Source organism: Mesoplodon bidens (genome assembly GCF_964165515.1).
Source record: "Mesoplodon bidens genome assembly, chromosome: 7".
In the NCBI taxonomy this organism is placed as follows: Eukaryota; Metazoa; Chordata; class Mammalia; order Artiodactyla; family Ziphiidae; genus Mesoplodon; species Mesoplodon bidens.
In genome coordinates this window covers 109793939-109854863 of record NC_138164.1, presented here as the reverse complement: position 1 = coordinate 109854863, position 60925 = coordinate 109793939, and the positions used below count along the sequence as shown (strand labels likewise).

Sequence of the window (60925 nt, the reverse complement as noted above, 5' to 3'; positions counted from 1 at the left end):
CTCCATCTCTGTCTGTAGCCCCGTCTGTCCTAGTCAGTCTGTCCCTGTCATTCTCCCCCACCGGGCCCGCCCATGTGTCTCCATCCTGCCCGTACTCTGCTCGCAGGGCTGCAGCATGATGAAATCCTGGATCCAGGCCACCTTCTTGTGCTTCTTAGCCAGGCATCTGTGGGGTTTGCCATTCCCCTTGAATGGGTAGTCCTTATCACTGGCCAGGCCCATGAGCAAGGCCCCGGAGGAGACTCGGCTCAGCTCCGGAACATCCCACCCCCACCCCCCCGACACACACACACACATACACACACACACGCACGTGCGCACACACACACACACACGCACGCACGCCCCGAGAGACAGGCACTCACTGTTGTTGAGGACAGTTATGAACGCATCCCAGATGAAGCCGCCCTTGCAGCCATTCCCACAGCGGTCACAGTCAAGCAGCTCTAGTGCAAGCAGGGACAGTGTGGGTGCCCAGGCCTCAGGCATCCCCGCCTCAGTCACACACGTCCCCTCCCCCAGCCATACCTTGCACGGAGACTTCCAGAGACTGATGGTATTTGATGGCCCACAGGGCCTCGATGTTGCCCGCTGCTGCCATGGCCCAGCAACAGTTGCAGTTTTGCTAGTGGTAGAAGGATGGGGGTGGGGTAGGGAATGCAGGCCTTGCCCCCCCCTCCCCCTCCCGCCACCAGGGCTGGATTGGGCCAGGCCGCATGGGGGCAGATACCTGATTCCTGATGGATGAGATGATGCCAGCCTTCTTCCGCCAGTCACAGGTCAGGGGCACTGACTGCCTCCACTCTTCAGACCCTACCTTTCGGCTCACACTGGGGGCCTCTCCAGCCACCCTCTGATGCCCATAAAGCTGGCCAAACTCCTCCTCTGGGAGACAGATGGGGCCCCCAAGTTTCGCAGTTTTTACCCCCTCTCCCCCACAGTCTGCCTCTCACTTCAGCCATCCACATCCTCAGCCATCTGAGTCCCCCTAATACCCTAGGAGACAGAAAGGCAAGGGTACTGAGGCCTAGAGAGAGGCCAGGTTCCTTGCTGGGGTGCACTCCCCTGCACCTGCTGCCTCCCCCTGAGCTGGGCTGCGACCCAGGCCTCCGGAGTTCCTGCCCCTGATCTCTGATTTGGGCCAAGCACCCAGGCCTCTGGTCCTCAGAGTCCCTCTGGGAAACAAAAGCCAAAAACCTGCCCTGTCCATCTGCTGGTATCCCTGGAGAAGGTTCTGCTTCCCCACCTACCACCTAGGGGCCAGGAGGGGGTCCCGGTACCTGTGAGGTCACTAAATGGAGTCACCCCAAACTCAGCTGTGCCCAAGTCCTCCTCTTGCAGCTGCTGAGCCTTGGCCAGGTTTCGGGCAAAGATGTCCAGGCGGCGAGCATGCTCTAGACCAAAAGGAGGTTGTCCTAGGGTGGCTCCCAAGCCCCCAGGGGTAGGAAGTGGTCACTGGCTTGGCTTCCCATCCACACTAGCCCAGGTGAGCACTGGCTCGTTTCCTGTGGTCCTTGCAGGCCCTGCTACAGACACCTGGGCCAGGGAAGTGGCTCCCCAGCGCCCCTAGGGTTGGGTTTTCCTAGGAAGCCAGAAGAGGGGTATCTCCGCCCACCTGCGGGAGAAGCCAAGTAAAGGGTCGGAAAGCAGAGTGACTCAAGGGAAAAGTGGATGGTTGGAGACCGGCTTCCTGCCAGGTCATCGCTCTCTGTACTTCACATCTCTGACCGCAAGTCTGTGGCTGGAACGAGGCGGGGGAGGGTGGCGTACAGGTCCATGGCACAGGAAGTCTGCGCTGAAAGGTGCTCACAGACCGTCCCCCTATGGGAGATGAGGTCCAGAGGGCAGGGGCAGGGCTGGCAACTCCTGGGGGTGGAGAGGGAGTCCTCAGCTTGGGGACAAAATGGGTATCCTTGGGTGTTTGCTGAATGAACTCATGACTAGATGGCGGCCTCCTGCCTGCTGCCTGCAGTCACAGGAAAGTGGCTCTGGAGGAGAAGGATCCTCTTGGACCAGTCAGACCCCCAACAGCTGCTGCCTCCCTCCAGGTTCGTAGCCAAGGATGATCCTGTCCCCACTTGTGCATTTGGGAAACCAGGGAGTACACCCCCAGCCCTGTCACTGTCCTGCTGAGTGGCTTTGGCCAAGCACATTCCCCACCCTGTGCCTTGATTTCCTTGTCTACTAAATGGGAGAAAGGGGGTTGGACCAGAGACATTTGCGCCCCGTGATACCTGCCGGGTGTGAGTAACTCCGGTTGTATAGGATCTGGAACAACGTGAAGACCTCTTTCAGCTCCAGAGGCTGGGGACCTGGGGCCTGGAAAAACAACCAAGGGCAGTGGGGAGGGGGAGAGGTGAGGAGTCCACCTCAGCTCCCAGATGTGCCAGGACTGGGTTAGGGGAGCAGCTGGTTCACCGCTCTTCTCCCTGTGTGGGCCTGGACATGTCAATCACCTCTCCAGCCTCAGTTTCACCCTCTGAGAAATAAGAACAAAGCACTGTTTCTGAGGGGGTGAGCCCCAGGCATGGGGAGCAGGTTGGGGACACTTACCTGGCCCCTGAGGGAGCTCTTGATGCCTTGGGCCAGGCCTGCCACCAACAGGGCCAGGAGATAGGAGAGATGGACAGTTAGTGACATGATGCCGCAGACCAGAGTGTCAGGAGCAGGAAGCTATGCAGACCAAGGTGGAGGGGCTGAGAGGGTGGAGCTGGAGAAACCACAAAGGGGAAACCAGCCTGCGAGGGGGAGGAGGACCCCCAAGCACAAGAGGCCTTCAGGCTTTTGTCCCTACATGGCCCCCTGCCTTCCTGTACCCCGCTCCGCCCCTTTATTCAACAGAGGCTCTCTGCCCACCCTGTTCTGGGCAATTCTAGGGATGTGGAGATGGATCTGTCCTTAAGGGGACAGGAGGAGACAGATCCTAAGTGGGCAGTGACAGTATAAGGCCATCAGTGCCTTGAGGGGGAAACAGGGGGCTATGGAAGCCACAGGCCCTGATGACTGGGGGAATGGAGGGTGGTCAGTGCCCCCCAGGAAGCATTCTTGTTCATCCTATTACAAAGCTCAGTCAGCTCAGAAGTCACCTCCAAGAAGTTCACCCATCCTGTGGTGTAACCTGCAGCTCCTTGAGCCCCTGCTGTGCCTGTGCCTACTTGGCATCTGCGTCCCAACCACACCGGAGGTATCTGCCTTGCTTGTGTCCTCAGCACCCAGGAAGGGGTTGGGCACAGAGCTGGCTCAGTGGGGATTTGTTGACTGAGCGATTGGTCGTCATGGGTTTTAAATAGAAAAGTTCAGGGTCCAGGGAACAGCAAATGGCATCTACTACCTCCTTCTGTTCTTCATTCCTATCACAGTCTGGGGATGGGGATGAGGGATGTGGGTGGGCCTGAGGGGGCAGAAAGATAGCAGGCTTGGCATCTCAGACAGAATAAGGCCGGATGCTAAGGGCTGGGCAGGGGTGTTCACACCTGTTACTTCTGCCTTGGTTTTAAGTGGGTCCTTGGGCTAGGGAGCTCCCATATGGGCCTCCAGGCTGGCAACCAGCACCCAATACCAGAGATGGGTGAGAAAAAAAACTGGTTTTCTTGGGGTTCCATGAGGATGGGAGCGACGAGAAGGGATCCATCCACTCATGAGCTCACCACCTCTTTTCTTCATTCATTAGGAATCTTCCCAAAGCTGTGAGATCCCGTTTTGCTGCACCCAGCCCCTGCCCCCCCCCACACACCCCAGATAGTAAGCCAAGGGACTCCTCTATTTGGAAAAAAGGGTGATGCTGCCTATTTAATAAAAATACAGTAGACAGACCATCCACAGAGGTGTACCTGGCTTCATGATTCTAGATCCCAGGCATGTGTCCCAAGCTGGTTTTGGCTGTGTGTGACCTATGACTAAAGCCCCACGTCAGCCCTCAGAGCTGGAGGTTCAAATAACAGCTTTATTGAGGTATAATTCACATACCATAAAATTCACCATTTTTAAGTGTACAATTCAGCGGTTTTTCACGTACTTGCATAATGGTGCAACCATCACCTGTCTAACATCAGAGCATTTTCATCACCCGAAAAGAAACCCCATACCCATTGGAAGTCATTTCCCCATTCCCCCTTCCCCTGGCAAACACTCATCTAGTTTGTCTTTCAGATCTGCCTACTCTGGTTGTGTCATATAAGTAAGTGGAATATGTGGCCTTTTGTGTCTGGCTTCTTTCAACTAGTGTACTATTTTCAAGATTCATCCATGTTGTAGCATATATCAGTACTTCATTCCTTTTTATGGCTGAATAACATTCCACCGTGTTACCATTTTTTGCTTATCCTTTCATCAGTTGACGAACATTAGATTGGTTATATATATATATATATATATATTTTTTTTTTGGTACGCCGGCCTCTCACTGTTGTGGCCTCTCCCATTGCGGAGCACAGGCTCCGGACGCGCAGGCTCAGTGGCCATGGCTCACGGGCCCAGACTCTCCGCGGCATGTGGGATCCTCCCGGACCGGGGCACGAACCCGCGTCCCCTGCATCGGCAGGCGGACTCTCAACCACTTGCGCCACCAGAGAAGCCCTTGGTTCTATATTTTGGTTCTTATGAATAGTGTTGCTATGAACACTGTGTACAGATTTTGTGTGTGTGTGTGTGGATTGTGTTTTCAATCCCCCTGGGTATATACCTAGGAGTGAAATCGCCGGGTCACGTGGTAACATTTCTGAGGACCTGCCAGACTGTTTTCCACAGTGGCCGCCCCATCTTACATTCCCACCCACAGTGTATGAGGGTTCCAATTTCTCCATCTCCTCGCCAGCACTTGTTACTGTCTGTCTTTTTGGTTTTAAAGAACTATTATTTTTAGCCTCCTTCCCCCCCACGTTGGGGGATGGTACTGGGAAGGATTTGGGGGTGGCGAGGTGCTCTCCAGTTCACACCGCACCCGGAAGGCTCACCCCAGGACCCACCGTTAAGTCCTCTCCTACTTACACCCCTTCCCCGGGCGGGGCGATAGTGAAGATAAACGGGGGTGGGAAATGGAACCGAGGGCTCGGCAGTTCCCACACGCTGTCTGCCTCCAGGCGGGGGACCCCTAGACACGCAGCCCTTTCCCGTCTGGCCCCGCCCTGAGACGTGGCCAGGGCAAGACCCCAACCCCTTCCTGGGAGCCAGCTCCGCCCAAACTCCTCCCCTTAGGGCTCTCCCTCTGCTTGGGAGAGGAGGCAGAAACCCGGGAACTGGGGGCGGGGTGTGTGTGTGGGGTCGGGGGACGCTGGTGGGACGATGGCCAGGAAGGCGATGGCACCGGACCCTGGCGTCCTGCACGCCCGAGTTCGGCCCTGCCCGCCTTCTCAGGGGCTTCCATTCATTCTGGGCCAGAAGTGAACTGCCGCCCCCGCCCCAAACTGAGGTAGCCTCTCGGAATGAGGACTCGCAGGAGGCCGTTCTGGAGTGAAGGGACCGCCTGGCTGAAGACAGCCCTGGGGATGGAGGGGAGAAGGGACCGAGATGGACAGTTCTGGACCTGGGAGCGTCTCTTCTTAGGGCGAGGGTCTGGGGACCCTGGACGAAGTTTTGGTATTTCCAGAGTGACTGTCCGCGTGCACAGAATAACATTCTGGAGGGTGCAGAGTGAGGATCTGGAAGTCCCAGGATTAGGTGGGGTCTAGGTCCCCAGATGACATTCTGGGAGGCGCAGAAAGAGTCTGTGGGCCCCGGGCCTTAAGTGCACAGGAATTCTGGGGGCGCAGATTAGGTAGGGTCTAGGTGCGCAGGATGACATTTTCGGGTGCGCAAAGTGAAAGCGTGGGGGCTCCTAAGTGAGTCGGGGGCCTGGCATCAGGGCCAATGCCAGGGGACCCTGGCCCGGCGCCGGGAGGCGGCTCCGGGCGGCGCCGCGGGGGACCGGGTGGGGGCCTGCGGCCGGCTGGGGGCGGAGAAGTGGGGGGTCGGGGTCCCTCCCCCTGGCGCGGGCTCAGGAATCCGCTGAGGGGCGGGCGGAGGCGCCGGGGTGGGCCGCGCCGCGGCGGGCGGGCGGGCGGGGGGCGCTTCCTGGGGCCGCGCGTCCAGGGAGCTGCGCCGTCCGCCTGTCCGTCTGCCGCAGACACTGCCGAAGCCAGCCGAACCGCCGGAGCCGCGGGCCGCGGGGCCGTCGCGGGCCCAAGTGAGTGGCCGTCCATGGGGGGAGGGCGCGAGCCAGAGTCTCGGCCGAGTCGCGTCAGCAAGGAGCCGAGAGGCCCGCGCTCCTCGGCCGGAGCCGCTGGGGGACCGGGCGGGGGCGGGGCGGGGCGGCCCCGGGCGGGTGGGCCCTGAACCCCGGCCTGCGTGAGGAGTCAGCCCTCGGCCCTGGGAGGCTCCGGGGCCCCAAGCACGGTTCCGGGCGGGAGGCGGCCGGGGCCACGGCTCTGAGTCCTGGTACCGGGAATGCGGGCTGCTGTGGCAGAGGCGCCCTGACCCCCGCCCACCATCCCCCAGCCCCAGGATGCTCCCCTTCGCCTCCTGCCTCCCCGCGTCTCTACTGCTCTGGGCGCTGCTGCTGTTGCTCTTGGGGGCAGCGTCTCCCCAGGATTCCGAGGAGCCCGACAGCTACACGGTGGGGACAGTGGGGTCACTGGGCTGGGCTGGGCTGGGCAGGGACACAGAGACCAGGATCCTGGGGTGGCTGCTGCTGGGGAAGATTCTCCCCTCCCCTGGTTGGTGGAGCAGCTGGGGCCATTGTTTGGAGCAGGCGGGGAGGGTGGCCAGGCTTGGGCCCTGGTCTTGGCCTGGTCAGCTAGAGGGGGCCAGGGGTGACCACTAGCCACCTCTGGTCCCCTTGTAGGAATGCACAGACGGCTATGAGTGGGACCCTGACAGCCAGCACTGCCGGGGTGAGGATGCTTGGGGGACTGACCCACCCCCGAGAACTGGGAAGGGGATTGGAACCCCACCTCCAAGAGCTGCTCTGTCTCCTGCCCAGCTCTGCCTGGCCGTGGCCAGCTCTGGTTCTCAGGGGGCCAGCTTGGCTAGGGGTGGAGAAACCATCCAGGCCCCTCCCTCTCAGAGAAACCCAGGACACCCTGCCCGTCCCCCCTGCCCCCTCAGGAGTCTAGAGAGCAGCAGGGCGCTGCCCTGGATACCTCCTCTAATCACTGTCCTATCCAGCTTTGTCCCATCACGGCTCCAGGAGAGCAGTGCCTGTGGGGGTGGGTAAGGAGGCCTGCACATCACTCTTAGGCTGTCAGGGCCAGGGCTTTGGGGAGGGACAGAGACCCTCTTGGGGGCAAGAAAACGGGGGTGACTATAGGAACAACTGCCCCACCATCAGCCCTGGCAGGCCCTGGGAAGGGGTGCTGGGCAGGCAGCCTTAGCTTGTTGAATAGAGAGGGAAGGCCCTGCCCGGGTCACTCAGCTTAGAGAAGGCTGAGATGGGCTCCTGCCTCCCACCCCCTCCACGGCCGGCCCAGGAGACTGGCTGTGCCCAGCAGGCCCCTCTCCGCAGATGTCAATGAGTGCCTGACCATCCCGGAGGCCTGCAAGGGGGAAATGAAATGTATCAACCACTATGGGGGCTACTTGTGCCTGCCCCGCTCTGCTGCTGTCATCAGTGACCTGCATGGTGAGGGACCACCACCACCAGTGCCCCCTGCTGAGCACCCCAACCCCTGCCTCCCGGGCTATGAGCCCGATGAGCAAGAGAGCTGCACGGGTGAGTAAGGGTCACCCTGGCACTGAGGCTTCCAACCCTTCTACTGAGCATCTCTCACTGCACCTTAAAAACTTACACCTCACGTTCCTCCCTTGCTCAAGAGCCTCCTCAGGGCCACTAGGATAACATCCAGACCCTTGTCCAGATCCTCACTTTGCGTGGGGCCTGCCACAGGTGGCCCCAGCTCCTGTTATACTGCCCAGCCAGCCTCTGGGACCCTCGCCTTGACTGCTGCAGTCGTACTGCAAGAGCTCTGCCTCTCAGCCTCTGCCCCTGCCCCTTCCTGGTCTGCACCCCACCCCTGGGTGCCTCGGGCCTTGGAGGAAGGCCCTGGAATCTGTGCTCCTCGGAGTATGGGCAGGGCCTTATCCTATGCTTCCCTGGCATGAGGTCTCCCAGCGTAGAGGTGCCGTTCTCATTGGCTCCAAGCTGGTAAACTCTTATTTGTGCTGTTGGGCGGGTCCACGTGTTCCTATTGTGGACCCACACATCCATGTAAGTGGTACCTGACCTGTGTGCTCCCATGCTGAGGTGTCTGTCATGTCGGGTGGTGCACGGGCTGCCAGGCAGGGGCTGAGTGGTGTCTCCTGCAGACGTGGACGAGTGTGCCCAGGCCCTGCACGACTGCCGCCCCAGCCAGGAGTGCCATAACCTACCTGGCTCCTACCAGTGTACTTGCCCCGACGGCTACCGCAAGATCGGGCCCGAGTGTGTGGGTGAGTCTGGGGAGTGGCCTTTCTGGTCCCTGCTCTGTGCCCATGGCCTGGCTCTCACTCTAGCACCTGATCCCCATTCCAACCCACCCGCAGGTTTTACCCCAGTCCCCTGCCACCTCTGCCTTACTGTCCCCAGACACAGGACTGTATGCGTGTATGTGTGAGTCCTGGCTGATCTGGCCCAGCCCAGACACAAGCAAGACTACGGGTGATGAGTCCCAGCTGGCCTGGGCCGCACCTGACACTTGCCCTCTGCTGTCCTTCCCCTGCCTCCATCCCAGATATAGACGAGTGCCGCTACCGCTACTGCCAGCACCGCTGCGTGAACTTGCCTGGTTCCTTTCGATGCCAGTGCGAGCCGGGCTTCCAGCTGGGGCCCAACAACCGCTCCTGTGTGGGTGAGGCCGGGCTGGGCCAGGCTCCTGGGTCCTGCGCAGGGTGGTGTGGGGTGGGGGAGCTCCCTTCCTGACCAGCCCAGGGGCAGCGGGTTCTCTGGGCTGCTCCTCGGCTTTCACCCCTTCCCCTCTTCCCGGCACCCCCAGATGTGAACGAATGCGACATGGGGGCTCCGTGTGAGCAGCGTTGCTTCAACTCCTATGGGACCTTCCTGTGTCGCTGCCACCAGGGCTATGAGCTGCACCGGGATGGCTTCTCCTGCAGTGGTGAGAGCTCTACCCCTGCTGCATGTCCCTCCACTGGTCCCCCAGGCCCTGTGTCATGCTGCACCTCCTGCCACACAGCCCTCCTCTTGATGCCTCCACGTCCTGTCCATCCTGCACCCTTTTGCCTCCTGGTACTCCACCCCAGATGGTGGCTGGGCACCTACAGAGCTGCCCACCAGAACTCCCAGCCTGGTGGGGAAGGCACAGAGGGGAGCAGTTAGATCCTCACCGAAGCTCAGCAGGGAGACTGAACGAAGATGTAGGTGCCCCCCTCCCTGGGAATCAGGCTGATGTGCATGCGAATCCTGGACCAGGGCAAGTCACTCTTCTCTCTGAGTCCATTTATTCTTCTGTAGAATAGGTTGTCTTGAGAATTAAGTGAGAAAATGACGACAGACTTTTTCAAGTCCCAAGCAGCAACGCTTTAAAGTGAATTAGCATTTATTGAGAACCTGCCCTGTGCAGTATGCTTTCCTTACGTATTTGGCCTTATTTGATCCTGCCAACAATCCTATGAGATAAATAGCAGTTTTTCCACCTCTGCAAATTGACATTAATACTTCCCTCAAATTTTGTTGGGAGGATTACAAAAAATAAGATAAAATACTTCAATGAAGAGAGATTGAGTGACTTGCCCCATGGGGCCAGGGCGCTATCTCATTCCATGTCAACCGGACACGTGCCCTGTTTCTGTTATGCTTTGTGCTTTGCTGCCGAGGAAGGCCGCACTGGTATCTGGCTAGGTGCCGGGCAGCGTAAGGAGCACAGCGGAGAAAACCTGGCTGCTGCCTGTGCTGCTCACAGTTGGCAGGAGGTGACTGTGCTTGGGCGGATTGTAGGTTGCAGGATTCGGGCAAAGTACTGAAACCCAGAGCAGGCTGGGATGCCTCGAGGGCTCATCAGTATAAGCCACTGATTTTATTGACAGGGAAACTGAGGTTCCCCAAACTCAGTAGGATATAAAGCCAAACCTCTAGATTCCCAGTGCTCTCATTAATATCACCTTATAGTCCTGGGGCAAAGAGAGATCTGTGAGCTGGGCAGTCCTTTCTTTTTTTTTTTTTTTTTTTTCGGCCACGTGGCTTCTGGGATCTTAGTTCCCGGACCAGGGATGGAACCCGTGCCCCCTTCAGTGGAAGTGCGGAGTCTTAACCACTGGACCGCCAGGAAAGTCCCCTGGGCAGTTCTTTCTTGAACCCTCTGTCCGCTGCTGAGTTCCGCAGGGCCTGTCTCTTCTGCTTCTTCCTACACTGAGCCTAACCTGGGGCCAGGCTCAGTCGATGAGATAGATGAACATGGGTGGGGCTGAGCTGGAGGACTGCGGCAGCCCAGTCCTCAGCCCCGCCCCCGCCCCTCCCCCTCCCCCCCCCCCCCAGATATCGATGAGTGCAGCTACTCCAGTTACCTCTGCCAGTACCGCTGTGTCAACGAGCCAGGCCGCTTCTCCTGCCACTGCCCGCAGGGCTACCAGTTGCTGGCCACGCGCCTGTGCCAAGGTACAGGTTGCCCCGGTGCAGCGGGCAGGGTGGTGTCAGGGGCTGGTGGCCTGGTATCCGGGTTCCAGCCCCTCTCCCCCGGCACAGACATTGACGAGTGTGAGTCGGGTGCGCACCAGTGCTCTGAGGCCCAAACGTGTGTCAACTTCCACGGGGGCTACCGCTGCGTGGACACCAACCGCTGCGTGGAGCCCTATGTCCAGGTGTCGGACAAGTGAGTCAACTCGACACCAAGCCATAGCAGAAACTACAACTCCCAGAGAGCTCTGCGGCTGACTGGCACCTGTTCGGGCTGCCGAGTGCTCTGAGGGCCGATGGGAGTTGTAGTCCGACTAAACCACATGCTGTTACAGCGGGAGTGGGAGGATCCTTTTGGGATCCCTAATTTTGGGGGTGGGCCAGATTTAAAGGATGGGCTATGACCTCATTTGTGTTCCCATCTCGGGGTCTCCAGTCGCTGCCTCTGTCCGGCTTCCAACCCCCTGTGCCGGGAGCAGCCCTCGTCCATCGTGCACCGCTACATGAGCATCACCTCGGAGCGGAGCGTACCGGCCGACGTGTTCCAAATCCAAGCGACCTCCGTCTACCCTGGCGCCTACAATGCTTTTCAGATCCGTGCTGGAAACTCGCAGGGAGACTTCTACATTAGGGTAAGGCTTTCCTCTAACCCCACCCCTCAACTGACTTGCATAATCCAAAACTGAATTCCAGGAAACCTTAAGTGGGAGACGCAACTATGCCACCATGCCCCGCCTCTTCTCTCAGTGTCCCTCCCCCCAAGGGTCAGAATTTCTATAGCAAGGTAGGAGTGTTCTAAATTCCCTTGGTACAAACTACAGATTGTTAAATACAATTCTAGCAAGGCACTCAGACACTGGGGTTTGAGTCCCTGTGCTGGTCTGTGTATCTGGCTTCAACTGCTTCACCCTTAGGACAAAGGACTAGCATGAGAGGCTGGAGGTAACAGACACAGCAGAGTCTGGGAAGGGCAAGCAAGTGGAGCTGGATCTTGGAGAGAGAGGCAGCAGGGGTTGGCGCAGGGGCCTGGGATCTGAGAATCCAGCTCTCTGCTGGTGGAGGTGGGAGGAGGGCAGGGTCCGGATGTGACACAGTGAGGGGTGTAAGGGTTTGTCTGGTACCAGTGCTGGTTTTCTCTTTCTGGAATTGAGTGCTTTGAAGGGGAGTCTGCCTGCTCCAGGTCACCAAAGGCCCCACCGCTCCCCAGAGTCTCACACCTGGCCCTGAATCAGTTGACTGTGGTTAGACAAAAGAAGAACTAGCTGGAAAGGGTGGGAAGAGCACCAGGGGATGTTTCTGAGGGCAGGAGCCCGGGTGCAGATGTCGAGGGAGTCACAGATCTGGATGAGCGCCTGGGGTCCCAGGCTGACCAGGGCTCTCTCCACTTCACAGCCAACTGGTTGTGGATACCAGACTCAGGGCAGGGAGGTGATGCCGGGGTAGGGTCCTGGTGTGTAGGTTGACGCAATCTACGTGTCCCCCCACCCACTGTACCCTGCAGCAAATCAACAATGTCAGCGCCATGCTGGTCCTCGCGCGGCCTGTGACAGGCCCTCGGGAGTACGTGCTGGACCTCGAGATGGTCACCATGAACTCCCTCATGAGCTACCGGGCCAGCTCTGTACTGAGACTCACCGTCTTCGTGGGGGCCTACACCTTCTGAGAAGTGGGCGGGGGAGCTCTCAGGGAGGGGGAGGTTCCCTGTAGCCGAGGAGCCTGGGGCTCAGGGATGACTGTTCTGCTAAAAAGGGAAGATGCTGTTGTGAAGGGTAGAGAGAGAAAGGCAATAAAGGGAGAAAGAAGGAGTCCTGGTGGCTGAGGTGGGTGGGTCACACTGCAGTGAACCCCAGAGTGGGGAAAGGGCAGGCTCATGGGAGGCGGGCCACGTCCACCTAAAGGTGGGGGGTATCTCTGTCCAGGCTGAAGGGCTCCATTGACAGGAGCTGGGAGCTGCATCCCCAAGACTGGAACTGGCCTATATACCATGGGCATCAGAATCACCCTGAGGAGGCAAGAGGTAATGAGGCTGCCAACTCCAGGCCCCAGCCCAGAAATGTGGGCTTGGCTGGTCTGCAGTGGGCCCGAACAATCCTGCTCTAGACAGTGCCAGGAGGCCCTGGGTTTCAATCCTAGCTTGGCCTCAAACAATCAATTTGGAGAAATCCTAGTAGCTCCCTGAGCCTCAGTGTTCCAATCCATAAAATGAGGCAACTGGACTGTTAGCGCTTTATAAACTTTTCTTTTCCAAGCTACAGAACTTCTTCTCAAAGGAAATTTTATTTGATCAGAGAACTCTGATGACATAAACTAGATTCAAAGTTGCAACGCCTCACTGACTTCATCTCCCCGGCAGTCTCAGTGCCCTGCCAGGGGACCCCAGGGGTCCTGAGGAGCTCAGTTTAAAAACTGGACCCAGTGGTCTCCCCAGTTCCTACCTGGATATCTTACAAGACCCCTGGGGCCTGGCATCCCCTCCTAACACATAAAGCTGCAAACACTTAAGATTTTTATTGTAGCCCAAAGATTCCGGTTAAAAGGCTGCGTAGCCTGGGAAGATGGGGGCGGGGGTCTGTCTTGTGGCATAGCTCAGGTCAGGGAGCCATGGCTGCAGTAAAGCTGTGACAAGGTCCTGCTCAGAGCAGGCCCCAGATTCCTGCACAAAGAGAAAGGCAAGTAAGGGTCAGGCCTGGGTGAGGGTAACCGCACCCCACCTACTCTCTCCAGGTTCTGTCTCCTGCCCTCACCTCTGCAGTGGTCCACACTTGATGGTGCTCAGCAGCATTTCCTTTTCCTTCGGCGTGGCACAGGCATCATAGGCAGCCAGTAGGCTGAGGGTGGGGTGGGGAGTATGAGTTTCTAAGTTTTGGCAATGGCTGACTGCTGGCCCATCCTGAGTGGCTCAGGCCAGTGTCACAGAAGATGGGCCGAAGAGGCTGGCATGGGTTAGAGTCAGGACCATGGCCGCACTTCCTGAACCTGGCATTCAAGGCCCTGCTCCATCCTGCTCATCCTCCTTTCATGCTCCTGAAAATGTTTCCCAAGTATGGCTGTTCTTGGCCCAGTCTTCATGGCCCACCCACTCCTCCAGGAAGCCTTCTCTGCTGCACCAGATACAGGAAGTCCCCTCCATATGAACATATGTTCGCGTGTCCAATCACGTAAGTTAGTTCACACATCTGGTGTACATGCTCACTCACGTGCATCCTTTACAGGTGGTTGTGCTTCCATGTGCTTTACAGTATTGTATAGAGCACAGTAGTACAGTATCTTTATTTCAAGCCCGGATGTCCAGAAGCAAGCGTAAAAGCAGCGGTATACAGCTGACTGTGTTAGTTGGGTATCTAGGCTAACTTTGTTAGACTTACAAACAAATCGGACTTATGAACGTGCTCTCGGAACGGAACTTGTTCGTATGTAGGGGACTTACTGTAGAATGTCTCTCTCTCCCTCCTCCCAATGCCTGAGATTCTGTCTGGTCTTGGCTGGCTCTGTCTTCCTCACCACTGGACCTCCGTGAACTGCTCAGGTATCAGCTGGGTCTGTCCAGCCCTCACAGAGCCAGACCACCCGCAAGGCACTGGCTGAGTTGACATCCACGCAGGGTGGGCAGGGGCAGAGGACAGGGGCTCTGTGGCGGCCTACCTGGCAGGGGTGCTGTACTGATCCACCAGGGCTGCCGCCTTCTCCCCGCTCACTCTGTGCACCTGCATCAGCTGCCTGGCAAACACCTCCCGCACAGACTGGGCCTGGGGTCAGGGGAGGACCATATGAGGAGCAGCCCAGGGCTGGACCTTGTAAGGAGGGGCTGGGCAGAGGCAGTACCTTGTTCTTGATGGCTCCCGCGTTGAAGTCGTTGAAGGTGAGGAGTGAGCAGAGAGGGTTTGGGGAGGGCCCAGCCCTTGATTCAGGGTCCCCTGGGGTTCCCCAGGGGCGACTGTAGAGGGTGTGGCCCTGAGGAAAGAGGGAACTGAGGCCAGGCCAGAGCTCTAGGGGACAGCCCCCAGCCAGGCCTTGCCCCATCCCAGGCCTCAGTGGGCCAGCCTGAGAAACAGGGATCTCACTCACCTCGCCTTCCTTGAGGGAACATGGGACCCAAGTAAGGGGCCAGTGCTGGACAGATGCACCTGCTCACCTGGTAGAGTCTCTGCAGGCCCCTTGTCAACAGGGCCAGGTAGGCTGCTGACTCCTTAATATCTGCTGTGCGTTTCACAAAGAAGCCATCGATGACCTGGAAAAGAGGATCCAAGGGAAGGAGAGTGGCTCCTGAGTGGAGCCGTAGACCACAGGGTCCCTGCCAGCCTGGCCCTGCCCTCCCGGCTCACCTGAGTGTTGGTGACAGCCTGCAGCAGCGTGCCCTCGGGAAGGCTGAGGTTACGCACTGAGCCATACTCTTCCACCAGGTATACTCGATGCCCCAGGCCGCAGCGCTTCAGCCGGAACTGGGCAGGCAGTTGGGGAGGGTGAGGTGGGTCAAGACCTGGATGCTCATATGCTAGGTGTCCATCAAGTCACCCTCAAAATTGTCACGAGACCTCGGTCCCACCAGGTCACCTCCTCATCCTCCCTAGCTCCTCCACCTGCCTCAGAGTGGCCTCCACACCTTTGCTCACGCTGCTACTCTTGCACAGAAAGCCCTGCCACCGTCTGAGCGATGCCCATTCTTCAAGCTTCCCTTGGCCTATACGTGGCCTATGGGGTCAGCCTAGCAGCCAGCACTGACACACAGCTGCTGCGGTTCCACTCCTTGAGGGGTGAGCCTTGTTTACTCCGGACTGCAGGGGCTGGAGGGGCCCGAGGGGGGTCTGATCTCAGGGCTGCCCTGGAGCAGCTCTAGAGGGGGTGTGGCTGGAGGTGTGGGAGCTCTGCCTGGAAACCACCCAGAAGTGCCCAAGCGGGCCCGGGGCAGGGAGGGTGGTGAGGCCAGTGAAGGAACCTTTTGCTCCCGGAAGCGGCCGTCGATGATGCTGCTGCACAGGTCATCCAGCCGCTTTCGCTCCACGATGTGGTCCAGGACTAGTTCTCCAGGTCGTGCTGCCGAGAGGCCAAGAAGGGTCCCGTTGGCTCACGTCCGCTTACCCACCAGGCCCTGCCTCTGACCCCCACCTGCCCATCCACACCCCTTACCCGGGTCCCTGGGACTGGTCTCTTGGGCCACCCACACGAAGTCCCCGACGTGCAGCTTGCGCACCGTGTGGGTCACGTGCAGCCGCTGCAGCTCTCGGAGCAGCTCTGGCCTGGGTCCCGCCCTGGAGTTGCATGGTGGGAGGCCTGAGGCACGGCAGGCCAGGGCCCTCGCCACGTCCTCTCCCTCACCTCCCCCCACCTCACTCACCCCTTGGTCTCGCCAACGTCCACGCACAACAGCACCCTGTACTCTCCAGGCCCCAGCTCCAGCGGTGGCTGCTGGACGTTCCCTTCGCTGGCGCCACTACCGGGGAGAAGGGGTGGGAGTCGGCGTGTGCAAGGCCGGGGCTGCTGCTCCTCTCACCCCTACGAGGTGGGGCAGCCACAGCTCAGCTGGAACTGATGGAGACAGGGTGGGGTCCTGGCCTCATTTTGGGGACGACTCCCGCTCCCCTGTTCTCCCCCCTCCCCCTCCTCACAGCTCAGCTGAGGCCGCTCCTGGCACCGCAGGCTCCTCCCCAGGGGGCTCCTCTGGCCCGCTGCCCACACTCAGCAAGCTCAGGCCCTCCGACTCAGCCAGCTTCTGGGCCAGCTCCAGACCCTCTGGGGTCAGTGAGTACCTGGTGGGTGGAAAAGGAGAACACAGATCTCCCTTCTTCACTCATACTTGGCGGGCTCCCCTGCCTGCCCCCAGCTAGGCTGGTCTCACCAGCCTTGGCAACCCTTCACAAACAAGGCCAGTGGCTGCCCAACCCCCCTCCTGCTAGCCATGTTCTCGCCCCTCAGATCAGCTGCCTCTGGACCTGCCCAGGGCCCCTGGACCTGCCCTGGACCTGCCCAGGGCCACTCCTCAGGTCAGCAAGTACACGTCAGACTGCAGGGCCACCTCAGCACGGCACGCCTGCTCCCCCGCCCTGCCTCCTGCACCTCACGTCGTTCTCCCCACCTAGCTGGCTGCTGAGTCCTGAGGACCAGGTTCCTGTGGAGGAGGGAGCGGAGGGCTGGCCAGGGCCGAGCACTTCCAGGGGCCACCTGTTCGTAGGGGAGGAGACCCTTAGAGAGCTCCCAGGGCTACCACCTGCCCACTCCCTTGCCCCACCCCGCTGCTTGCTCCCAAGAAGGGCAGCCTGTGGTGGGCTCAGGGTCAGATCCAGAGCCACTTGGCTCCCTCCTTCCCCCTCTCAGTGCTCACCCTTGGAGCCTTCTGGGCACACCTCTGCAGCAGCTCCTCCTTGGTTAGGAAGCCATGGCCGCTAGAATTCTGTAACCAAGGCAGAAATGTAACCAACTTAGGTTCAGTGCCCGAGCAGCCTGCCCCAGGAGCCGCAGGCCCGTGGCCTCAGTTCCCCGGACTCCCGATTTGGTCAGACGCTCACCAGGTGTTCCCGGTACAGCAGCAGCAGTACTGCTCGAGCTCCCGAGTGCCGAGCTGGCCAATACTTGCCAGAGCCTCCTGCTTTGAGCTGGGTTGGACCCTGAAAGGTACAGGGGGCCTTTGAAGCCAAAAGCCAGCCAGCTGTTGCAGACGGAATCCCTGGCAAGGCTGAGGTTCAGGTTCTATCTCAGCAGACTAAATGGCCCTGAGCAAATTACTCAGCTGCCTCTCTAGCTTCTGTATCTGTAAAATGGGCCACGTGATAGTATGATCTCCTGCAAACTTGCGATGAGACAGTAGACAGTTTCAGGGGATGGGGGGTGGGGTAGGGGTGTAATCGGCCTGGCCCAGCCTCAGTTCTAGCACAGGACAGAGAAAGTAAGACGAGAAGACTCAACAGCAAATTCCATAACTTACTGGGCTTGGCCCCCTAAATAGCTTGATCGTGGAATTCTCTCAATTGACTCTATTGTAACTATCTACACCTACAGATAAGAAAACTAAGCATCAGACAGAATAAGTCATTTGCCCAGAGCCAGGTGTCACTGGTGGGATGTGGACCCAGCCCAGCTAAGTCCCCCAAGCCAGAAAATCTTACTCCTGGTGCTCCCGCTTTCCCTTCTACTCCCCCTGCCCTCTCCTCACTGGCATGTAAGGATCCTGGACTTTGGCAGGCCTTTCCCGGGCTGGACTCTTCGCTCCAGGTGGTGAACATGGGGCATGGTCACCTGCGGGAGTAGAAGAGAGTCAACCCTGGACCCTGGAATCCAGCAGGTAGGATGGTCTGGGACGCGGCCAGCTCAAGTGGTTGGTGAGAGCGGTGAGGTTCTGAAAAAGTCAGCCACTAGCCCGACGTCAAACAGCAATTTGGACAGGAGTAGGGAGCTTGAAGCCAAAGTATCCCAGGTGGTTACAGAGGCTGCATCTGGGGGAGGCTCAGGGGACCACCGACCCCTGCTCCCAGCGCGCACCACTTGATGCCTTGTGCTGCTGCAGCCGCCGGTCCAGCATCCGGCAGAGCCCATCTCCGAAGTGCTGTAGGATCTTAGCTTCCTTGCCGCTGTGCAGGGGCAGTGGGTACCGCCGTAGGGAGCGCAGTGCCTGGCGGGGTAGGGGTACAGTACCGGGTCAGGGTGGACCTGGCTGTCTTGCCCGGCCAGCACCTGTCTCCCATCAGGCCCGGCCAGAACCCACCTTCTGAAACACGAATTGCGTGCGGCGCCCTCTGCTGGCTGCCTCGTCCCGCCACTCGGTCAGCCACCGTACGAAGAGCGGGTTGGCGCAAATGGGCAGCGGTCGTTTCCGGCCCAGGCGAACCGGCGCTGCCATGATCCCCTGGGCGTGAGCCCCAGCCCTCACGCCGGCAGGACTGAAATGCCGCTAGTTCTGGAGACGGGATTCGAACACCTGGTTCCGGCGGAGGAGGGCGGGACCTCTCTAATCACGTGGTCCCATGCGGGGAACTAACCAGAGGACTGATTTCTGCTGCCCTCCCCGCCCCTGTGCTACTCTAAGTGGTCGGTGCCAAGCACAGTCTCTATCGCCTTTCGCCTTCCCGCCGCCCCGGGACAGGACGGGCCTTTCGGACGCGCCCCGCCCGCCCCAGGCCTTGACCCGCCCCTTCCTCCCAACCCAGATTCGAGAGCGGGGGTGGGGGTGGGGGTCCTCTTTGTGCAGGAGAGAGGAAGGTGGACAGCGCCGCCCTGTGGCTGGGAGGTCTGGTTGGGGCGGTGCATACCGAGTAATCTAAGGCTGTCAGTTTCAGGCTCGCTCTAGCGGAGGACGGTGTAGAGACTGGGCTGATGAAGAGTCCGGGGGGATGGGGGAACAAATGGGTTGCAGGTAGTTTTGTCGGAGGGACATTAGGAATGGGTACAGGGAATGAGGATACAAAGGTAACGCGAGTGCAGCTGAAAGACCCTCCGAAGAAATGGTGATCCCGAGCTGGGGCCTCCATGGGGGAGGGGCGCGAAGTCGGGGACACGCAGGGAAGGCCAAAGCTTGCAGGACGGGGAGAGGGGGGCAGAGGACAAGTAGAGAGGGAACAAATAGGAGGTACTGGACATCGGGATATGTGGGAGGGGCTGAAGTGGGCACGTTGTTGGATTCGGGGTAGCAACCTGGGAGTAAGAAGCCCGGACAAGGGGAAAACACTTCATCGTTTTTGAGACTCATTGGAGGTGGGGGACCCTCAGGGAGGTTAAGATGGGAACTATGCAGAGGGGTCCCAGTTGAGCACGAGAGTCGCCAGCAAATTAGAGCAGCCCTCATCTGCTACACCGGAAGTGGCGAGGTGCGGATCTGAGGCCTTACTGGAGCGGAGAGGCGGGCGCCAGAGCTTCCAGGCCCGCCCCTTCAAACTCCGCCCCGCCTCGATCCCTCACCCCCGAGCCTGCTCCACACTCCCGCCTCCCGCCCGACGCTGCCTTATAAGGAGCCTCCAGCGGGCGTTCGGTTTGGCCTCGCCCCCTCTAGCCTCATGTCCTAATAAGGACATCTAGGGCATCCCGCAGCTAGGGGCGGGCGAGAGCGCGTCTCCAGGGTAACTGCGAAGTCTCCCTCCCCCTCGTCGTTGCTCTAGGAAACTCCGAAGCTCAAAAAAGGTGGAGCCAGCCTCCTCTCCAGGCAGGGCCGCTTGCGGGAGGTGGTTGAGCTGTGGCCCCCACCTGAGGCTCCCGGGAGCTCCGTTGGTGGGCGATGCGGCGGAAGGTCCCCGACTACAACCCCCGGCATGCTCTGCGACGTACCCCACTCTCGGGAGTCGCTCCCCGGGTCCTGAAGACCAGGGTTCTGCCTCTTCTTTTACACCCTTTATTCTGCATATGGGATCAACACCCCCAATTCTCTTGTTTGCGACCCTTTCTTCTCCTCCTGCAGAGTAAGAGCGCATGGCCTTTGTTCGAGGCCAAAGGAATCTTCCCGGAGTCCCCCACCCCAGTTTCTTTTTTTGAAGGTTATGCTCCCACAGAGCTTCTGTCTCAATTTCTGCGGGTACTAATTAACCATATGCCTGGTTACAGGCATATGAGAATGAGACTCAAGTTTGGTTTAATATCTATTTCCGCTTTTCACTGTTTAGTAAAAGGCACATAATCCTTGAATTGAATGCACAAACCCCTGTCCTCCCTTTATTACCTCATGATTTTGCCAAACACCCTAAAAACAAGTACAAATCTCTATTTTCAAAGATTTCCTTGTAGCCTTTCCCTTGTGTTTTTTTCTCTTATTTTATTGACGTTGCATATGGCCTTTTCTCAGTAGACAAGAGTGGCTTTACACATGGAGGATGCTTAACGAATGATTATCGGATAGAAGGTGCCTTATACTAGCGATTCTCCTTGCTCTAGGACTGGATTCCAGGCCAATGAATAGGTGCTTCAATTCGGAAAATCAATATACTAACTCACTGAAAATTTTCAGACCAAAGGATCCAGATAGTGCCAAGATGGATCTTAGGAAAACCCGTTTCCCTCCGAGTTAGAGAGCCGCGAAGTCGGGGCTCATTTTCAGGTCATATTACCCAACACCGAGGCCTTCGCTCAGCTCCGAGCGTTTCCTGGGAAATTCGACCAACGGGTGCGCTCTCCGTGCCATAGCCCCGCCTCTCTCGGCTGTTTTGAACTACATTTCCCAGTATGCAACGTGGAGCCGGGAGGCCGTCAGGTGAAAAAGACTCGGTTACCCAGCGAGCCCGAAGACGGCGCAGGACCCTCGGACTTCATTTCCCGTCGGCCCGCGGGGGGAGCGCCGGAAGCCCGCCCCGCCCCTCATTGTGCGGCTCGTACTAAACGGAAGGGGCCGGGAGAGGCCGCGTTCAGTCGGATCCCGGCAGCAGCTGCAGCGGCTCTTGTCTTTTCTGGCTCTCCTTGCTATCTCCTTTTCTCTTCCGGAAACATGGTGAGCGGCAGGCCACGGCGCCGGAGGGGAGGCGGCTGCGAGTCGATCATCTGCGCGCGCTAAAGGGAACGGGGGAGCGACGTCGGCATCCCCTCCCCCAGCTCCCCGGGCGGGATGAGGGTCTCGTGCTGAGGGGCGGGCGGCGCCGGGACGCGCGTGCGCGCCCGCGGGCGCCGGTGAGGGCCGGCTTGGACGTCGCTCGCGCGCCCCCTGGACTCCCTTCCCCTCCCCCACCCCGCTGTTGCGCCCGCGCGGACAAGGGCCGTGGGGGAGGGGTCCAGGGCGCGCGCCCGTCCCTCGCTGAGCAGCCGGTGTCGCGCGCCGCGGCGGGGCCGAAGAGAGTCGGTTCACGGGGGCGCGCTCGACGGGAGCACGCGGCATCCAAACCTGGCCCGGGGGCGGTGAAGGAAAAGCGCGCGAGCGGTCTCGGCGCGCGCGCCCCACCCAGGGGCTGTTCCTGTCTCCGCGTCACCCTCCCTCTCTGGCGGGTCTGTCTCGAGAGCAGGTGGCAGGGATGCTCGCAAGGGGCGGGGGCGGCGCGGCTAGCGGGGATGCGGGGCTGTCCGGGTCCGGGCGCAGGCGCCTGGGATTAGAGACTTGCACCGCGCAGCACAGAGTGGACAGCGCGGAGATCACGGCCGTGCTCGGGAGCTAGCGAGCCCACAAGGCGAGCTGGGTTCGCAGAGTACACCCGGCGGAGGCTGGAACGGCGCTGTCGGCCGGCGCGTGCGCACACGGTCAGGCCTGGCTGCTGGGCCCGAAGCCGTGGACCAGCGGGGCTGTCGGCTTTCCCGGATGGGGCCTGAGGGTGGGGCCGAGTTTAGGGAAGTGACCCAGGCGGGCACCGCCCGGATACCACCCCGTCCCCTGTGTTCGGCCCGAGGGCTGTGAGAGCCGAAGGTTGGGTAATTTGTCCAGGCCCGCAGCGCAGGGGGCCGGTAAGCTTGTCGGTAAGGTCGCTTCCTTAGGGTTGAGGCCCTGGAGGTGCTGCTTCCTCTAGGTACGGGTTTTTTTCGGGGAGGGGGCTGAGTCTAGCCGATCTCCTTTCCCCGCCTACTCCGGAAGCGGCTCAATCACGTGGCCGGCTTCCTCTGCAGTTCCGGGAGCGGGGGCAGATTTCACCGTGGACAGTCTCACTCCCATTCCTGGCTAGGGTGGCCCCCAACACGACCCAGAATAGAAGTTTAAAGAGCTCTTATGGACCGTGGGCCCTTGAGTTTGGGCTGCTAACTTCTACCAGCGACCTTTGGGGCCTGCATTTTTTTCCGGAGAACAGGGAGTTGTCGGGTAGGGCCGTAATTAGGGATTTGTTGTTCCTGCTTTGGTTTAGGAAGACTCCAGCAGAGAAAGGGATACCTTGTGTGATAACTGCGTTGAACAGTTCTGATGGGCTTGCTAGAACTGTTGAGCACCGTTGGTGACCCCTCTAGCGTTGTGGGTCCTGGTTCTCTCAGAGATGATTATGACCTGGTTGTTTGGGTCCCCTTCTACTCTCTGTGAAGTTCTGAGTCAGCACTATGCAAAAGCTGAGACTGAGTACCGTGCGTCTGTAGGTTCTTTTAATTCTGGGCTCACATCTTGGCCAAGACTGCTTTTCACAGGTTTTTAATCTAGCCTGCAGGATGTTGGGGTGGGGAGGAATGGTGTTGAATTATGTGATCAGAGGTCTCTTCTATGGCGGCTTTTCTGGGGTTATGTCACATCTGATCCTTTGACAGTGACTTGGGTGGGAAAATAGTGATACTTGTCTTGGGAAGGGGATTAATGATCTCTTGGGGCTGAGGACTATATTTGTTGACATCTAGACAGATTTCCTAAGAAAGCAAAGGAGGGACTTAAGGGCACGTCCCAGAAACTTGTTCCTTATGAGGTGCGTGTGGCTCGTCCTCTAGGCCTCTGGCGTGGCTGTCTCTGATGGGGTCATCAAAGTGTTCAACGACATGAAGGTGCGTAAGTCGTCGACACCGGAGGAGGTGAAGAAGCGCAAGAAGGCGGTGCTCTTCTGCCTGAGCGAAGACAAGAAGAACATCATCCTGGAGGAGGGCAAGGAGATCCTGGTGGGTGACGTGGGCCAGACTGTGGACGACCCCTACGCCACCTTTGTCAAGATGCTGCCAGACAAGGACTGCCGCTACGCCCTCTACGACGCAACCTATGAGACCAAGGAGAGCAAGAAGGAGGACCTGGTGTTCATCTTCTGGTGAGCTGCTCGTGCAGGCACCTTTTCCTGTCACCTGCCGTAGCTCTGCCCCGCCCCCCTTTCCCAGGACAGGAAGGTCTGTGGCTCCTTGTTAACCCAGAGGTGCGCGTTTCAGGGGAGGGTGTTGTAATAAAATGCCTGTCAGTGAGGAACTTGATAAAAGCTTGAATGTTAGGGGCCAGCCCAGGGGTTTCTGGAAGTGCTGTATCGCTTCAGGGCACTTGCTAGACTTGGAGGAGGGGGCTTTGCGGCAAGTTCTCTGATTCTGTTTCCCTCCAGGGCTCCTGAGTGTGCACCCCTTAAGAGCAAAATGATCTATGCCAGCTCCAAGGACGCCATCAAGAAGAAGCTGACGGGTAAGGGCCAGCGTTGGTGGTGCCGTATGCCCTTGCATTCAGGCCTTGGCTGCAGGGTGGGGTGGACGGCATGGTGGAGGAGAGCCCTCTCTGTCTCCTATTCACTGCCTGCTGGATGTAGCCTTATCCCGCCATCTGTTCTACTGGCTCCTTCCCAGCCGCAGCGCCCCCACCCCCGCCCCAGTGCTCCCCCTCACAGACGCTCCCCCTTCTCCTCCACAGGGATCAAGCATGAATTGCAAGCAAATTGCTACGAGGAGGTCAAGGACCGCTGCACCCTGGCAGAGAAGCTGGGGGGCAGCGCCGTCATCTCTCTGGAGGGCAAGCCTTTGTGAGCCCCCTCCAGCCCCCTGCCTGGAGCATCTGGCAGCCCCAGACCTGCCCGTGGGGGTTGCAGGCTGCCCCCTTCCTGCCAGACCGGAGGGGCTGGGGGGATCCCAGCAGGGGGAGGGCAGTCCCTTCACCCCAGTTGCCAAACAGCCCCCCCACCCCCTGGACCTTCCTCCTCCTCCCTCCATCCCTGACGGTTCTGGCCTTCCCAAACCGCTTTTGATCTTTTGATTCCTCTTGGGTTGAAACAGACCAAGTTCCCCCCAGGAACCCCTGTTTGGGGGGGACCTGTATTTTTTTTAACGACACCCCAGTTCCCCCCTTGTTCCTCCCTTTTCCCATGCTGCCAACTTCTAACCACAATAGTGACTCTGTGCTTGTCTGTTTAGTTCTGTGTATAAATGGAATGTTGTGGAGATGACCCCTCCCTGCGCCGCCTGGTTCCCCTCCCCCTTGCCCCTGGTCACAGCCACTTATGGAAGCAGGACCAGTAAGGGACCCTCAATTAAAAACAAAAAAACAAAAAAAAACCACAACAATAAAAAGGCTCACTAATGGGATGTTTGTTTTGAGGTTGGGGCCCAGGGGACCTTGGTGCGGGGGTGGGTAGCCCAGGAGAATGAGCAGCATCTCTTCCCTAAACCTTCCTCCAGCCAGCCCCACACACCCTCATTTGGCCCCAGTGACTAGCTGAGCCTCCTTTCTGACAGTTCCCTCTATATCCTGTTGTCATAGTTGGCACCAACCTGGCTGTTTGGAAGGTAGCTGAGCCAGGGTGTGTCTGCTACTGGCTGCAGGGGTTCCTTGAATAGAGGAGCTTAATCCCTGAACTGGTTTCTTCTGTTGCCTTGACCCAGGTGGGCAGCAGGACAGTGAGGCCCATTCTCTGATTCCCTGTGCAGTCTTGCCCAGATGCAGGCCCCGAGACTGCAAGTCACTGGTTGCTTCCTGAGCTTTTTCTCCACCTTCAGTATTTGGTCTCTGCTCTGCCCTCTCTCCTGGATGGCTGACTCATTTATGAGGGCTGGGTCCAGTGGCTGCTGTGAGTCAGAAGCCAGGTTGAGTCTTTGGCCTGCAGATGTGGCTGAGATCTGAGGCGGGGCCAGCCAGGTGGAGTCCAGGACTTCAGACCCAGGTGTCTTGGGCTCCATCTTCCTGTGTTTAACCAAGAGGGTGTTGGCTGGAGCCCCACACTTCTTGCTGGCATTGCTGTGGGCTCTTTCCAGCCTATGCTTTGGGTTTTCACCTGCCCCGCAGGTAAAGGTGGAAGTATTGCCCTAGGGGTGGTGGTGATGGAGGATTTATACCCTGCCCGCCCCCCCCAATCAACTTAAAAAAGCCGCCTGGAGTTAACTGGTTCCTTAGTTCCTTGGAGCTTGCCAGTATCTGGTAGGGAGGCAGGGAGGAGTAGTTCCATTTTACTGGTTAGGAAATGGGGGTAGAGGATTTATAATTCCTCTTATGTGTGGTCTGCCAGGGTTGATGGGGGTGGTGGCACGCCTTGAAGACTGCTCCTGGATTCCAAGTTCTGGGTCTTGTACCTTCCCACAGAGAGCACTATTGGAACTCTGAAAAGTGGCTGAAGACACTGCAGGGGTGTCCCCCCCATGTCCCCCCAGGATCTGGTCTCTACCATGGTGCCCCGATAGAGGATGTACTTGGTGGGCTCTCCAAATGGGAAGTCAGGACAGGCAAGCCTCCTTGCTACAGAATCAGGCTTTTTATTTGTGAACAAGCTGGAGACAAATGAACTCTGGGGCCAGAGGTGGGTTGAAGCTGCCCCATAGCCTCTGGGGAGGGAGGTCAGGGCCCCTGGGTTTCCCCAGGTTAAGGCTCTGCATACCTGTGGCCAAGTGTGGTGCCCATGCTGCCCTATCTTTCAGGGCCTGGCACCTTGGGGTAGGGGTAGGCCTTGCCCCGAGAAGTCACGGGGCATGGTGAGTGGCTCCTGGGGTGGGGAAGGAGGCATCTTATCAGAGTGGGAGGTGTGGGGGGGGGGGACTCTGGTGGCTCTAAGGTTCCCCTTTGAGAGTGACAAGGGTGTTCCGGAGAAGCAGGGTGCTGGCCTGCAGAAGAGAGATTCTTGATGGCTCCCATCTGCTGCTACCCCCTCTGTTACCCCACCTTGGATAGCTCCTCTGTCCCCATCCCTGTCCTCAGCAATAACAGCCACCATTTATTGAGGCCTCACTACCAATGACAGAAGGGAATGGTCCTGATCCAAGATGGGGAACTGTGGCCCTGAACAGCTGGGGCTGCTCCTGGCAGCCTGACCTCCCCACCCAGCTCCACCGCGCCCCCCATGCACCAAGACACTTGATAAGAGCCTAGAGGCCCAGGGGTGGGAGGCCAGGAAAGCAGCAAGAAGGCTCGGTGAGGCTGGGGGGCTCACCTTAGCGTGCTTGAGCTCCAGCTCCGCCAACTCGATGAGGTTCTTGCGGAAGGAGGAGACGCGACGGCATCTGAAGTCCACGAGCTCTGGAGGAGAGAGGAGTGGGCACTGCGGCAGAGTCAGCAGTGCAGCGGCAGGGCCTCCAGGGCCGTGGCGCTTACCCTGCTTGGCTGAGTCGGAGAGGCGTTCAAAGCGCTGGCAGCACAGCTGCTGGTGGCTCTCGGCGCTCCGCACCTCCCGGTTCCTGGTGCGCGCCTTGTCCAGTGCCTTATTGGCGTTCTCATAGTCCGCCAGCGCCCGCAGCCGCCGGTACAGCAGGTCCTGGGGCCGGCAGGGGCACAGGATCCCTGGCCCACGGCCCTTGCCTGCCTGCCCGCCCTCCCTGGTGGCTCCAGCCCTGAGGTCTGCTCTGGGGCCACCTCTCACCTTGGCTGCCTGTGAGTCGCGCACGTAGTACCTCAGCATGTCCGACAGCTTCAGGTCCTCGTCAGAAGCCACTCGGCCCTCCAGTTTCTGAATCAGGAAAGTGGAGGCTGGTGGGGGGGTGCAGCTAAGGACTGGGGGTGCTGCTGTTTATCTAAATACCAAGTAGGGTCACTTGATACCCATGCTATGTCAAGCCCGGAGGTTCAGGGGAGCAGGCCAGGGAAGGCTTCACAGAGGAGGTGTCATCTGATCTGGATCTTGGGGGTCGAGTAGGGCTTAGACAACAGCCAAAGGCTTTGCAGGTGTGCAAGCCTGCTATGTTTTCAGGGAACCATAAGTTCAGTGGGGCACTTGGGCAGCAGTGGGCCAGATCACAACAGGCTTAAGATGCAAGCTAGGGACTTTGGGCTTTGTGTCTTGGGTAGTTTCTAGGATGGATGGGGTCACTGAAGGGCCCTAAGCAGGGAAGAGATGGGGTCCAACGGACATTTTAGGAATACTGGCACACTCCAGTGACTTTCTTGGAGAGGAGTTCAGGAAGAGCGTGTCTGGGGCAGGCTGCTGGCAGCACAGAACAGTCTGCCAGAGGCACATGGCACATCCTTGTAAGTGCCTCGCCAAGCCCACTTCCCACCTCCTCCCCCATCACCACACACCCACACTTGAGGCTGGATCCCTGTCTCCACTCCATCTCTTATTAAACTAGTCTGCAGAGTGAGTCCAGGGCCTCACTGAGCCCAAGTTATCACTGAACATTCCAAAATGACCCTGGAGCTTTCCCCTCTCCCAGGACACTCTCTTCCCTGCAAAGGATCACTGGGTGGCCTTTCGACACGGAGGCAGTACTCACCCTTAATCGTTCGAAGAGCTCTGCCAATTTGAGGAAGCTCCTAGGAGGCAGTGGGGAGGAGTTAGGGCAGGGGCCTTAGGGGTTGCTTAAAGCTTCCCTGCCCTTAGGTCCCCCTTGGGGAACCCTCCCTCTCTTTCTCTCCCAAAGCCCAAGAGGAGCTTCTGCATCTCCCACTAGAGCTGATGGTAGGCTTCCACGGAGTGACCCCTCATGGACAGACACAGTATTACAGGCAAAGAAAGAGGGCAGAGGGGCAAGAGGGAGTCCTCACGTCTTTAGCTGGTTGACTTCCTGTGTTCCCAGACTGCTCAGTGCAGCTGAGATAGGGATATAATCATCTGCCACGCCTGTTGGGGAAGAGCCGTCTATCAGAGCCCCTTGGTCTGCACGTCAAGCCCCACCCCTGGTGTTTGTGGCCATGGACAGACACAAGGCATTCCTGCTCTCTCCTCTCCCCTGGGAAGTAGGGCCACTGGGGAGAATCCAGGGCCCCTGGGGCCCTGCGTACACTTGTGAGAGTGCATGACTCGGTCTGCCCGAAGGCAAGCGTCCCGGATGCGGGTGTGGTACTCCAGCAGGAAGGTCCTCTCATGCTCGAAGAAGTCATCCACCTCCTAAGGGAGCCAGACAGGACCCACTCACACCGAGTCACCAGGAGCAGCAGCGCAGCCTTGGGCTCCCGGGCGTGGCACAATCTCCCTCTAGGCAGGGCCCCATCAGTGGCTTCCCTCCCACAGGGACCCAGGGTCTCAATCCTTGCTGGGGACTTGAGGCCCTGGGTTGAATCCAGAGAGGGGGCTCCCCAAGTCACCTTGAGCCCTGACATGCCAGTGATGAGGGCTTCATCTGCAGACTTCACAATATTCCTCAGAAACCCCCCAAGGAGCTCCTTCCTGTTCTTTCCTCGGACACTCAGCTGAGGCACACATGGGGAGGGTGCGACGTCAGGGTGGGCATTTGCACCTCCCACCCCGGGCATATACCACTCGCCGAGCTGATGAGACAGAGGCCTGAGCCCACTTAGAGCCTTGCCCCCCACCCCCAGGGGGGACCCCAGCTCTGTGGCCCAGCTCACATCCTGGCTGTATTCCAAAAAGACAAAGAAGTTGTGGTCTCGACGCAGGGTGGGGTGGGCCGCCAGGCGCTGCAGAAAGACTTCATGCATCGCAACTGTCTTCTTAAAGATGGCCAGATACTCCCTGCAGAGGACGGCAGGCAGCTCGCGGGCCCTCCCTGGCTCCTTCCCCACTCCTGCCCCCTTCCCCCTCAGCAGCCCTGGAGCGAGGAGCAGGGTCCTAAACACCCACAGGGGACAGTCAGGGGAGAAACCCTGGGGCTTTGTCACAGACAGGAAGGGGAGGCGGCACTCACGCTTCCAGCTCCTCCTTCATTTTGGCAAATTCTTCCCGCGTGATAGAGCTGTCTCCCTCGCCCAACTTCTGCAGTTTTTCCCTTGAAGCCTCAAAGTCTGGCCTTGGAGGGGCTGGGGGGATCTGCTCCAAGGAGGGACAGAGCTGGAAGTCCTCTCGTCATTGAGAAGGCCGTCACCCGCACCCCGAAGCCGGGCCCAGCCTCCCGGCCTCCCCCAGGTGCCCAGGCAGGCCCCTCCTCACAATGAGACCGGCGTACTCGGCGTTTTCCACGTAGGCATTGTGTAGCCAGATGAACTCCTCGTGATGTCGCACGACTGAGAACTCGGGCCGGGCGAAGTGAGGGACGCAGCTCTGGAAGCCGGGGAGCCTAGCTGAGGTGTCTTCCCTCCCCTGCCCAAACCCTACACCCACCAAGCTTCGTGGGCACCCACTTCTGGGCCTCCCCAATCCCACATCCCAGGGGAGGCCCAAGTTGGGGCTCACGCGTCCATGACTACCCTCAGGAGGGTGGGCAGGGGATGGTAGGACTTGGGGCCTTAGGCAGGCAAAGGCTGTACGAGACTAGACAGGATGCCCTCTTTCTCAGAGGGCCAGGGGCCAAGAGCCAGGCTGAGGAGCGGTGCCCAGAGGCTTCGCGGACATCTGCGCGCCGGGCTCCTGAAGCAGGCATCTGAACCCCCCCTGCTCCGGCGTAGCCTCACCTTGGTTTGAACAGTGAATTTCACCTTGTCCCGCTCGCTGACGGCATCAGAGATCTCCACCTGTAAGGAGCTGTCTCCCTGCAGGTCCGCGGACATGGAGGAGGGCTGTGGGGGAAGGGAGGTCCCTGACATGACTGACAACGGCCCCCCCGCCCATCCTCGCCGCAGGCTTCTGGTCCTCCTGCAGAGACCACCTCAGCAGCATTACTTCCACCACGCCCTGGGGTCGCCGGCTGTTCCCCCCCCACCTCCCGAGGGATCCTGATAAGTCACTGCTCAGGGATTCACAATGACACTTTCCCACCCTGCCATCCTCTGAAGTAGGCAGAACTCTCCCTGTTTTATAGGCCTGGAAGCTGCGACCACCAGAGAGGTGAAATAACTTGGCGGAGATCACACAGGTGCAAAGTGGCAGGGCCAGATTTGAACAGAGTTTCTCGGTTCCAAACCCCATGCACTTCCTCAGTTACCTGCCCACCCCTTCTCAGCTGGTTACCTCAGGTACCTTTCACCAGGTGTAAAGTGAGCTGGATAAGACGGTCCCACCCCTTTTGAGGGGCTCCTGAGACCATTCCATTCACTACGTTTGGTGCCAAGAGGCACTGACTTGGAGGCCAAGCACTTGTACTTTTTCTCTAAGTGAAAAGATCCCTGAGGCACCAAGTTACTAGTTCATTCTTACACTGAGCTATCTCAACAAGCATTTAGTGAACACCTGCTATGTCCACACCATTGTGCCAAGAGGTACTAGGGAGAGAGGTAGAGGCTCAGAAGCCACTCTCCCTTCAAGTACTACTCACCAGTGTATAAACTGACACCTGCCCACCTCTCACACCCAGAGGCCTCCCTCTCTCTTCTCACAGGCTCTAGCACTTATTTGGGACACTGTGGGACCACTCTTAGACTTCTAGCACCATAGATTAATTTTACCTGGCCTTGAGCCTCGTATCAATGCAGTTACACAGTATATACTATTTTGTGTCCATGTTCTTTAGTGAGACCCATCTATGTCATTGAGTGCAGTGTTTCCTTATCATTGCTGTGTAGTGTTCCATCATATGACCGTATCGTAGTTTATCCATTCTACTGTTGGTGGTCATTTGGATTATTTCAAGTTTGGGGCTATTATGAATAAAGCTGCCATGAACATTCTTGCATATATCTTTTGAGGGACCTAAGTACTCATTTCTGTTGGGAATGAGAATGGCTTTGTCGAGAATGGCTTCGTCAGAGGGTAGGCATGTGTTTAAAACGCTTTCATAAATACTGCCAAACAGTTTTCCAAGGTGACTGTACTAATTCACACTCCCTCCAGCATTGAATGAAAGTTCCAGTTGCACCACATCCTTGCCAATACTTAGAACTGTTAGTCCTTTTAATTTTAGCCTTACTGGTGGAGGTACAGTAATACTGCATTGTGGGGACTTCCCTGGTGGTCCAGTGGTTAAGACTCCATGCTCCCAATGCAAGGCGCCCGGGTTCAATCCCTGGTTGGGGAACTAGATCCCGCATGCCACAACTAAAAGATCCCACATGCTGCAACTAAAGAAAAAAGATCCCACATGCCACAACAAAGATCCTGCACACGGCAACGAAGATCCCACGTGCCACAACTAAGACCAGAGCCACCAAATAAATAAATACATCTTTAAAAAAAAATAGTGCATAGTGGCTTTAACTTGTATTCCCTGGTGAGAAATGATATTGAACACCATTTCATGTACCTATTAGACATTCAGATATCTTCTTTTGTAAAGTGCCTATTCAAGTCTTTTGCTCCTCCCTGCCACCTTTTAAAAATCAGATCATCTTTCTCTTACTGATTTGTAGGAACTCTTTAAATATCCTAGAGACAAGCCCTTTGTCAGTTATATGTTTTGCCAATATCTCCTACTCTATGGGTTGCCTTTTCACTCTCTTAATGGCTTATAATTTTACAAGCTCAACATATCAATCTTTTCTTTTGTGGTTTGTGTACTCTTGAAGAAGCACTCCTACCCCAAGGTCATGAAGATATTCTCCTATTTTTTTCTTCTAGAAATTAACAGTTTTAGGTCTATGATCCATTTAATTCATTTTGTATGCAGTGTAAGGTATGGGTTGTGATTCATTTTTGCCCTATAAATAGCCAGTGATTTTACCACTATTTGTTTAAAAACACTATTTTTTCACTATTGATTTGTTTTGGTAGAAAATCAATTGACCTCATAAGTGTGATCAGTTCTGTATTCTCTATTCTGTTCCACTGATCTATATATCTATACTTTTGATAATATCACACTCTCTCGATTACTGTAGTTGACAGGCAACGTTGAAATCAGGTAGAATTAACTTTGTTCTTTTTCAAGATCATTTGGCTATTGTAGGTCCTTTGCATTTCCAAATAAATTTTAGAATCAGCTTGTTAATTTCTACCCCCAAAGAACTTTCTGGGATTTGATTGAAATTACACTGAATCTATAGATCAAATTGAGAAGCACAGATGTTTTTACAATACTGAATCTTCCAATCCATGAACATGGAATATCTTTCCAATGATTTAGGTCTTCTTTAATTTTTCTCAGTAATTTTATATATATATATAAATTTATTTATTTGTTTATTTTTTGCGGCATTGTGTCTTGGTTGCTGTGTGCGGTTTTCCTCTGGTTGTGGCGAGCGGGGGCTACTCTTCGTTGCGGTGCGCAGGCCTCAGTAGTTGTAGTTCGTGGACTCTACAGTGCAGGCTCAGTAGTTGTGGCACACGGGCTTAGCTGCTCTGTGGCACATGTAATTTTTTATTTTGCATATTTTGAAACTGTTATTAGGTGCATAAAATTGAGGAGTGTTTTCCTGTTGAATTGACTCTTTAATCATTATACAATGTTCCTCTTTATTTTTAGTAATACTTCTTTCTTGTCTTCCAGTCTGAAATTGATAAAGCCACACCAGCTTTCTTTTGGTTAGTGTGTTCATAGTGTACATATTTCATCAGTTTTTCAATATTTCTGTGTCCTTAAAAAGTATGTCACTTTTAACAGAATTGGGGTTTTTTTTTTTTTGCGTTACATGGGCCTCTCACTGTTGTGGCCTCTCCCATTGCGGAGCACAGGCTCCGGACGCGCAGGATCAGTGGCCATGGCTCATGGGCCTAGCTGCTCCGCGGCATGTGGTATCTTCCCGGACCGGGGCACGAACCCATGTCCCCCGCATCGGCAAATGGACTCTCAACCACTGTGCCACCAGGGAAGCCCCAGAATTGTTTCTTAAAAATCAAATGTGAAGATTTTTAAAAAATAAACTTATTTATTTATTTATTCATTTATTTATGGCTGTGTTAGGTCTTTGTTGCTGCACGCAGGCTTTCTCTAGTTGCGGTGAGTGGGGGCTACTCTTCGTTGCTGTGTGCGGGCTTCTCATTGTCGTGGTTTCTCTTGTTGCGGAGCACAGGCTCTAGGCGCGCAGGTTTCAGTATTTGTGGCACTTGGGCTCTGTACTTGTGGCTTGCGGGTTCTAGAGCGCAGGATCAGTAGTCGTGGTACACAGGCTTAGTTGCTCCACGGCATGTGGGATCCTCCCGGATCAGGGCTCGAACTTGTGTCTCCTGCATTGGCAGGCATATTCTTAACCACTGCACCACCAGGGAAGCCCAGATGTTTGTTTTTTAACTGTAGTTTTTGTTCCATTCATCATTATTGTAATTACTGATATAGTAGGCTATAAACCTGCCATCTTACTTTTTGTTTTCTCTTCATGTCATCTGTTTTTTGCTCCTTTATTCTTTCTTTCTTTTTTTTAAAATTAATTTTTATTGGAGTATAGTTGCTTTATTCTTTCTTTCTTGATTTCTGTTAGATTAGTCAAGTATATTATGTTATTTCATTTTCTCTGTTATATTTTTACTTACATATTCATTTATTACTCTTTTCATTTCTCTGTATTTATAGGAGAATTTTGAAGAAGGCAATGATTACTCTGGAGGACATGGTCTAATAACAGATTTTCGAAGAGTCTGGCATCTACAAAGGTTAGGGGTGCACCCATCAGTTTGACAGCCCAGTATATCCTCAGAACACATAGCATCCACTATTACTGGTAACAGTAATAGTAATATAATAGCTAACACTTATATTTGCTTTACCTATATGCCAGGCATTGCTCTAAGCATTTTATATATATTAACTAACTTTTTTAAAGATTTTTTTTGATGTGGACCATTTTGAAAGTCTTTATTGCTTCTGCTTTATGTTTTGGTTTTTTGACCACAACGCATGTGGGATCTTAGCTCCCCCACCAGGGATCAAACCTGCACCCCCTGCATTGGAAGGCAAAGTCTTAACCACTGGACCATCAGGGAAGTCCCTGTGTTAACTAATTTAACCATGAATATGAACATAGATAAACACTGAAATAGATGCTTTCTGTTCCATACTTTGGTCTCTCACCCCTCTCACTTCTTCAAATTCCACTGATCCCCATTCCTCACTTCTTGGCTTCTCCGACACCCCCATGGCAGGCTCTTCCTCTCTCCAACTGCCCCCCACCCCCAAAATCTGGTTCATTGGTGCAACAGGCCCCCAAGTCCCCTGTCTCCTTCCTGCTTGGTAACTTCTTGAGGGAGATGGTACTTCAAAGATGGACCACAGCTGCTCCATCCTTATCCTCAGTCACAGCCCACTAGGCACATTCCTCCTACCCCTAAAAGTGTGCACCTCTGTATGCCCCACCCCTAACCATCCTTGGCACAAGGATGCTCAGAAACTATTTGTTGAATGAAGTCAAGAGGAAAGAATGAATGGTCTCATGATTACATGAACATAGATACACAAGTGAAGCCATTAGTGCTGAACAGTATTCCCCCACCTTGGGAAAGGAGGAGGGTACTCCAGCCCCTTCTCAATCCCTAACATCTTTCCTTCTTCTTCCCCATCAGACCAGCATGAGTCGGTCCTGGGGAGGGGATGAGTAAGAGCGACGGGTCCTTTTCCATCTGTCGGGGCCACGGTAAACCCTGCCTCCTTTCCTCACCAGCCCCCATGCTGATGCCACAGAAGCGCCCCACCCCCTTGCTCAGGTCTCGCCTTTCTCTACCTCATGCGTGGGCACGAACACACACACACACACACACACACACACACACACACACACACCATTCCCTGATTGTGCATCACTGGGTATCATGGAGTGAGGTGAAGGTTGGGAGGGTGTTTGCATCTTTTCTGTACCTTGCTCTCCTTCCCAGCCTCTAGATGCACCTCCATCACTCTCGTTCTCGACTACAGCACACAAGAATCCCGCGGCGGGTCACTGCCCGCGCGCTCCCGTGGGTTGGTCCCCGGTAAATCGCCCCAAGGAACGGACCCAGTGGGGATCCTATCAGCTGACTGAGGCACTCTCCCCTCCCTGCCAAGGAGTCACCTGGAGCCGGGCGTGGTTCCACGCCGTTCCCTCGCAGCCGCGCCTTTTGATTGGGTAGCAGGTTTACCGTGCGGGACGCCATTGGCTGCAACGCCTGTCGTTCCTTGCCGGGCCCCAGCTTTTAAGGGGCAGCGCGGAACTGAGAGGGCCGGGAACAGCCGACAGCGTGGGGGATGGAATCGTGGGGTTAGGGGGGGGCTCTAGGATCGCAGAGGTCTAGTGTCGCGTCAGCCCACGCCCCAGGCTGGCTGACTCCCGCCCGCCGCCCCTCTGGGCCGCGCCTTCTAAAGGCCTGGCGCGGCCTGCGCGTGCGCACTACCCTAGTCTCGCGCCCTCCAGGCGGTGGGCGGGGCGGCAGGCCAGAGGGCTGGGTGGGAGGGTGGGGTGGGTGCGGGGAATGGGGAGCCGGCCCTGGGTGGCGGACTAGGGACAAGGACAAGGGCTAATGTCTTTGGAGAAAGGGGTTCCGTTTGGACATCCGCTCTGGGACAAGAGGGAGTGGCTGGGTAAGCCGCAAAAGGTGGCGAGGGGGCGCGACAGGGCCCGCGGCCAGGGCGCCCGAGGCCAGGCGCGGACCCGCGGGCGGTCGCAACTGGAGCCTGGAAGTAGAGGGGCGCAGACTATGCGAGAAAAATTGTGGATGCCCTGGAACGGGCTCATCGTGATCGGGAAGAGAATGGAGCTCCTGGGTAGAAACACGCAAAAGCCTAGGATGTGGGACCCGAAGCTTGAGTCTGAGGACCGGAGACTAGAAGATGTGGAAAAGGCAGTCTTGAGAGGAAAGTCAGGCCGGAGTCAGGAAAGGATGGATGTAAAACGAGTGCGCAGTGTAGCAAGTGTATTACAGGCTTCCGCGGGTTTGCGGAAAGACAACTCCAAGGAGGTGTGGGGAAAGCAAGAAGTCAGACACGAAATAGAGGCTGAATCTGAGAATGCAGGGACTACAGCGGGGTCTAGGGGGGGATCTGGGTTTAAAGAGAGGTAGAAGTTTACTGGAGTGGGAACCAGTGGAGAGGACTCGAGATCCAGAGGGTACGAACTAGGGCAGAATGCGGAGGAGCTGAGGTTAAGTGGAGAGGAGCTGAGGTTAAGTGGAGAGAAGCTGAGGTCAGGTGGAGAGAAGCTGAGGTCGAGTGGAGAGAAGCTGAGGTCAGGTGGAGAGAAACTGAGGTCGAGCGGAGAGAAGCTGCGGTCGAGTGGAGAGAAGCTGGTGTTCAGCGGGGAAAGGCAGGGATCCAGGGGAGAGAAACTGGGGACTAGTGGAGAGAAATTGGAGGATTCAAGAATGGGGATCATAGGACTTCCCTGGTGGCGCAGTGGTTGGGAGTCCGCCTGCCGATGCAGGGGACACGGGTTCGTGCCCTGGTCCGGGAGGATCCCACATGCTGCGGAGCGGCTGGGCCCGTGAGCCATGGCCGCTGAGCCTGCGCATCCAGAGCCTGTGCTCCGCAGCGGGAGAGGCCACAGCAGTGAGAGGCCCGAGTACCGCAAAAAAAAAAAAAAAAAAAAGAATGGGGAGCATAAATGAAGAGAAAATTGAAAGAGTGGTGGAAGTTACTGGTGATGAAAGATTGATAGAAATTACTGATGCTGAGATGGACATTCCTTTTGAAAAGGTAGAGGAGAACAATGAAGAGATTGAGGAAGGGGTGGAGGTTGAGGAGGATGTCTTGGATGAAGTGAATGATAATACTGATGAATCTGTTTCTATGGAAGAGAAAGATTATAGACAAAGGTACCAGTGAATGAGGCAGATGAAGGATTTAAGGTAAAGAAGGAAAGAGAAGCAGATAAGGGAAGTATTGAAAGAGAGGAGAAATTAGAGACAAGCAGAACGTTACTGACCCTGAAGGGGTAAATATGAGAGGGAAAGGAGAGCATCTTTGCCTAAGAGAAGAGAGAATGGGAATGAAGAACTACTGGGGATGAAGGCGGAGACCAGGACCAATGGAAGTGATAAAGAGGGAAATGGAACATTTTGAGAAGAAAAAGAAGATTCGTTAATGTGTTGATAGGTAGAGGAAAAGTGGACATTGGTTTCTTGGAAAAGAGCTGTGACTGAGGAGCTTATAGAGATATGTTTGAGAAATGGATTTAGGACAGGCTAGAATGATTTAGCTTAACACATGATTAGGTTTATGAGACGTAGGAGAATGCATAGTGAGAAAAATGGAAAGTTACAGCAGGATAAGGATAGGTCATGAAAGTTGTGGACAGAGATGCAGGCTGGAGTGCAGTTTCTGAGAGAGGATCCTAAAGAATAATGAAGGGCCCCAAAGTGACAAAAGCAAGAGCAGAGATAAGAAAAAGAAGTGAAGAAAAAAAGTAAGAAGCCAAATCCCATAATAGTGATTATGTTTGTTGGATTTTAAAGTTATTTCCTTTACTATTTCTGTACCCTCCTCTCCCATGCAGCCAATTTTACAGTGTAATGGGACAGGCCTCTTGCAGGGCCCTGTATATCTGGACTGAGCCCAGCCTCCCTGATCTTCCCTCTAACTAGCCCCCAGATTGTATCCAGAATAATTGCTGGGCTCCACTATTTTTTTTTAATATATAAATTTATTTATTTATTTATTTTTATTTGGCTGCCTTGGGTCTTCGTTGCTGCGTGTGGGCTTTCTCTAGTTACAGCGACTGGGGGCTACTGTTCGATGTGGTGCATGGGTTTCTCATTGCAGTGGCTTCTCTTGTTGCAGAGCACGGGCTCTAGGCTCGTGGGCTTCAGTAGTTGTGGCATGCAGGCTCAGTAGTTGCGGCTCACGGGCTCTAGAACGCAGGCTCGGTAGTTGTGGCGCATGGGCTTGGTTGCTCCACAGCATGTGGGATCTTCCCGGGCCAGAGATTGAACCCATGTCCCCTGCATTGACAGGCGGATTCTTAACCACTACGCCACCAGGGAAGTCCCGGGCTCTACTATTTTTTAAAAAATATGTATTTATTTATTTATTTGATTGCATCGGGTCTTAGTTGAGGCATGCAGGGATCTTCATTGCAGCACATGGGCTCTCTAGTTATGGTACGCAGACTCTAGAGCATGTGGGCTCAGTAGTTGAGGCGTGTGGGCTTAGTTGCCCCACGGCATGTGGGATCTTAGTTCCCTCACCAGAGATCAAACCCGCGTCCCCTGCATTCTAAGGCGGGTTTCTTAACCACTGGACCACCAGGGAAGTTCCTGAGCTCCACCTTTTTAGTCACTTCGCCATGATCACCATTTCCACAAGTTCCCCTTACCTCCACATCAAATTTGAATTTGAAGTGGTCTCAATTATTTTGAATTATTATTTCCATTTTTTACTTTTAATGAGGCATCTAATCACATGGACTTTTCCCCTTGTGTCTGTCTCCTTTGGGGCTTTCTTTTGTCTTCCACATGTCATCCACCATCCATTGTCACCCCAGGGAAGAGAGAAGATTCTCTGAGTATCTAGTGTCAAGGCATCAATATCAAGACTCTTGGGTAGGGATCTAAGAGATGGCAAAAAGCAGTCATGGATACTTAGGATGAAAGGAATACATCACCCTTTCTCCTCCACATACTTTTTAAAGTCTATACAATTTCTAAGGGGTAGAAACTTCATCATATCATAAGTCTCATAACACAAATTTATAGTAGCCTCATGTTTTTTAATTGTTACGTTTTCTACACACCCCTACCTAATTTTCCCATCTCCAAAAGTGCTGTTAAACTCTATGCCATAATTTTGTTCGTATAGTCAAATCTAACAGATAATCTATCAATTTCTTTTTTTTTTTTTTTTTCCTGGCAATTTCCTTCTTGGAGTCCTTTTGTCCTCTGGGTCTGATGTAGGGTGGCTCGTTCTAGGCTTGTTCCAGAGCTGCTTTCCTGAGCTTCTTAACACTTCTCTCTGTTTTTCTGTGTTGGTTCTCCTACTGCATGGATCTTAGATCTTCTTCCCATTTTTTGTTTTACAGCCTCATTTTGGTCAACCACATCATCTAATAGCTTCCAAAGAAAGTAACCACGGGAGGTAAACTTTGTAACACCTTATCTATCTGAAAATATTGACTCTTCTCTCATATTTGACTGATAGTTTAACTGGGTGTGTGATTCTAGGTTGGCAATGTTTTCCCTTAGAATTTCAAAGGCACGCTCTTCTAACTTCCAAGTGCTGCTGTTTAAAAGTACAGTTTTTGTTTTTGTTTTTTTTGTTTTTTTTTTTGTGCGGTACGTGGGCCTCTCACTGTTGTGGCCTCTCCCGTTGCGAAGCACAGGCTCCGGACGCGCAGACTCAGCGGCCATGGCTCACGGGCCCAGCTGCTCCGCAGCATGTGGGATTTTCCCAGACCGGGGCACGAACCCTTGTCCCCTGCATCGGCAGGCGGACTCTCAACCACTGCGCCACCAGGGAAGCCCTAAAAGTACAGTTTTCTTCTTCTTTTTTAAACTCTATGGATGTGATCTGTTTTCCTTTCATATGTAAATTACCTGTTTTCTGCCACGCCAAGGCCCAACCTGCACTCTCACCCCATTTTCTGTGATTTTCAGGGTGTGGGAGCCTGCATTATACTCATTTTTTTTTCTACTTATGTCACCCTCTTTTTCTTCTACTCTCTGGATAGAAAATGTTATTAACTTTATCTTATCCTTTCTACTGGATTTTTAATTTTAACTCCCTTGTACACTGATTGCCCCTTATTTTACATATAGCATTTCTGTTTTTGTTTCATGTACATGTGCTCTTAGCTCTCTGAGGAATTTTCCTGTTTTTAAGTTTTCTTCTGGTTTTCACACTGTTTCCTCTGAATTCCCTTCCACCCTTTCTGGTGTGTGAGTGTGAGTGTGTGTGTGTGTGTGTGTGTGTGTGTGTGTTGTTGGAGGTTTTCCTCAAATGTTTGATGTTTGTCTATTAATATTTAAGAACAGGATACTGAGCAGAGCTAATTGGAAACTCTAGGTGCAGAGATGGGGCTTGTTAATTGATGGGCTTCATTCTAAGGTGACTGGAGAAGTGGGTTTTTTTAGTGGGTACCCTCAAATGTCAGAATCTGTAGATCACATTGCAGGAACTCTTCAGTTTCTGCAGAGAAGATTCTCCAGTCTCCTGTCTGGGGATTATTTGCATGGCCACCACTGTTGAGCTTCTGGCAGCAGGGCAACGGGGATACGGTTTTGGATCCAACATTCAGCCCACCTATTTTCACCCAGTCCTTTTGTTTTCAGCCCAGTGCTCACCACTACCTTCAGCTGTGCCTGGTGGCCCTGAGTCAATGTTTTGAAGACTCAATTTCTCCAAAGAATGAACCCTCTGATATCCCACAAGGGGTCATTGCCAGGCTAAAAAGGCCTGGAGAGGGGATTTGTGAGTTTAACTGATTTATATACAGACTTCTCATCAATTTCCCTGTTTTCAGCTCCATGACTTTCTCCTTCCACCTGAGGTATCTGGTCCCTTCAGGTCCTGAACTTTTGGGGGGACAAGTAGAGTGACCTGTTACTCTTTCGGTTTGTATTCTCCTCCTTAAGTCCCAGCTTCCCACACTCTGCTAAGTTAGTTCCCCCTCCATCTCCAAAACTGTGTTGACCTCTCTGATCCACTGTTGTCTGCTCTCCTGCTCCTTTTGTCTTTGTGGTTTTATACCATATCTATTCCTTTATTTTCACCTTGGTGGGGTTTGGAGATAAACATATATATTTGTTCAATCTGCCACGTTTGACAAAAGTTCTCCTCCGTTACCTTTTCATTGTTCTTAATCAAATTCTCAAAGAGTAACTGTTATTTTCATCTTGAAGGTACTTGGCTATTTTCTTTTTTTCTCCTCTTAGTTTATCCCTCTCCCCCTTTCCCTTTTGGTAACCATAAGTTTGTTTTCTATGTGAGTCTATTTCTGTTTTGTAGATAAATTCATTTGTATCTTCTTTTTTTAAGATTCCACATATAAGCATCATCATATGAAATTTGTCTTTGTCTGGCTTACTTCACTTAGTATGATAATCTCTAGGTCCATCCATGTTGCTGTAGATGGCATTATTTCATTCTTTTTTATGGCTGAGTAATATTCCATTACACACACACACACACACACACACACATATATACACATACATACACACACATACCACATCTTCTTTATCCATTTATTTGTCAATGGAGATTTAGGTTCCATGTCTTGGCTATTGTAAATAGTGTTGCAATGAACATTGGGGTGCCTGTCTGTTTTTGAATTATAGTTTTCTTCAGATATATGCCCAGGAGTGGGATTGCAGAATCATATGGTAACTCTATTTTCAGTTTTTTAAGAAACCTCCATACTGTTCTCTATAGTGGTTGTACCAATTTGCATTCCCACCAGCAATGTATGAGGGTTCCTTTTTCTCCACACCCTCTCCGGCATTTATTATTTGTAGGCTTTTTGATGAAGGCCTTGCTATTTTCTTTATGAATTTTCCTGTGTGCAAGTGGCTAACACGATGCACAAATCAAGTGTATTATTGTACTGCTACTGCAGTGTACAACAAACTGTCCCAAATCAGTTATTGTAAATATGCTATAATTTCTCGTATCTTAAAAAAAAACAAACAAAACCTTTTCTGGCCGCACAGTCCCCTCTAGTTACTGTCCCATTTTTCTTCCTCCCTGTGCTAGGCACAGAAGTGACCCCAAATGATATATTCCTTTCCTAATCCCAGGAACCTGTGAATATTACCCCTGTGGCAGAAGAGTGAATGTTACTTTATATGGTAAAAGATGAGATTAAGTTAAAGACCTTGAGAGAAGGAGCTTATTCTGGATAATCTGGGTGAGCCCCATATGCCAGCACAGGTGTCCCTATAAGGAGAGGGACAGAAGGAGATCAGACACACACAGAAGAGGAGGAGGCAGCGTGACCCCAGAGGCAGAGACCGGAGTGATGCAGCCACAAGTCAAGGAAGGTTAATAGCCACCAGAGGTTGGAAAGCACACAATAGGTTCTTCCCTAGAGCCTCTGCAGGGAGTGTGGCCTCTCCCAATACCTTGATGTGGGCCTCTCAAACTGTGAGAGAATAAATTTCTGTCCTTTTAAGCCACCGAGTTTGTGGTAATCTGTTACAGCAGCTCTAGGAAATTAATACACTCCCTTCACAGCTAAATTCCTCCAAAAAGTTATCTATGCTTACTTCTCCTCCATTCCTTTTTATCCAATTTTATATATATCTATATGTATATATACATATATATATTTTTGGCTGCGTTGGGTCTTTGTTGCTGCTCACGGGCTTTTCTCCGGTTGTGGCGAGCCAGGGCAACCCTTTGTTGCGGCTTCTCACTGCGGTGGCTTCTCTTGTTTCAGAGCACAGGCTCGAGGCGTGTGGGCTTCAGTTGTTGTGGTGCGTGGGCTCAGTAGTTGTGGCTCGTGGGCTCTAGAGCACAGGCTCAGTAGTTGTGCATGGGCTTAGTTACTCCGTGGAATGTGGGGTCTTCCCGGACCAGGGCGTGAACCCGTGTCCCCTGCATTGGCAGGCGGATTCTTAACCACTGTGCTACCAGGGGAGACCTATCCAATTTTTTATATTGGACATTTTAATATATACAGAAAAGTTGAAAGATTAGAGCAATAGGCAATTAAATATTCTCTTCTAGATTCAGCAGTTGATAAGTTTGCCCTGTTTGCTTTATCTCTATATATTTCAGCATATGTCTCCTAAGAATAGAGACATTCTCCTACATACCCATAATACCTAAGCAAATTAAAATTTTTTTTAATTTAATAAATTAAAAATTAAGAATAGGGCTTCCCTGGTGGCACAGTGGTTGAGAGTCCACCTGCTGATGCAGGGGACACGGGTTCGTGCCCTGGTCCGGGAAGATCCCACATGCCGTGGAGCGGCTGGGCCCGTGAGCCATGGCCACTGAGCCTGTGCGTCCGGAGCCTGTGCTCCACAACGGGGGAGACCACAACAGTGAGAGGCCCGTGTACCGAAAAAAAAAAATTAAGAATAATTCTCTAATATCATCTAATATTCAATCTATATTCAAATGTCCTTCCTTGTCCCCAAAATATCTTTAAAAAATTTTTCCCGTGGTCCAGGATCCAGTCAAGGCTCATATGTTGAATTTGATTGTTAACTCTTTAATCTACATTAATCTCCCACTAGTTTTTAACAACTTTGACTTTTTAACGAATTCTGACCTGTATTCTTATAGATGGCCAACATTCTGGATTTATCTGATTGCATCTAGATGATGTCATTTAGCTGCATGTTCTATCTGCTAATAGTTCTTGTATACCCAAAATTGGGGCTTTTGGCCCAGTTTCTTTCTCTGGAGCATTCATCTGAATCAGAGTTTCCCTTCTGTGGTTGTTTACTATCTATCTCTCCCCACTAAAATGTAAGCTCCATGAAGGAATGACGTATGTCTGTTGGGTTACTTGTTCTAGTCCACTGTCTAACCAACACATCACAGGCACTCAGCATGTATTTGTGGTATGAATCTGTCCTTCACATTCAATGACTTTACCTGTCTCAATACTATTTAACATCTATTGAGAAGTTACTGTAATAATTTATGCTGTTCCTTAGAATATCTCAGACTTTTTGAAGGCTCAAATGCCTGAAAATGTCTTATTCCACACTTGTCTAGGCTCGTCTAGGTAAAGAATTTCCTTCAGCAGTTCGAAGGCATGCCCCTTCGTTATCTCCCTTCAAGTATGGCCATCAAGCATCCAGATCCATTTTATGCTTGAGCCACTGTACACATCCAGGTGTTCAGTGTACGTGGGCTGTTTTCTTCTCCTTGGCTCCATTATTTCTGCTTATTTATCGGTCAGAAGTTTCTCTTTCTTCCATTCTCTAGGAGCTCTGATCTCATAGTTAAGACAATAAAGTAGAGATATTGGATGTGGGCAGAGTTGTAAAGATAAGCTGCAGAAGGCTCAAGCCTATTAATGGCATCTTTTTGTCAAATGAGGATTGCTAACATTTACTGAATTCCTTTTTTTTTTTTTTTTTTTTTTTTGCGGTACGCGGGGCTCTCACTGTTGTGGCCTCTCCCGTTGCGGAGCACAGGCTCCGGACGCGCAGGCTCAGCGGCCATGGCTCACGGGCCCAGCCGCTCCGCGGCATGTGGGATCTCCCCGGACCGGGGCACGAACCCGTGTCCCCTGCATCGGCAGGCGGACTCTCAACCACTGCGCCACCAGGGAAGCCCTGAATTCTTATAATAATCAGAATCATCTCATAGGCACCATGCTGAGCACTTCGCCTGTTCTCTATCATCTATTCCTTCCAACAACTCTCTGAGATAAAACTATCACTCTATCAGCTCTACCAACAAGAAACTTCCCCGGGCCAGGCCCTGAGCCTAGGCAGCCTGACCCCAGATGCGCATGGGAAACCATTCTGCTGAACTGCCTCTGTTCTTACTAGCCAAACCCCACAACCTCTTCTCGTAGCCTGCCAAGGCGAGGTCTGTCATCCTGCTTGGGGGGTGGGGAGTGAGGCCGTGGAGCCACCCTTCCATTCCTTGAGTGAATGTTTGTTGTTTTTGTTTTGTTTTGTTTGTTTTGTTTTTTAAATTTTGTTTTTGGCTGCCACAAGGCGTGCAGGATCTTAGTTCCCAGACTAGGAATGGAACCCTCACCCCCTGCAGTGGAAGTGCGGAGTCTTAACCACTGGACCAGCAAGGAAGTCCCAGTGAATGCTTGGTGAACGAGCGCTTCAGAGACAAGTTTTTACGAACATAAATGCCAAAAAAAAAGATGTTTATTTTCTTTCCCAGATCTCTGCCTTCCCAAGACCATCCACTGCTGGCCTCCTCTGGTGATTATCTGAGTACCGAGAAATTGTTGCCTTTCTTATAAGAAGCCTGCACAGGCACCAGGTCAAGACGAGCAGTTTTCGGTTGTGTGGGTCTCTCAGATTGCGCCTTGCAGTATATAAATTGTGAGCCAAATAATCAGACTTGTTCTTTGGCTGGATTACATTTTCTCCTGGAATATCAGATGCATTCCACCGAGACCACAGAAAGAAAAAGTGAAGATCAAGAAACTGTGACACCACTTTGTAAGTGCAGATATTTTCAATCATCTGGGTAGTTACGACTTTACATACATATATAATATCCTTTTTCACTAAACTTAACCAAAATGCACACATTACAGGCAATTGAGAGCTCCTGAGTGATTTTATGTATTTTTATTATTGTTTCTTTGCATATTCCCAAAGATCCCTGTTTCTAACAACAGGTTGTATTAAAAGTGACATCATGGTTTGGCTTTTGTTCAAATGCCCTCCTGGTCCCATTAATTCATTCAGCCAGCACTGAAAACTCACCATGTGCTAGTTGGGAATGCAGCAAATATAAGGGACCAGATTCTTGCCCTTGGCCTCCTGTCTATCTCACGTTGAGACAGATGTCTCAGTAAGCCAGTTACCACACATTGTGTGGTGGGCTTGAAGGGACATAGGTACTAAGTGTGGTGGGAAACGCAGAGGAGGGAGGGCCTGACTCTGGGGGCTGGTTAGGGGGCTGATCAGAGAAGGCTTCATGGTGGAGATGACCATTTAGGTCTGGACTTCAAAGGGTGAGAAGGGGTTGATGTTGGGTGAGAAGAAGAGAAACAAACATTCTAAGCAGAAAGAATAGTGTTGCTGATGTATGATGACCAGGAACCGTGTGGCTCGTTCTGGAAAAGGCGAGAAAAGTAGTTTGGTGTGGCCCGAGCAGAGAGAGGATTATAGAGACTGGTAGGATGTGAGCTGGGGGAGAGCCTGGGGACAGCCTTGAATGCAGGACTAAGGAAGTTGGCCTTTGTTCTGCAGGTGACAGGGAGAATGACACCAGCAGATCTTTGCTTTAAGTAATTTGCTGAGCCAAGAGATCGAATCAGCTGGGCGCAGTATGAGGGTGGGTCAAAGTGGGACACTAAGTAGCTCCCCGACACAGAGTCCCCTGCTCAGTAAAGCAGGAGGTATGTTCATTAGATCGATGTAAGGAACAGCTCAGGGTTGAGGGGACGAGGCTATGAACTACGGCACAGAAAGTGGGGATGAAAACAAGAGGATAGACTGGAGAGGGTTTTAGGAGACCTATTTAACAGGATTTGCTGATTAATTGTGAATGACAGTGCGGAGGGAGGCACCAAGCTTACAGCTAATCGGTGGCTGATACCTATCACCAAATGCTTACTTTGCAGTTAGGTGCTTTGCCTGCAGGATCTCCTTTACTCCCATAATCGCCATATGAGCGGGGTTGTGTTATTATCTGCATTTTACAGATGAGGAAGTTGGAGCCTGCATTGGTCAATCAAAGTGACTAGGCAGGTGCGTCACTTTGAACCTAAGGATGTGAACCCAAGGGAGGGATGTGAAGCAACCAACCAGGGAGCGGTTAATGAGTGGTAGATCCGGGCTGGAACCCACTGGAACCACCTAATACTCCCCAGATTCAGGAACAGGCCGCCCAAGCACCATATCAAGCCGCAGACGTGTAGTGTTTGGATAGAATATTCTTAAAGCAGTTTTTAGAACAAACTGCTAATGTTTAAAAATCTGGAGTTCATATTAAAACCTGGGTTTCTGGTTTTTCTTGAAGAGTAAGAAGATCTGGCCACCCTGGGCCCATATGGCAACCCTTGCTGCCTGTCTGCATTCCTGTGCTCTGCAGTTGGCCAGAGCCCGCCTGCCTGCCTGGGGTCCCTGCCCACCTTTGCAGGTGCCCGACTTTGCTGGTCCAGTTTGATGCCAAGCTGTGCTTGTGCATTTGATCTCGTGTCAAGCTGAGGCCTCCATTGATGACCAAATACTCTTTTTGAATGTTAGGGAATATAAGATAAAAACACTAACGTATTTTGCTTTGTTTGTTTTGTCTTTCATGCTGTGGGAACTGAGAAAAACTAAATACCCACCCATGCTTGAGTGCCCACAGGGAGGTGGGTTACATACAAGCAGTGTAGGCCAAAGGTGAATGGTCATGGTTCCTGAAACCAGCACCCATTAAAATGAAATATCAATCATCCCATGGAAAATGGCCAAAGTAGTGGCAGCTATACAAATCATGCTGTGATTTTTTGTTTAATTTGTTTTGTAATTAATAATTTGCTTGAATTTTGAGCTGTGTACTTTGGGCATATTATAAGGAAGCTTCTAGAGAAAATATGTGTGTGTGTGCATGTGTGTGTGTGTGTGTGTGTGTGTGTGTATCGTAGCTTACATAGCTTGGAATTCTCTGCAGAAATTCAATTTCAGAACATTTTTAAAAGGTTTTACGACTTTACTAAAAGTTGAAGACATGTTTCCATACCATTAAGTTAGAATGTGAGGCACAGGATGGAAAACAGGTATCTGTCCATGTTAAATATTTTGTTCCATTTAAGATGCAACAAGGCCCATGGCAGCAGTCAGTTTGAACAAATGATAGATTTTTATGCTTGTGTGAGTTTGTTCGCAATTTGAAAACTGCACTTAGAGACACAGGTTCAAATAGGTATAAGGAACAGAGCTGACACCAGAGCTTCAGGAGTTTGGCCCCTAATCGGTGTGACCCCAGACAGTTTTCCACCATGCTTGGCTGCCTGATTCAGAGGCTGAAGAAAGGCAGCTGCTGCTGCTGGGCATGAATTTCTCAGAGGCCACTGGGTACCATTCTGTGATGGCTACTGGGTCTCAGAGGTTCATTGTCCATCTCACAAGGGTCACCCATCCTGTCAGACCGCCCTGACCCAACTGTCAAGAGGCCAGCCCTGCAAGCTTTCCCTGAGAGCCTGAATTAATTGTACAAGGTTGGCACTGCAGATCAATTTGGTCTCAGGAGCCATTTCTACCCTGATTACTCAAGGCTTTCGAGGCCATACCCTGGTGCTCCTTGGACTCTGACCCCTGCCTAACACGTTCTCCTTCCTCCTTCCTCTCCTCCTCAGAGACTCCCCGGTGTGCACTCCCAGGGTGGGTCCCGGACGCGTGTTGTGGTCAGTTCTTCCATTCTCGGCTGTATTGCCCGGAATCCACCATGTCTTACTGATATCGTGTAGACAATTTCCCATACTAGGTGGTTGGTGCTGTGCTGAGCCAGAGATACAACAGACAGGTGCCCCACCCTTGGAGACAAGAGGAGCATGAAGGGACTCATTCCTGAACAACGTAGCACTTTGTCACAGTGCTCTAACAACTGGCATTTTTTTTAAACCTTTCTCTATTTATTTATTTATTTTTAACAGCTTTATTGGAGTATAATTCCTTTACAGTGTTGTGTTAGTTTCTGCTGTATAACAAAGTGAATCAGCTATATGTATACACATATCCCCATATCTCCTCCCTCTTGCGTCTCCCTCCCACCCTCCCTATCCCACCCCTCTAGGTGGTCACAAAGCACCGAGCTGATCTCCCTGTGCGATGCAGCTGCTTCCCACTATAACAACTGATATTGTATCTCAGTCACATTACAGTTTCATTTTTGTGGTGTAGCTTAAAAAGCCTAGGCTCCCCTAAAGATCCAGCCAGGTTCATGGTAAAATTCTACTACTTATTCGTTCCTTAACAAATATTTATCAAGCACCTATTATTTGCCAGGCACTATTCCAGAAGTCACGATTGTAACAGAGAACAAAACTGACAGATATCCCTGTTCTGTTGCTTACGCTATTGTAAGCAGGAGACAGAAAAGGTGTGTCAATATGTAATATGAGCTAAGAATTTTGAAGAAAAACCAGGCAGAGTCAGGAAGAGAGAATGACAAGAGTGGGGTGTTGGGCTGCTCTTTTAGATAAGGTGGTTGGGGAAGGCCTTTCTGATGAGGTGACTCTCCAAGTGGGGCCCAGATGGAGGTGAGAGAGAAGTAGGAGGTCCTTTTTGGAGGAAGTCCTTTTTGGAGGAAGTCCTTTTCAGGCAGGAGGCCTCACGGACAGCGCCTCCCTGTGGCGAGTGCGTCTGGCCTGTCAGAGGAACAGGAAGTCACTGCCGGGACCTCTGCACTTCTTGGTTTCCTCCTCTGCAAGTCCATGGGCTTGTCGTGAGGAACAGATGAAATCACTTATGTGGAAACATTTACGTAAACCATCAGGCACTGTATCAAAGTTATTCTCTTTATATTGACTTATCAAGTATTTGTAGAATGTCTAAATCATCATGGATCGTAATTATTATATTACGATTCTGCCCTATCATTTTTTTTATTATTGAGGTGAAATTCATATAACGTATAATTAACCATTTTAAAGTGTATGATCCAGTGACATTTAGTGCCTTCACACTGTTGTGCAATGACTACCTCTATTTAGTTCCAAAGCTTTTTCATCACCCTGCTTTTTCATTTTTGATATTAGTTTATGTTACCACTCTTGAAAAAGGACTTTTTTCCCCACATCTGACCGCCCTTCCTGGCTGGCCTTCACCAATTCTTATGATTCATCTATGTGTTTATTCAGCAGATTGTTTATCAGGCATCTGCTGTGCAGTAGGTACTATGCTGGGTAGGTACTGAGGTTACAGAGGACACACAGGTCCCTGCACTTAGAGGACTCATAATCCACTGGGGGATTTAGACAAATGAACATAAGTTATCAGAAAACTGATTTAAATTATGATATAACTGCTTATAAGAAAAAATGCTTTGAAAGTTATGTTTAAAACATTTGTGAAGTTATTAAAGCTACCAGAAGTGAGATGCCGCTAGCTATTAGAGCTTAGAATAACATGACTATACTGTTTTTATCATCGTGCGTCTGGTTCAGAGACACTGGAGTGAAAGATCACCTCAGGAAAGGGACCTGGATGATGTCAGGGCAGAGAGTGAGCAGGCAGGCAAAGGTAGAAAACAGTGGTACTTCATTCATTTCCTCCTGATAACAACCCTTTCAAGGACAGATACTGTTACCATGACTCCCATTTTATAGATGTGGAAACTGAGACTTAGAAGGTCATGCCTTGCCTAATGCCACCTGGCGGCCCTTATAGCCAATGTTTCCCTTCAGCCATCTGTCCGGCAAAATGGAAAAACATTTTGTCCAATAGAGGGCAGTCGCACACCTGTTTGGAAGAAGACATGGAGGCACGCGCCGGGTTGGTCTGCATCCACCCAGCCCAAATGGCGTGCTCCCAGCCTTCCAGGGGAGGTGCTGCTAGGCCTCGGAGTCATTTCGCCAGACCTCCCTGGGTCCTGCCCTCCTGCCCACTCCCCTCCCACCCTCCAACCGAGACGCCTGACCCAGCAAGCTCTCAGCACCCTCGGGCCTTTTCATGCACACTGATGTGTGCATCTGTGTTTTCCTGGATGATTGTTGCTTAATCATGCTGTGGAATAACAAATTAGAGCTAGTAACCCAAGTGACCTCAAGTGATGAGCTAGTGATCACCGAAACATTGGTAGAGCCCCCCGGGGCAGGAGTCCAGAAAATGCTAGTGTGATCCTCATGGCCACGTGGTGCGGCGGTGCCACCGTGGTGCCACTGCAGCACGTCCATCATGTAGGGACAATCTTGGGGTTTCTTTAGGCGGCATGACCTGGCAGCATTTCCACCCCACCCACAGCTAGTTTCGCTTTCCTAATGTTGTTAAAAAGTACCTTCTAACTGAAGTAAGGTGGTTGAACAGGTTCCAACATTTTACTTAGCTTTTTTATGTGATCATTGAAGATTTCTTCCTTCTAGTGGGTCTCTTTTCTCTTCTGTCTGGAAGATGCCCAGGACTGTCGTCTTTGGCATTTGTCCAAAGTCCAGGTTCTAATAGCTTTTGGACTGTGGTTTAATTTTAACCATAAACCCTTCTTTTGGAAGAATTACTTTTTAATCTGGAAAGAGCCAGTCCGATAGAGAGCAGAAACACCTCCTGCTGGGAATCAGTAGGCGAAGTTATGTCCATGCACTGCTGACATGTCTCTTTTTAAAGGGAGGGGGGACAGGCGCTGATTTGATGGGGAAAAATGAAAATGAAAATTGTGGATAGGTCAGTTTGGAGTACAGTTTGAACGTCTGCTTTAATCAATGCGATAAACTCTGGTGTCCAAGGAGAGTGGGCAGCGGGAGAGAACTGAGGGGCGAAACGATTGAGAGATCCCTGGGTTCACCTATTAAGCTGAGTGCAGCAGTGAAAGGTTTCTTCGTACTGTGCTGTGGGCAACCATGTGGCATCAGCTTTCTGGGACAATCTCAATCTCTGAGACAGAAGACACCGGCCTTTTGCCAGGCCACGCGTCAGACGGCCACCAATTCTCAGTTCTGAAAATGTGGTCATTGGAGAGGCCTGTTAGCAGTGTGACAGATGTTATCTCCTCAGGAATGACCTTACCCAGGCTGTGAAGCCCTGAGTCCCTGCACTCGTCAGGGTATGCTGAATTCCTCCTCTTCCCTAAAACTGCAAGTCTTTTGGTAATAATTACCTGCATTTGTAGGACCTTAAAGAATTTTTGATACAGCAAGACAGAAATTGGTTATCTACCTTTTTTTTTTCAGTTTAGGTGGCAAACTTCTTCTTTCTTGATTGAAAAAAAAAAATCAGGGCTTCCCTGGTGGTGCAGTGGTTGAGAGTCCGCCTGCCGATGCAGGGGACACGGGTTCGTGCCCCGGTCCGGGGAGATCCCACATGCCGCGGAGCGGCTGGGCCCGTGAGCCATGGCCGCTGAGCCTGCGCATCCAGAGCCTGTGCTCCGCAGCGGGAGAGGCCACAGCAGTGAGAGGCCCGCGTACCGCAAAAAAAAAAAAAAAAAAAGAAAGAAAAGGAAAAGAAAAATCAAAGATGAAAAGAAAACGGAACATGCAATGGAGACCAATTCTAAAAAAAGAAAGATTTGTGCCAGTCCCAGCTGAGGCGCACCAATCTGGGAAGACTTACCCTTTTTACAGAAACAGTCTTCACTTTACCAGAGATTAGACTTATTTAAACATGAAACTTTTCTGGAGCATGTAAATAGGAGGGAAGACAGAAAAACCAGAGGCTGGGAGGGAGGGAGATGCATGGGGGAAGGGATGTGGGAACAGATGTATATGTATGACTGATTCACTTTGTTATAAAGCAGAAACTAATTAAAAAAAAAAAAAAAAAAGAAAAACCAGAGGCTAACTATCAAAAGTTGTTATCAGTGGAAGATGAGTCTTATATGAAAACGAAGGGTCTGATTACCCGGTGAGTCAGTAAGGGCTGAGACCTCCATTTAGAAAAATCGGACCTGTGCAGACTTGAGGGCAGGTGCCTAAAGCCAGGTATGGCCGTGCTGGCCTGATCGGTCCCCCAGGAGCTCCTCAAAGCAGAGGCCTGGCCGCTGTGGTTCCTCATTCAGAATGCTCAGTGAGTGTCAGATCTACATGTTTATCAGCTAGATTTGATGTGCGTAAGGGAGACAGTACATCCACTCGCGACCTAATCTGGCGCAGGATCAGAAGCCAGTGCTTCTCACTCCTCTTGCCTCTGGAAGTGGACTGAACAAGAAGAGAGAAAGCAAAAGTTTCACATGCCTGGAGGGAAACGGATGCTACAGAGATGAATTTAAAAAGCAAGCAAGCAAGCTGAGTTTATCTGGGAGTTGGATCGTCACTAAGAATGCGTTTCTGTTTCATCATTCAGTTTCCAGCTCAGCCTTCCAGCTCAGACCTGTGCAGCAGCGCCTCTGGAAGCTCCTTCATTCTCAGGCCTTCTCCTTGCCCCCTGGGCACAGTTCCTCACTCGCACCTGGGCTGCTACCTCCCAGGACACCCCTCAAGACCCTTCCTGAGTCCACCTACAGACCTGCCAAAGGCAGAGGGATTGGGGCGGCACTCTCGGGTGATGCTAGGCTTCCCAACGGGTGCTGTCACCCCTAGAAAGGATTTCTGCGTGGTGATGTCTCCGAGGAGTCCAGGGAGGGAACCGGTTGTGCACTGATTCAGTTGGGAGGGAGATAACACAGCTTTTAGATGGCTCCCTGGTCAAGCTAAATCAGCCTAGGGAAGGGCAGGTCTGTGTCTCCAGCTGGTTTGGTAGTGGGAGAGTGGCATCGGGAACTTTTGCACCAAGAATTCTTAGGATGTTATGAGGTTTCTCCACAGTTCCCTGATCTTAAAGTTTTTACCCGTTCATCCAGTGTGCACAGGATTGGGGCATCTCTTTTGTCTTGGTTATATCCTCAGAAGCACGGGAAAACTCATGAGAATGACAGAGTCTGGAAAACAAAAGTGCACAGAGGAGACTCAGGCTATTGGGGCGGATACCAGAAGCTCTGGGATATTTGAGGGTGGCTGTGGACAAAGAGTCCACCTTGGGGTGTAAGGAGAACACTTCTGCATTATTGGCCAGTGAGCAATTCCCTCTAAATAATCTTAGGAAGGAATGGAGGGACTTCCCTGGTGGTCCAGTAGTTAAGATTCCGCCTTCCAATGCAGGGGACGTGAGTTCAATCCCTGGTTGGGGAACTAAGATCCCACATGCCACAGGACAACTAAGCCTGCGCGCTGCAACTACTGAGCCCGCGCACTCTGGAGCTTGCGCGACACAACTAGAGAGAAGCCCGTGGGCCGCAGTGAAAGATCCCGCGTGCCGCAACTAAGACACAATGCAGCCAATAAATAAATAAATCAATCAATCAAAAGCAAGGAATGGAACCAAGGGCGTAAGTTGGAGTATATGTAGTGGCCCTGGTTATGAGATTGTCTGTCTATCTGTTTAGGTAACAGATTATTCCATGGTGAGGGCAGCAAGGTCAGGTGTAGCCCTGAATATTAGCAATGCTGTCCTGGGGCTCTGAAAAAAGAGGTGACAAAGTATTCAGCTACAGGCTTGCTCTGTCTTCGTGTCCAGGCTGGCATGCACCAGACAGAGAGTAAAATATTGAAGTGGCACCCCAAGTGTTAATTCTGCAGAACAAACCACCTGGAGAGGGAGAGCACCTTTAGATCCAGCCAGGACAGCGAGGCCCCAGATGAATGACACCACGCACGCGTGCCTCCCTCACAGGGAGCCCTGCGGCTGTTTTGGGCTTGGAGTCATATGTGAGACAATACTGCTGACAGCGTCGTTTCCTGCCCGAGACTTACCCTGTCAGCAGGACACCATTGACATTATTTGTTTGCCAAATTGTAGCACACTATGTACAATGTCTTTTAAGTTCAATTAATTAATGTTTAGAAATACTGTAGATAGAAAAGGCTAGAAAAGCACTGTAGTAAACAATGATTACTGAGATTAGAGTGCTTAGAACTTGAGCATTAGAGAACCTTGCGGATTTGCAGGAGTTACCCAGGACGAGTGCCTGTCTAAGAAGCATGTAAGTTCCTAAAGGATATCGGTGCTGATTGAAGTATTTTAGGTAGCTCGGGGCAGACTAAGGAGGGAAGGAAAGAGAGAAAACATCAGAAAACATCTCTGAATACCAAGAATTATTACCTCCCTCTGCAAAAATGCTGGGGGCTGAATTGTTTGGCTCAGTTACCCCAGAAAAAAAGATAAACTGAGGAAGAAATCCTCGGCACAGACTCTGGAGACATCGTTCAGGGATGAGGACCCCCAGAGCAGCCTCTTTGATTTCAGAGGTGAAATAGCTGAACCCCAGACCTCACTGTAAGATGTGAAGAGTCACTCCAAATTTATAAGCTCATTAAACTCGTGTGTTTGACTGTCTACACGTCCTGCTTTAGAGAAAACACACAGAATGCTTCCAGCCACACCTTCTTAAACCACTTGGCTGACAGTTCTTTCTTCTAATTACTCTAGTGAGCGTCTCTGTTATTTATAAAGTTTGGGGAAGGGGGGTGGGGGTGGGGATTTGTGCTTTGGTACCTTTTCCAGCACAGAGGGGTCAAAGTCAGCTCATCTTTTAAAGTCGGTCTGAACTGGCAGATTACCAGAGAGGACCCCTGCCTCCCTCCCTCCCTCCCTCCCTCCCTTTCTCTCTCTCACAAACACACACACACACATGCATGCATGTCATCAGCTATCTGTCTGATTTGCTGGGACCATGGGGCCGGGGTCAGGGGTTTTGAATTCGTTTGTACTTCTTCATTGAGTTCCCAGGTGACTAGTGGCTGGTTCACCCCAAAGCTCCCCCTCCCCATTCACTTTTTAAAAAATATTTATTTATTTATTTATTTATTTATTTTGGCAGTGCCAGGTCTTAGTTGTGGCATACAGACTCTTTTTTTTTTTTTTTTTTTTTTTTGCTTGCATTGGGTTTTTGTTGCTGCACGTGGGCTTTCTCTAGTTGCGGCGAGCGGGGGCTACTCTTCGTTGCGGTGTGCAGGCTTCTCATTGCGGTGGCTTCTCTTGTTGCACAGCACGGGCTCTAGGCATGCGGGCTTCAGTAGTTGTGGCTCGCGGGCTTCAGTAGTTGTGGCTCGCGGGCTCAGTAGTTGTGGTGCACAGGCTTAGTTGCTCCGCGGCATGTGAGATCTTCCCAGACCAGGGCTCGAACCCGTGTCCCCTGCATGGGCAGGCGGATTCTTAACCACTGCGCTACGAGGGAAGCCACAACATGCAGACTATTAGTTGCGGCGTGCACGCAGGATCTTAGTTCGCTGACCAGGGATCAAACCCGGGGCCCCTGCATTGGGAGCGTGGAGCCTTAGCCACTGCACCACCAGGGAAGTCCCCCCAACCATTCACTTTTGTTTTGATGAAATGAGAAGGCTTCTTCTTCCATCTCCCTTTCCCTTCTTTCTTTCCTTTCTTGGATGTTGGTCAGATCAATGAGACCGTTGTCATAAAGTACTTGGAAGTATTTCAAGAAGAGCATGACCTGACTCACTGTTACACTTGGGTCAGTTCACCAATCTCCACTCTAGGGCTTGTGTCGGCAGCCCCAGAGGTGGTGCCTGAGAGCAAGGAGGATATGCTGTGGACACAGCACCCCATGGTACTGTGGGTCAGCGTTGCTCATTCCTGACCTCGGCGTCGATAGTCTCAGCACCGGAAGTGGGATAAATGGTAGTTTGGCCCCTTGTGTCCCCTCGTCATGCGAGCCCTCCGCCATCCCTGGTGTGACTTGCCAGGCTGCACGGTTCCCTGTTCCAGGAACTAATAAGAGGTAGAGTGAAAGGATTGTTTCCTCAGATGCAGTTTTACAAGATGTTTCCAAAGATGGGGTGGCAGAGAAATGGTGAGCCCCGCTCCCTTGTGCGTGGAGGTATCACAATTCTGGCAGGAGGTCACAGGGACGCCCCACCTTCCTGGGGGCTCTCACTCAGCACAGCCAGTTAGACAGCCAGGGACCGGGCAACATCAAGGTAACCACGGGCCTTGTAAGCGAGATACTATTGTCCCTTCCAGGCTGGCGACCCTGTGACCTGCTGCAGCAGGAGTGTGGCTGAAGGGCGGCTGTTCTGGGCAGGTGGCCCTCCCCGTGCCAGCACTCCCTGGGTCACGTCTCCACTAAGCCTGTGTGGTCTGTCACTGTCAGGCTCCTCCTGAACCACCTTTCCTCGTGGGTAGTGAAGGAGTTGTGTGTCTTATGAGAAGAATATTAGATCTGTGTCCCCAGAGGAGGAATCACTGAGCCCATGAGGGTTACTCACCCGCAGGAGAACCTCAAGGACAAAGGAATCTTCTAGAGACAAAAGGGGTGGTGGTGGTTGCAGAAGTAAGCCCAGAGTCCAGTGGGAGCTCATTAAATCCTTGCTGAGAGGAGCCTGGCAGCTCTTTGACGAGAGACAGAGAAGAGGCTGAGGGAGATCGCGGAGATGGAGCACGACAGGAGAAGTTTAATGATGCTAATTAATTAGACTCACTAAAAGGGAATAGAACATTCATTGGGTTGCCAAAAGGTGTTCTTAGCAGACAAAATTTGCAAAGTCCTGCACTGGGGATTGACAAAGGCGTGATGGCCAACGTGTTAAAAAGGAGGGAGACGAGGAGTTCCCGCCAAGTGGTTAGGACTCAGTGCTTTCAATGCAGTGGCCTGGGTTCAATTCCTGGTCAGGGAATTAAGATGCCGCAAGAAAAAAAAAGAAGGGAGATGGCAAGCCTCACAGCCATGAGTGGTTGGCTCCTGTGTTTCTGCCACTGTGCCAATTTAATGTCAAGCGACGCTTAGTGTTTTTGTGTGCATGTGTGTGATCGTTTTCTGAGCAATTCTGAGCTTTAAGAAAATGTTGGCGAGGTCAACAACCCACAGTTCTGGGATCTGATGTTCCGCCCAGGCCGTGCTCTGGGAAAGGAGGCCCCTCGTCCCTGCCCCTCACCAGGGGCACTCCCATCATCCTTCTGCCTGGACACTTACCTGACACTTACCCTTCCCCCAGGAGAACTGGGCTCCTGCCCTGGCGCGTGCGGGTTGGGGGTGTGCAGGAGGGAAAGAGAGAGCGTTCTCTCCTTTGTGGTGTGACTGCCACCAGTCATTGAAAGCTTTGCACTGAACCAAGGTGAAGCAAGAGGGACACCAGGTGCTAAGAGCAGGAGCTTGCTGTGGCATCAATGTTTTCTCGCCTCAAATTATAGGAGCAGAGAGAAAGGCTTAGTTCCGGTTGGCAGCATTTGCTTCAATGAGAGGGTGACGAGAGCCTCTGGAAGCTGACTTGATGTCTGGATCTCACTCTGCTCACTTGGACAAAAGGATTGGCTCTCTGGGAATTAGAGGCAGAACTGGGGCTTTGAATAGATTTTGAAAATAAAATTGGCTAGAATATGATGCGGAGACCCAGGTTGCCAATTTAACCCCAAACTCCTCCTTCCGCTTCCTCTGGAGAATAAGCATAGCCCGTGGCTGGGACCACAGGCTGACCCTCTTTGCTGGTGACGGAGAGCTCTCAGGTTACCAGGCAGGTGGTGGGTCACCTTTGTATGCAGAGAACAACCCGTTTTCACTTGTTCAAGAAAACACTGACCCACTTCTCTGTGTTTGTTCTTGAGGCTGCTCGTGGCTTAGGATCCCTGTGGCCAGAAATCCACCCCATTTGGTCACAGATGGGGACTTAAGATGCATATTCCTGAGGAATGGCCCCTGAGAGGGACTGGACACTTTGGGGGCAGAGAATTCCATGGGGCTGCTTGGAGAGCATCGCCCTGGGTGCAGGCCAGACCTGTGGTTACAGTCCCCCACGTCTCCCCAGGGGAGGAACATGGCCGAGTTGGCATCAGCCTTCCAGCCAGTCCTTGTTCTCAGCTTGGAACCTACTTGGTTTCTTTTTTCATGGGAGACAAGGAGGGAATAGATTCGTTTGTCCAGGTGCCACTAGTCCAGTGACTGTCGCGGACACAGGAGTGTCTTCAGGGCATAGTGTCAGATCCGGTCACCCCCTGACGTCTCTATTTGTGATCTGGGTGTGCTGTAAACAGCAGGCAAATTCAAAACTGGGAGGCTCTGGGGCTTCCCTGGTGGCGCAGTGGTTGAGAGTCCGCCTGCCGATGCAGGGGACACGGGTTCGTGCCCCGGTCCGGGAAGATCCCACATGCCACAGAGCAGCTGGGCCCGTGAGCCATGGCTCCTGAGCCTGCGCGTCCGGAGCCTGTGCTCCGCAACAGAAAAGGCCACAACAGTGAGAGGCCCGCGTACCACAAAACAAAAAACAAAAAAACTGGGAGGCTCTGGGAAACCCCTTGGGCAGGAGATTTCAAAATGAGATTCAGATTAGAAAAAATATAGTGGCGTGAGGTTCCAAGGGATGGAGGAGACAGGAAAAACTCCCATCCTGGCACTTGGCTGGATAGCGGGGATAAACAAGAAAGCCTAGAAAAGCCTAGAATGAGATGGAGGCAGCCGAGGCAGCCAAGCTGAGCGGCAGTGCAGGGCTGTCCTTGCTGGCCGCTCCCTGCTGCCCCGGGGGAGGCAGGAGGCTGTGACTCTTCACCAGGCGAAACCACAGCCGAGCGGCGCTTTCAGTCCAGGACATGTCGGCACCAGCCAGGCCTGGGTACATCAGAGGCTCCCGCCGAAGGCGGAGGGGCCTGGGGGCCAGGGAGTAGGGTTGGCAGGAGTATCACGAGAAAAACTCAGCTACGGAAAGACTTTAAAAGGCTTGGTGGATAATTGAGGAGGGGAATAGTGAGGAGGAGAGGAGTGAAGCTCATGAATCCGCCAGCTTGGTGGCCCCGGCGGGACGGGGCAGCCCCCCCCACCCCGCTACTGACCAACGGCCGTCTGTGTGGCCTCATCACACAGTTGTCCTCTGCGCTGTAGCTCAGGACACCCTGGCGTTGGGTGGCTCCAAGTGGTGGGTGTCTGTGGCATCAAGAGCACAGAGGAAGATGTTGGCTGTGCCCAGAACCAAAGGGACGTGGACACGGGGAGAAGGAGCAGGAAGCTAAGGGGCGAGGAGAGGAGGAGCAATAAAACGGCCCCAAGGGGCTCCCCTGGCGGCGCAGTGGTTAAGAGTCCACCTGCCAGCACAGGAGACACGGGTTCGAGCCCTGGTCCGGGAAGATCCCACATGCCGCAGAGCAACTAAGCCCGCGCACCACAACTACTGAGCCTGCGCTCTAGAGTCCACGGGCCACAACTACTGAGCCCACGGGCCACAACTAGTGAGCCCACATGCCACAAGTAGTGAAGCCCGCGCGCCTAGAGCCTGTGCTCCGCAACAAGAGAAGCCACCGCAATGAGAAGCCTGCGCACCGCAACCAAGAGTAGCCCCTGCTCGCCTCAACTAGAGAAAGCCTGCGCACAGCAACAAAAACCCAACACAGCCAAAAATAAATAAATAAATAATAAAATAAAAATTTGAAAATGACCCCGAAGCAGAAAAGGGGGTAAACAGAAGGAAAGGCATTGTAGAAGGAGCAAAAACGTAAGAGAGGAAGAGTGAAGAGGAAGCATCTCAGTTGGAGGAGCTGGGGAGGGGCAGTCAAGAGTAAGTCTCCGAATGTGGTCAGTATTAGAAAGCTCGTCATCTGATCAGTAAATCCCGTTCATCTAGTGGGATGAAAAAAGTGGTGCTCCTTGGAAACTTTTGGGCCCATCCCTCGTGAAAGCCATGAGCGGCGCTGTGAGAAGCAGTTCCCGGGTTCTGAACAAGAGGGGCTTATGATTCATGGGTGTGCCTGCCACCTCCGCCCAGAAGCCATGGCTTCCCCCATCTCGTGCAGGGTGGGGACCCATCTAACCGGAACTGCCACCCAGCCTCTCCCAGTCTCCTTAGATGACAAACTGTGGCATCCTTGGTCCACCCACCTTAGCCCCCAAGCATTTTGCCAGAACATCAGTAAACAACTCTAGGTGGAGGGGGTCAGAGACCTCTGCATTTTGGGCCGTTTTCGCCTCCTTTCCACTGCCCAGCACAGGACTCCCGGGGAGCTCTTATCACTGGCTACATATTCTTTGCTCAAAGAGCAGACAGTGGGTCCCCGAACACTTTCCTCCAAGCTCATTTTATTTTTATTTTATTTTTATATGCTATGACTATGGACTGGGAAATCCAAGTTTTCCTGAACCACGTGGGAACTTACCCCTCAATTCCCGCATGTCCAGCACAGCCCTGAAGACAGTAGATGGCCAGCTTTCTTGCTCAGGCTGATCAACGTTATTAACTACAACATCTAACATTTGTTTAGGGCTTTTCTTTTTTCTTCTTTTTTTCAGCCGCACTGCACAGCATGCAGGATCTTAATTCCCTGGACTAGGGATCGAACCCATGCCCCCTGCAGTGGGAGCATGGAGTCTTAACCACTGGACCACCAGGGAAGTCCCCGATTAGGGCTTTATACCTTGCGAAGAAAATAATTGTCTTATATGATCCTCGTAATAATCCTGCATTACTGTGACTTCCACTTTCTAGACAATGAGTTTCAGAAACATAAAGTGGCTTGCTTTGTGTCAACTGGTGGACCCGGGGATCCACTCACATTCTCTGACTTCAAATCCTCTATGCCTTCTATACAAGGTCGTGGGCCCCTGGGGGCTTCAGAGCAACATCAGAGTTGGGATTCCTGGACCCCTTTCCTCAGCCCCAGCTGACCTTGGACCTCAGCCTTCCTCCCACCCATTCCCATCCCACCCCCACTCTGTGATCACCAAGTGGGAGAAGACTCTCCGTTTCTTGGTGAAAAGTGTATACAGAAAGCAACGATTTTTACATTCCCTCTGCCAAGAACTCTTTCA

General features: G+C 52.9%; 5 protein-coding genes and 1 long non-coding RNA gene across 16 annotated transcripts in view; 2 read left to right on the top strand and 4 right to left on the bottom strand.

Moving 5' to 3' along the window:
* CTSW (cathepsin W) overlaps positions 1-2642 on the bottom strand; it is a 3503-nt gene extending 861 nt beyond the window's left edge. Inside the window, exons 1-7 of the mRNA XM_081240586.1 lie at positions 2554-2642; positions 2235-2319; positions 1281-1394; positions 731-885; positions 529-625; positions 364-446; positions 96-219 (exon numbers count right to left, since the gene is read on the bottom strand). Coding sequence (XP_081096712.1) covers positions 96-219; positions 364-446; positions 529-625; positions 731-885; positions 1281-1394; positions 2235-2319; positions 2554-2640 — 745 coding nt within the window. The 5' untranslated portion in view covers positions 2641-2642. The remainder of the gene's footprint in view (positions 1-95; positions 220-363; positions 447-528; positions 626-730; positions 886-1280; positions 1395-2234; positions 2320-2553) is intronic.
* Positions 2643-6044: 3402 nt separating this feature from the next.
* Positions 6045-12901, top strand: EFEMP2 (EGF containing fibulin extracellular matrix protein 2). Of its 2 annotated transcripts, XM_081239807.1 has the most exons (11): positions 6045-6160; positions 6472-6589; positions 6818-6866; positions 7478-7684; positions 8278-8400; positions 8682-8798; positions 8943-9062; positions 10439-10558; positions 10646-10772; positions 11013-11208; positions 12078-12901. In XM_081239807.1, the coding sequence occupies exons 2-11, from the start codon at positions 6479-6481 to the stop codon at positions 12237-12239; spliced, it is 1332 nt and encodes a 443-aa protein (XP_081095933.1). In that variant the 5' UTR covers positions 6045-6160; positions 6472-6478; the 3' UTR covers positions 12240-12901. The 2 variants fall into 2 exon arrangements, with proteins under 2 accessions (XP_081095933.1, XP_081095934.1); XM_081239808.1 differs by lacking the exon at positions 7478-7684.
* Positions 12902-13044: 143 nt separating this feature from the next.
* MUS81 (MUS81 structure-specific endonuclease subunit) lies at positions 13045-18669 on the bottom strand. 3 transcript variants are annotated; one of them, XM_081239804.1, is made up of 16 exons: positions 18270-18669; positions 18047-18176; positions 17721-17803; positions 17077-17175; positions 16893-16961; positions 16647-16732; positions 16180-16320; positions 15909-16004; positions 15701-15822; positions 15510-15607; positions 14899-15015; positions 14709-14804; positions 14399-14527; positions 14219-14322; positions 13321-13404; positions 13045-13229 (listed from the first exon to the last, which is right to left on the bottom strand). In XM_081239804.1, exons 1-16 carry the CDS (start codon positions 18402-18404, stop codon positions 13163-13165), a joined length of 1656 nt encoding a protein of 551 aa, XP_081095930.1. In that variant the 5' UTR covers positions 18405-18669; the 3' UTR covers positions 13045-13162. The 3 variants fall into 3 exon arrangements, with proteins under 3 accessions (XP_081095930.1, XP_081095931.1, XP_081095932.1); XM_081239805.1 differs by having other exon boundaries at positions 18050-18176; XM_081239806.1 differs by lacking the exon at positions 16180-16320.
* A 2165-nt stretch (positions 18670-20834) lies between these two features.
* On the top strand, positions 20835-24418 carry CFL1 (cofilin 1). The gene is made up of 4 exons (XM_081238691.1): positions 20835-20972; positions 22865-23172; positions 23452-23528; positions 23751-24418. The coding sequence occupies exons 1-4, from the start codon at positions 20970-20972 to the stop codon at positions 23861-23863; spliced, it is 501 nt and encodes a 166-aa protein (XP_081094817.1). The 5' UTR covers positions 20835-20969; the 3' UTR covers positions 23864-24418.
* LOC308619655 lies at positions 24100-25256 on the bottom strand. The gene is made up of 2 exons (XR_014016213.1): positions 24605-25256; positions 24100-24544 (listed from the first exon to the last, which is right to left on the bottom strand). It is a non-coding gene; the product is annotated as an uncharacterized lncRNA (long non-coding RNA).
* A 257-nt stretch (positions 25257-25513) lies between these two features.
* SNX32 (sorting nexin 32) lies at positions 25514-35283 on the bottom strand. 8 transcript variants are annotated; one of them, XM_081238685.1, is made up of 13 exons: positions 34998-35283; positions 29601-29705; positions 29140-29250; positions 28898-29040; positions 28602-28725; positions 28338-28442; positions 28035-28140; positions 27798-27873; positions 27527-27566; positions 26677-26763; positions 26412-26597; positions 26251-26336; positions 25514-25924 (listed from the first exon to the last, which is right to left on the bottom strand). In XM_081238685.1, exons 2-13 carry the CDS (start codon positions 29694-29696, stop codon positions 25738-25740), a joined length of 1347 nt encoding a protein of 448 aa, XP_081094811.1. In that variant the 5' UTR covers positions 29697-29705; positions 34998-35283; the 3' UTR covers positions 25514-25737. The 8 variants fall into 8 exon arrangements, with proteins under 8 accessions (XP_081094811.1, XP_081094809.1, XP_081094810.1 ...); XM_081238683.1 differs by lacking the exon at positions 34998-35283 and adding an exon at positions 34805-34989; XM_081238684.1 differs by lacking the exon at positions 34998-35283 and adding an exon at positions 34805-34989 and having other exon boundaries at positions 28898-29019.
* Between the last annotated feature and the right edge of the window lie 25642 nt (positions 35284-60925).

What these genes read in the sequence shown, in the direction of transcription:
- CFL1 (XM_081238691.1), top strand. An exon ending in GACCTGGTGTTCATCTTCTG is followed by an intron (nt 23,173 to 23,451) that starts GTGAGCTGCTCG and finishes GTTTCCCTCCAG; the next exon opens with GGCTCCTGAGTGTGCACCCC. An exon ending in CATCAAGAAGAAGCTGACGG is followed by an intron (nt 23,529 to 23,750) that starts GTAAGGGCCAGC and finishes TCTCCTCCACAG; the next exon opens with GGATCAAGCATGAATTGCAA.
- EFEMP2 (XM_081239807.1), top strand. Translation starts at nt 6,479, where the DNA reads ATGCTCCCCTTCGCCTCCTGCCTCCCCGCGTCTCTACTGCTCTGGGCG. An exon ending in CAACAACCGCTCCTGTGTGG is followed by an intron (nt 8,799 to 8,942) that starts GTGAGGCCGGGC and finishes CGGCACCCCCAG; the next exon opens with ATGTGAACGAATGCGACATG. An exon ending in AGGGAGACTTCTACATTAGG is followed by an intron (nt 11,209 to 12,077) that starts GTAAGGCTTTCC and finishes TGTACCCTGCAG; the next exon opens with CAAATCAACAATGTCAGCGC.
- SNX32 (XM_081238683.1), bottom strand. Translation starts at nt 34,840, where the DNA reads ATGGAGGTGCATCTAGAGGCTGGGAAGGAGAGCAAG. An exon ending in AGGCTGGGAAGGAGAGCAAG is followed by an intron (nt 29,706 to 34,804) that starts GTACAGAAAAGA and finishes CTTCCCCCACAG; the next exon opens with CCCTCCTCCATGTCCGCGGA. An exon ending in AATTCACTGTTCAAACCAAG is followed by an intron (nt 29,251 to 29,600) that starts GTGAGGCTACGC and finishes CCCGGCTTCCAG; the next exon opens with AGCTGCGTCCCTCACTTCGC.
- MUS81 (XM_081239804.1), bottom strand. Translation starts at nt 18,404, where the DNA reads ATGGCAGCGCCGGTTCGCCTGGGCCGGAAACGACCGCTGCCCATTTGC. An exon ending in CGCAATTCGTGTTTCAGAAG is followed by an intron (nt 18,177 to 18,269) that starts GTGGGTTCTGGC and finishes CTACCCCGCCAG; the next exon opens with GCACTGCGCTCCCTACGGCG. An exon ending in GCCTGCAGAGACTCTACCAG is followed by an intron (nt 14,528 to 14,708) that starts GTGAGCAGGTGC and finishes CTCTTTCCTCAG; the next exon opens with GGCCACACCCTCTACAGTCG.